Raw genomic sequence first — 70,497 nt, forward strand, 5'->3', positions numbered from 1 at the left:
ACCACACAGTCGTGAAATATGCCTTTCAGTGTCACTTTGTTCAACACCTTTCTGCAATCAGCATCCCATTCTCTATCACCATCCATCAACCACCAACTGCCCTGAGGCTTCCCACTGAGAATTGCATGAGTTTACAGCACATGCCACCGGGGAACGCACTTCATCCCAAGGTTGGTAAACACAAATCAAAGCTCCGTTTGGTGATGGATCCTTGGGGTAGGGTCAGGGAGACTGGAGGATGTGTGTCCGGCTGAGATGGGGCCTTGATCTCAGGCTGTTTGGCCAGAAGAGATCACCGGATAGAGGAGTGAGACAAGACCGCTTCAGGGCTGGACAGGCAGGTGTGCATTTATTGTATGTATGAATGTGTGACCACGTGTGAATGGGATACGGACAGTGAATTTTCATTTTTTGCTGTACTCTGCATGTTAAAGTTGGTACAGGAAGGTGTTTCATGTATTTGCCTGAACAACCCTGCCTCCTAGAAATGACACTTGTTTAACTAAACTAATGTGTTTCACCAGTTATGATTATTTTTTGGAAAATGCAGACACAGGCAAAGTTTTGAGGGAATAAAGCTCCACGTTGTTGCACACAAATTGTAGGGACGGTGGATGATGAACACAGACATTATGACTTGACTGTCAAACAGGAAACACACAGGTGGAATTAACAACTTTAATGACGGCTGCAGTCCATTCAGCCGAGCCAGTCCCTGGTTTTACCGGGGCACCTAATGTAATGTAGCCATTGCTAATGTCACTGTTTGCACCTGTGTGTTTCCTGCTTTGACGAGTCAAAATATCTGCTGTGAAAGGTAAATCCTGCTTCAAGCAAGTGTTGACTTTTGTGGTATTTCACCTAAATCAAGTGCTGTGAATGGCTTATCATAAGCATTAAAAGGTTTACAAGTGTTTAATAGGTATAATGTTTACCGTGTTTGTCAACTTAGTTTAGCGTGTTAGCATGCTAACCTTTGCTAATTAGCACTAAACATGCAGTACAGCTGATGCTGCTGGAAATGACATTCGTTTTGCAGATGATTGGTCATAAACCAAAGTATTGTCCTGGCAGAAATTTTGCCTTGATGACGCTAAATCAAAGGTTCAAGGATCACCGAAGTTATTATAAATAAATCCTGACGGGAACATGAACGTGTGGACCAAATTTCAAGGGAATCCTGAGACATTTCTCCTTAAACCACAAATGTGAAGCTTGTGGTGGTGCAAGAGGAAACATCAGATCACAAATGTCCATAGGTTTCATCATCGAGGAAGTATTAATGTCTGCACAAAATCTTATGGTAACTCGTGCAAAAGTTGTTGAGATATTTTAGACTGGGCCAAAGTGGTGGATCGCCTGACAGACCAACAGACAGACACTGCCGTCCCTACAGCAGTGTCTTTTGCTCTGCAAAAAATAATTCAGGCAGCACTACTTTTCTGTGAATTTTGCTGTTGCAAATTTGTGGTATATAAATGTAATTTTGAGGGGAAAGTGTCAGCCTGGAATGTAATTGCTCTATTGTGCATATTTTTATACTGAATTCAGGCAAGAGACAGACTAAGTGAACCTTCCACTGCTGCAGTTATAACAAACAGTATTTTTCAGGTATAAGAACAGGGAAATTATGAGCTGTGGACATAGACAGAGCTAAGGATGAAGTTATAATTCAGTGTTTTAAATGTATAATTTGCACTGAGGATGAAGTCAGGAATCTCAGTGTTTAAATGCAAACAGACAGCGTGAGAGTAATATAAGGAGACAAGGGTTTTGGAAGCATGTGGCTCACAAGTCTGTCCCTTTAAGCCCTTTGAGATATCATACTGGGACCACTTCCAATTGAAACTTCAAATCCATCTTTTCTCTTTGGTTTCTCATTAGCCGTTAACAGATGATGTATCTTGGAGACAGAAGGCAGAGAGCATGTAGTGGTGTACAGCAAAGCCTCTTGTGGCGGATATCAACCCCTTATGCCACCCAGTTCTCGTGATTTTGAGATTTTTCAGGTGAGTGATTTCCCTTTTTCTTGGCACGCCTCAGATCGGGGTTGGGCTGATCTCAGTTAAACTCTTAATAAGCCCCATTTCACGGCATGCAGCCAAGAGATTAGATCTGACAGGGCAGGCGCGGGCTAGTACTGAGACTACAGATCTGCAGGCTAAGCTCTGGATTGGAAATGTTCCAAATGTTCCTGGTGCAGCTTGTTGGATGGAGAGCTCCTTGCTGCATGATGATACCAGGAGCATGTGTCTGAGAAAGCTCCACGCTCCCTGTTGACCAACGCACCTGGTATACTGCACCTTCATCAAACCTTTGCTCTCCTCCCAGGATACACAGATATAAGTTATGGATATGTTATGCAGTTTTGGAAAAAGGTTACGGTTCCAACTTTCCATGTTGGCAGAGTTTTCAGCCGTTGACTTCCCCCACCTTCCACTCTGACAGAGCACCCTGGAGATGCTCTGCCTACCTGCCTGCCTACTTTATATGAGGTGTAAGCTGTTGGTTTGAGCTGCAGCAGCATATGAATCATATTCCTTATGAAGTTAAAGATGTGTTCTCGCAGCCCAGGGCACAGGCAGGTGAACCCAGTTTGCCATATGGCTTAGAGGGAGCTTATTAGGCTCTGAGCAGAAAACACATTATCCACAGTGGACCAAGGCCACCAAGGGATGATTTCCATTATGAAAGCCTTTAATTCCACTAGTGTGAGTAGGAGGGGGGAGTGGAAATGTGAAAAAAAAAAAGAAGCTGTACACTGGCTGTTTGGCTCCTGCTGGGGCAAATGATATCTTCAAGTCCCGCTTGCTCCTAACTGGTATTTAAGGTTTGTAACATAGCTCTGGAAGTAATTACATTGTTTGACAATACAAATGACTAACCATCTGACCTCGCTGACTTTTGTCCTGCCTCTCTGTCCCTGTTGCTCTTTTTCATTTAAACTTGTAAAATTAATCAAATTTACCCTCAGGGTGTTTGTTGCAAGTAGATAAGAGGGGAGGTTGATAAGAAAATTCAAGGCCTGCAAATGAATAGATTCGAAAAGCATTGTTAAATCTAAAAAGAATGGCATGATGGCCATAAGTAATATTTTCTCCTGTACTTACACTGATTTCAATGGTAAATAAAACTGGTCCAAAAAAAAGAAAGAAAGGTACGCACATCACTTCATATTAGTCACAAGGATTTCTTTTACACAAGGAAACTAGTAAATGAATGGTTACACAAACAGAATGTGTGTGTTTTTTTTCTTCAGATAAACAGATTAAAAACTGAGCATTTTTTCCATAAACACTAAATTAGCACCATCCACACACCTTGACAGTGAATTGTTGACTCTACAGAAAAGCAGCATTGCACTTTGTTTCCCCTCACCATGCACTTGTCATTTATTTACACTGTTTATGGTGTTTGTTACTGTTGTGCTCTTCAACAGGATGAATCATGGCCATTTTCCCTGCTGTCAAGCCTTATTGTAAAGCTCATATATTGAAAATATCAATCTTTAGTAACCATGCAACAGACCCTGATTCACCCATATTAACAATGTGTGCATACTACCCCCCTGAGGTTCAAGGTTGTTACTGCAGTCAGACTGAACATGGTGACTGCAGTAACCGTGATAGATAGATAGATAGATAGATAGATAGATAGATAGATAGATAGATAGATAGATAGATAGATAGATAGATAGATAGATAGATAGATAGATAGTGCGCTAATAGTGCTAATAAACAAATGAATAAAAGAATACATAAATTTGCAGACCATATTTCAACAATTTTGATTAAATCTTTAATTATATATGTGTCCTAATGTTTTTAATGTTACACCAATCTGTCACTGTTAGGGTCTGAACACATGCTAATTCATAGCTTCTCAAATACGTTGATTTATACGCTTGGCGGCAAACTGTAACACACCCAGCTGTTATCGTGGGAGGTCAATGTCAGCTCTACTATTACTCTGAGGAATGATAGATTATCTTATTGAAAAACTGCAGATATTAGGGTTAAATGTGATGGCAGTAGTATCAACCTCTCAACCTAACAATATCTTGTTTGCTGTTGGTGGATAAGACACTTTTTTTCCCATCATACATTGCTTACATATCATAAAAGGTAGTGTAAAGTTATTAGTAACATAAACGATCGACAAACTCTGCCATGAAAGGGGCTTATAGTAATCAAAATCAAGGTAACTACTACTAAAACATTTTCAATTATAAATTCACCCATTCCCCATATTGTCTAATTGCTTATATCTTGCTTATAATGTATAAACATTGTCAGTGCGTTAACCACAAAATGCTCAAATAAAGCCTGTTCAATACAATTTGACTGATGGTGCATGGAGTGATGGAGTGTAACTAAGTGCACAGTTGTGCAAACATGACTTTAGGATTGTATTGTTTGCAGTCTCTGCGCAGAGAGGCACATCTTGGAGAATTTGCATCACTTGTTCGTGTAACCTGTAGATGTGAAGAGCTCTCAGGAGCTGCATCAAATTAGATTCCTCCGTCGTTTGATATGTGAGCTCGTTTAAGCTTCTCAGCTTTGCATTCCTAAGAAATACTTCATCACAACACGATACACCAGGCATGATCCTCAATCGCCTTTTCTTTTCTCCTGAAACTTCCTGTGATGCAAGTTTCATCATAACAGTGAGAGGGATGCTCATCACTCCAAATGCAAAAGCAAACATTACGCAGGCGGCATAAGAATGAGACAAAGAAAAAATAAGAAAAAGCGATTTAAGTATATGCCCCCTGGCCAAGTGTTAACGAAAAAGTGGTTGTACTATATGCAGATAAATATTAGCTCTATGTATGTCACTATAAAGAAGACGTCATGTCAAAATATCAAAAGGTGCCAGAAGCTCATTTTTCAGTCTTTTTTTTCTTCGTGTTTTATAAAGTACAGAGTTGTAATATGATTTCAGTTCTCCTGAAGCCTACTCACCTCCACACTTTGTGCTGCCGTAACAATCTCTTCTTCACAGGCACTGTAGAAGATGAAATGAGACCTGGGAGATTTCCTCTAAAGAGATAATTAGCCCTCTCCTCTTCCTCATGAGCTTCTCACCCAGTGTCACTGTTGTTGCCTAGTAACCAACCAGGGTAAAAACTCAGCATGACCCTGTTCTACAGCTAAGTATAGTGGTGGCAAATCATCATCATCATCATCATCATCATCATCATCATCATCATCATCGTCATTGCACAGCTTTTCAAGGTTATTGATGAATAGAAGCAAGCAAGGTCAGTTATGAGAAACATTTATGAAGGCCTTTTTATGCTAGATCTCTTGCTGTTGATGCATGAATCCTAGATTTACAGTAGAACAGCAGGGCAAAAAGAGAAAGGCTGGGTGATGCAAAAAAGATGAGATTGACATGTTAAGTGAGAAAGGCAGCAGGCAGCTGAAATCTGACACAACACATGAGACTATTGCTTCATAAAATAAAGCTACAGTACCTGGCTGGTTGGGAAACGTAGTGAGACACACACTTAATCACTGAAAACTGAATATTTAATCATCTATTAAAGGCTACCTGTTTACTTTTACTGCTCAGAAAACCCTACTCTGGAATAATAGAAATCTTCATTTGGGTGTTGTACCATGATAACTGAGTGAGGAGATTAAAGCACTTGTATCAAGAGAAAGGATGATAACAGTTGGAACTTATTTTTTTAATTTGATTTTTATCTCAACGGTTGTGGTTGTGAAATGTCAAAATCAAGATCAAAAGATGAGAAACCATAAATCTTGAATAAGGAAAAAAACAAATACACAGACGCAATAAAAAAAACAGTGTAAGCTAATTTTCCTTGTAGCAAATGATTAAAGTGTACATAAAATTTGAGCAGCTGCATTATTCATCCGATCAGCAATATGTACAGCTTTCACACTTCGTAAACATTTGCAATTACAGTGAAAATTAATATGAAAATTTATCTCCCAAAACTACAGAATAAGAAACAGAAGAACTCAGTCCAGAAGGTAGTGCTGACGCCCCTGAGGCTGTTTGCCAATTATCAGAAGAAGAAAACTTTATAGAGCACTTGAGGGTGATAGAGAGTTATGTTGGATTGTACATTGAAGTCCTAGTTTTTCATTCATCAAATCCTAAAATAAATGTAGAGGTTTAAAAATGAACTTTACAGTGGATATCATTGTTCTGTTAATGACTGAATACTCTGTGTGGAGGAGCATCAGATGAGGGATGCAGTTAAATTTGTTCTGTTTTATGTATCGCAGCACACAGAATGACACAAAAGGAAAGGAGGCGTGTACGCAGCCATTCACTGCTGAATCAGGGCAACGGCTGAAACAGGGTAATGTATTACAAATATGACTATAAAAGCTGAAACATTAATATGGTCATGGGCTATGAACAAATGTAAACAAAGGAAGTTTGAACAAGTGCAAGAAGGTTGGGGGAAAGTGGAAATGGAAGATATTTTTAGTAAAACTCTTCTGTTTTCTGTCAAACAGAGGTTACTGAGAAACAACTTACTTTTACTATAATGAGCTGCCATACAGACTATCTACGGTATTTATTTACATAGAACAAAACAGGTCATTTTTTACATAGTTTGTTACTGGAAAGTTATGGCCTCTCCAGAGAAAATTATCTATTTTATTAATAAAGAATCAGGATTTTCCCTTCACAGATTATTACCTGACAACGTGACACAAGTTATTAAGTGTAGCAAAGCTTTTTTTAATGAATAGAACAGATTTAAATATCATTGGTTTTACAATAGAATTTGATTAAAGAGGTTCTTTGGCGATGTAAAGTTTTGTAATGTTTGGCCTGTTCTTTATTTTTCTCTTCATGCGTTTCTTTTTCCATTTCTAACTATTGGATTGGCCAAAGTTGATTTAAGCCACACAGGCACATATATCTGTACGAGTGTACAGTGTCATCGCCTGGAAAGTTACACTTATATTTGTCCACTAGGTGGCAGGACACTCACCTCAGAGAGTTGTAACCCACCGTTAAAATAATTAGTATATCCCTCATTTAACCACAGATACACTTTTACAATTTGTGAGCGTCTTATTGATTTGATGATTGGGTCATGATTCAGCATAAATGTTGACTAGCTTTGCTCAGAGTATCAAGTGACAATCCATGAGCTAAATTAAAAATATATAATACAAGGGACTCACCAATTGGACTTACCAATAAAGCACTAATGTTTTGTTTTTTTATCAAATATTTTATTATTCATAGCATTATCCAGTTTATCATATTTCCAGTTCATCGTATTTCAAGTATTTAAAGTAGGCCTATTGATTGAGTATTGAACACTGAAAATGGAAGAAACAATCAATCAAAACTTCTGTAATAAGATACAAAGTAGAGAGGATATGGGAAATACGTACAAAATATGATAAACTAAGATGCATCAGATAAATAAGGACAATGAAATAAAAATATTCTAAGTTGCCTATTTCAACAAGACAAAATATAACTATACTGTGTATCAAACAACAAAGACATTAAAGACAAATATTTATGGCTTCACAAGTTTCTACTTTTTTTATTGCTTTACTATTCTTCAGTCAATGTTATGAATCAATATAATGTCTGAATACTTAATTGTCTGAATACAATTTTTGAATTGTTGTATAGGCTACTACAGCATGTAAACCACACGTTGTTTTCTTTTTGGTACATTTGCATCATTAAAATAAAGAGGTTCAAAATAAATAGTTTTTTAAATCAATATCATTCTTATCGTCCAAAAATGTAATGTTTGTTATTTATAAATGATTAGTTGAGCCACAGTACCAAAGTAGTGTTGCACCAAAGTGTTTCTGTGGTTGCAGTTTTTAAAATACGCCAGGAGGGGTCAAAGTTTATCAGTTCGCCTCTCAAAATGGCGGCTGTACCAACACGGGACTGGAGCGATGAGCAACTAAAAAGTGACGATTTACCAAAAAAAGACATTATAAAGTTCATTCAGGACAATGCAGCCCACTCGGTATGTTTATCCCTTAAGTGTCTTCATGATTCCAGTTTGAGTATTTGTAGGTTTAAGTGTTAACGCTCTCTGGGAATTGCAGCATGCTGCATGGCTAGCTAAGGGGAGCTACAACTGCTGTTTAGCATCTGGCGAGGCAGGATTTACAACAATACATATTATACAAAGGAGCCCTGCTCATTTCAGGAAAAAAGCCATAACTGAAAACTCATTATTTCATCTGACCAGGAGCAGAAACAGTGACATTTACTGACTGACATGACTTCTTATACCTGTCATTGTTTTGAGCAGGAGTGCACACATGGTTAAATGACGCTAACCCTTCTATTTGCACTTTCTCCTACAGTTTCTCAATGAGCACAAGCTGCTGGGAAACATAAAAAATGTTGCCAAAACAGCAAAGAAAGAACAACTGATCATTGCCTACAATCAGCTTTTTGAGAGCAAAGTAAGTGATGGTCATTTGTTACACATAGTGACGCAGCATCACTGGGGATTGTGTACACTGGTTTGGTTGACAACCTAATCCAGACTGTGTGTGTGTCTGTGTCTGTGTGTCTGTGTCTGTGTGTGTGTGTGTGTGTGTGTGTGTGTGTGTGTGTGTGTGTCTGTCTGTCTGTGTGTGTGTGTCTGTCTGTGTTGTACTGTCTTTGCAGAGGTTTAAAGGCACAGAACCAATAGAAGAAGTGACTGAGCAGGTTAAAGCTGTCAAAATTGAAGAAAAGCCAAAAGAAGTCAAGACAGAGGTGGTGGATGAGGTACTGGTCCAGGATGTTAGTGTTCACTTCTGCTTTGCATATACAATATAAAAACTATTATTAACTGTTCCTGCATTGCCTTTCCCAGGGTCCGCCCAAGTACACCAAGTCAGTGCTTAAGAAAGGTGACAAGACAAACTTCCCAAAGAAAGGCGAGACTGTGAGCTGCTGGTACACTGGTACCTTGGAGGATGGAACTGTGTTTGACACCAATATTCCCACAGGTATGACAGACTTGCACCTTAAAATGATACTCCATCCCAAACATGGTCCATTTGAGGAAGCTTTTAAAATTCAGTGCATACATTTTTATGATTATAGATGCAGATAAAATCCTATGATGAAGATTCTGTGCTCAGGTTTAAACCATTACTGTACTTCTCTCACCACAGCAGCCAGAAAGAAGAAGCAGGCCAAACCCCTGAGCTTCAAGGTCGGCTTGGGCAGAGTCATTAGAGGAGTAAGTCCATCCTGTTTTTTGCTCTGTGCATCCAGATTTCTCTGTTTCTCAAAGTGACAAATCTCTCCACTGCATCATCATCAGTAATCCTTTATTTCCAGTGGGATGAGGCCCTTCTAACAATGAGCAAGGGTGAAACGGCTCGTGTGGAGATTGAATCAGAGTGGGCCTATGGAAAGAAGGGTCTCCCAGAGTCCAAGTATCCTTTTCTTTGGCTGATTAAATGTCCCACTTTGTGCATGTTGTGTAAATATGAATACATTTGAAGTGTAATGTGATGGTTTTTCAAATTTTCCTGCCAACACAGGAGATCACTATCAGGTTCATGTTTTTAATGATTTCATTTTGCATTGACTTGATCTTCTCCTTAACTCCAGCTCTATCAGAATTCCACCCAATGCAAAGCTGATTTTTGAAGTTGAGCTTGTGGCTGTGGATTAACTGACAAACATTGGCCAGCATGCATCACATTGGAAAGCCCCGCTGTAAAGATTAAACTTACAATGGCATTTTGATTGTGCTGTGCCCAGTTTCTCTGCACTTTGTCTCCTTTCACATTATGTACAACAGGTTGGAGTAAGAAGAAATAATGACCAGTTATTACGTTAAGTTTTTGGCCAAAATGAGATGGCTTGTCAATAATGTACATATGAGACGCACTGAGACTTTTTTTTTTTGTTCTGTTCTTTTGCATGTACAATGTAAATGATGAATAAACCTGTTTCATGGACTTGGTTCATACAGAATGACAAGATTGCTTTCTGGTGTTCATTTTCTAAATAACCAGTCACAGTAGTATATATGAATGGATGTGTATAGTGTGTTAATCATCCACACCATTAGTTGCAGAGTACTTATACATTTAATTAAAATAAAGTAAGCGAGTAGATCACAAACAGAGCATCTGGCAAACCATTAGATACCACAAATTGTGATTTGAAGAGTTAGACTTGTATAGTAATTATAACCAGTCATGTATTGGGAGATTTGAGTTCCAATAGTGTTTTTTTAAAAGAAACTTAACTAAAAAAGCTACTGGTTTGATAAAGAACCAAACTTCCATTGCAGGACACATCACACAACACTCATTCTATCCAAGCCAAATTTTATTCTGTACAGGACAACATTTAACTTGGTAAAAATCAATGGATAGCAATCATGCTTCTCCTGTGGGGCAATGAAGCATTTAGGAGTTGGCATTGGGTCCCTTCTTCTTACCGAAGGTGGGCACAACGTTCACAAAGCGCCTGTTGTACTGGATGCGACGCTTGGCGCGGCCAGTCTTCTTTTTCTTTTTCTCCTGCTTGTCAACCTGAACAATGTCACAGCAAAGATATTTTGTCATTTTTCCAAGTTCATAATATAACATTCACAATTACTAGCACATTCACATCTTTAACAGAAGATGTGAAAGCCATTTTCACATATAAGCAAATTACATTAAAAGTGCAAGATGTCTGATATTAAGCTTATTAAAAGGTGTAAATTCATGGGTTTAAAATCATACTAGAACATGACAGGCAGGGGGAAAGGGATTTCCTTACCTTGGGTGTCTGTCCCCTCACTTTTCCAGCACGGGCCAGAGAACCGTGGACTTTACCTGGTGGAGGGGGAAAATAGAGAGGCATTATTGGGACATTTTGGAGAAAACTCAAGTCCTAAAATTTCAGACAATAATGTATCTACAGTATAATAACACTTTGTGTGGGGGCAGTAGTCTTCTGAAACATCTCTCTCTCTCTCTCTATTCGTGCATTCAACATTGACAATCTTGGTTGTCTTGGCTTCTGCTACAGATGCGATAGTTTAATCGCTATACATGAGGCAGGCAGTATACTCCAGACAAGCGCCGATTTGGCATTTAAGTAAAATTGAAGATGTGAGCATCAAGAAGCACTGGCTTATGACATATCACCTGTGCAGACAGGCCAGCTTGTAAACTGCCTCTCAGGTGGAAAAACATGCAGTTACGGTTGCGTTTGTATACTGACCTCCCAGCAGCCTGCCAGCTACCTCCAGGGTGCAGTGCTCTGACACTCCACAAGATGCCAGGGAGGCATCATTCTCCAGTGGGCATCCAGCAAGCAACAGCACCTGATCCTCGACAAGGAGACCCTCCAGAGACTGGACATGGGCCTGGGAGACGACAAAGAAGAGCGATTTTCATAAACCATTCCATGTTAAAATTATATTTGGGTTTAAATAAGTATCTGCTTTAGAAACCCATCAAACGACAAACAACAGCAGTGATCAAAAAAATATGACCGAGACCAAAAGTTTGGCGTATTCACCAATTCGACCAAACTTCCAGACATTTACCTTGATCTGTCCAACAGTTTCCTGTCCGGTCACCTCAAGGGTGTGAGTGTTCTGGGCACGCAAGAAGAGCTGCATCTTGATGCTGGAAGAAAAAATGACATACAGGGCCGATTATAATCATTAAATATGTTTGAAACGCGGAAATCAGCCAGTGGCGTTAGATTTATCCGTGACAGCTAACACTTGCTAACAAACACGCCGTGTTTCGCTGTATTTGAAATTAAGTCACTCCAGCGTGAAATTTTCACCACAAAATGCACCCTATCAAAAACCTGCCAAGTCGAAAACTAAAAGGAACCAGCACAAAGCAACGTGCCGGGAGCTCAAGCAGACTTCTCTACTGGTGTGCAGCTAATGCTACGCTAGCTTAACTAGCCACATGGGGCATGCGTTTCATAAAATAGCATAAAAACACGTGGAATTTCTCCAAACTGTTCAAAATAAAATGTAACTTATGATAAATGATGTTATAGGAGCTATATTTACCTACCAAAACCTATCGGGGTTTTACATAATAAGGATTTTTCACTTATATTGCACAGGCCTTACCTCGTTTGATGCTAGTCGTTCAACGCTAGGCATAAAAAGGGCTGTTTAAGGTCCGACACTGCGCATGTGCGGGTTTACGTAGGCCTAGTGGCCTCTGTAGCCACGCCCGTTGCACTTTGGAGCGCGATGCAGATCGATTATTGGCTTTTGCTTCATAAAAGTTGGCAATAATCCACTATATTTCATTTCAACAGGCCTTAAAAAAATACCTAAGTAAATCCGTAAAGTCAGTAATCAGTATATCTGCCCAAAGAGATGCTGAATAGTGGATTACAGACAGAAGAAATTCTCGAGACATCCATTTGAACATTTTTATAGTTTTGGGCTATGGATCAATTCCTTAACGTGACTCAGCAGTGGAAATGACGCCTTCACTTTCACAACCAGTACAATACTGTCGTAACTAGCAACATTTCATTTTTTTATTACACTACAAGGTTCTGGTCATTTGCACATGGACAGGCAAACGTGGAAAAGATCATTGCTGTACTTTAAAATGCATACTTTATTGAAGGATCGTGTGTATAATGTCTCTAAAGAGCTCATGAGAACTTCAGTGACCCTTGGAGGACATTTAAATCAAAGAGAGACACTTCAGGATATCAATCTCTTTATTATGAAATCAAGTCAAAAAACAAGGAACTCTTCATTTCTCTTTATGGAAACATAACCATGAAATATTAAAAATCTTTCCATTTGGGAGGGAGAAACACATGACTCAGAGGTACATCAATGAATGCCTCCTTTACAAGTTTAAATCTTAAACACAAAGAAAGAGACCAAACTATGTCATCCGATCTAAAAATTAAAAAGCTTTTGTAATAGGGAAAAATAACTCTGCCTTCACAAATAACATGCATTAAAGAACCTCAAAAAAAGCAGCCAGAGTTGGAGATGATGAATGTAGCAATTAATTCTTTTTAAACATGACTGGTCAACATGACTGCCATGGAGGGCCAAGTTTATTATACTCCGACCAATGGCTACAAAGTGTAATTTAACTGATAAGCACACTCTAAACCATAAAGGAGGAACAAATCAGCTTCTGTAGTTGGACTGAAATATCCATGACACCGTGTTAAGAAGCCCTGTTCATGTTCAGAGATGTAGGCAGGTCAGAAAGGATGATTTTCTCCAAGTCTCCATCTTCATGTCAGGATTTTGTCAATCATGTAGGAGGAGGGGGGTAGTACTGGTTATACTGGGCATACTGGTTGTACTGCCCCCAGGAGTTCTGTCCCCAACCACCGTACTGTTGCTAAAAAGGAGAAAAAGAAAAGCTCATCAATTACCTTGATCAATGGCATTTTCAACAGGCTTTACATAACATAACATAACATAACATAACATAACATGAGCTTATTTGTGGTACAGCTTTATCAGCCCATTCTCATTGCAATAAGTTCTCTAGAAAATACACAGATATTGTAAACGGCCATTCATGCTTGGTCAGAAAAAGAACTGAAACCAAGGGCATGAAACGTACCTGGTACCAGTTGTAGTTATATGCAGAGTTGTTTGCCTGCATGTCTGTCATTGCATTAGCTGCACCCGAGGAACTGTCATCCACACGCTGTCTCTTGGCGTCAGGTTCCTGAGAACTGCAGACAAAGTAGGTTCATGTCAGCAAATTCCCTTGACAAGTATTTCATCAAGAAATATAGCCTCTTACATCCCTGAGCGGATTGTCCCAAATACGGGACACAATCAGTAAGTTATTAAAGTTATTTCAGAAAACTTGTGAAAAATATTGGTGATGTGTTGAAATGACCCAAGCCCTGTTCCATTATCCACCTGTCATACCCGTTCTCAGCTTTCCTCTTTGTGGGTTCGCTTTCTTTCTGTAGTTTCTGCTGTTCCTCATATGCAGCCACAAGCCTAAGAGATTTAAAAGAATGAAACTTTTTCATCAAACATTACAAAATAAATGCAAAAAAAAAACAAAAAATACAATAGCCATTACTGTCTTTCTAAAAGTAACACAAAACTCACATATTGATGTCACTTCCAAAGTCCTCAAGGAACTCGACCTTGCGCTGGGAGAAGAGGAGGCGGGATTCAAGGGGCATCGGACTGTTCAGGGCTCGGTCAAAACAAGCCATGATCTCTGCCTCGTTCTGCGTCACGTCCCCACTGTATTCCAGCTCAAGGAGGTTTAGATACAGTTTTGGACTCGTCTGTAAAGCCATAAAGATATCAGCATCTAACTCACAACACATGCAGTGTAGTAGGGAATAGCTGGAATATTCACTTTATTCACAAGAAAGGTAAAAAAAAGGTGAGAAGAGATGAGTAAAATGATGTTGGTAGAGTTGGCCTGTAGACCTTTACTGGCCAAATGGCAACATTTCAGGCTTCAATAAGGGTTTGCAGAGTCATTGTTCAGACCTTTAAATCAGCCATGTAAGCATGTGTCTATCAAAGAAGCGATCAAGAAGTTCCTTACATGGTCTTTTTCAATAGCTTCCAGCAGCACCTTCCTGGCTTTGCTCAGACTTCTCTGCACCTTCATCAGCTGCCTGGCCAGCTTCACAGCATAAAACGATGTCTCAGTAGCGTTCTTCGCAGACTCCATGGCCTCCCTTAACAGTGCCTCAGCTTCCTCCAAGTTACCATGGCGACGCTCCAGACTGACCCTACGAAGGCGCACCATTGCCAGTCCTGCAACTGCCACCTCCAGGGATTTCAGGATGCCACGCGCCTCCTCTACATTCCCTGGGCAAAGAAAAGCAGAATACTGTGAACATGGCGGACCTCAAGTCAAATCACAGGAATATGGTGTTTTTGGACCATGTGTCAATATCTACACGTTTAGTTCCTCATAGTCTCCTTGGTTAATTTGACTGTTGTGTTCAATTTGCATGATGATTTGAATAAGTGTCACTCACCTTGCTGCTCCTCAAAGGCTGCCCACAGCAGGTGGATGGCTGGTTTCTTGGGCAGATGGATGGTACACGCCTTCTTGTAGACATGTCTCACACCGTCAGTGCTGTAGCTCTCTAGATATTTTGCATACTTCAGAGTGAAAAAGAGAAAGCGAGTTGGAAGAAACGCAGGAGAGGACAGAGAAAAAGAAAAGAGGAGAAAGAGAAAGGCAAAAGAGACAACACATTTTACATCTAAAATTTCAGTTGACAGAAACAGTGAATTTCTTCATTGACAAGATCGTTTTTAGAAATTTTCTGTGTAAACCCATCAGCACCTTCATGGAACCAATTAGATAAGTTTCTGTAAGGTAGTGGGAGACGAAGTAGATGCAACGTAGTAGTTGGCAAATGCTGCAGTCAAATCTTGTGTGGCAAGCTGGCCATCCCCTAATACAACAGATACAGTCACATATCAACGTTACACGCAAAGAGAGTGCAGGACGATTTACTGTGTCGATGTGATTATCATCGTTGATGGGGGAAGTGCAGGGAGGTAGCGGGAGTGAGAGAGAGGTTAATGGTGGCATTACCTTGGTCCAGAACTCTTCGTAGAGAGCACAGGCGATGAGGCATCGTTCAAAGAGAACGACCACACGCTCCGGAGTCCCATTCTCAATCTCAAAGTCCAGGTACTCCTTCCAGTTGTTGAGCTGGGTCTTCTCTAAGGCTTTGACATGGAAGTATGGTCTCTTAATCTAAAATGACATGAATAAATGCTTATTATACAGTGTCAACGAATACAAAGAAAAAAAAACATTTCCAACAAATAACATTGTGGTGGAGGAAAACTAGACACACACCCCTTCCTCAAAGGCCCAGCGCTTGCTGACTTCATGTTCGTTGTGGTTGAACACCTCCTGCCGAACTTCGATCACTTTGTGGCGCATATTCTCGATCTCTGTCACCCTCTACATAGAAACACACAAAAAAAAAAAAACGTCAACACCCTCGTGTATGTTTCACATTTTCCACTTGTTGTAAAAACTGCTAGTCCTGCAGCCAAGGATTTACATCACCATGAGCTTGCCAGAGAAAAGAAGCCTGCAGAGGGGAGAGGTATGTATGCACCCTGCATATCAGCCTCTGGGTGCAGGTGCTGGGGTCAATGGGCCTCAGGTGATCCTTTTAGTTTTAGGACGAGCCCCTGACTGGATGCCAGCTTGAATCCCCCCCTGGCATTCATTGGCTTGGCTGCTGACATAAAGACACCTCTTCAAACCTGAACAAATTTTTCTTTCCATTTCATCATGGAGAACAGGCAAGCTCCTGCTAACCCCTGCAAGCAGGAATTTTGTAAATTTTTCTCCCCTGCAGGATTGGCGGTTAGATTTCTACCTTAGCAGGATCCGCAAGATCTTCTGTACCAGGTGGTAGCTCCTCCTCAGCAGCAGGTGTCTCCCCATCGTTGCTGACCATGGCTAAGCTGGCTTTGGAGAGCTCGAGCCTCAGCTGAACAAACTCCTGCTCCGACAAGAAATGTTTGGGGTTGTTGTTCTGCACATGATCTTTGAACCTGCAAAGATTGAAAAATGTAAATAAGAATCAGCTGAAAAAAATCACAGTGTTACATGTAGAGTCTAAATGGCTTACAGGAAAAAAGATCTCAGGTTTGTGTTCTGTAGAGCTGAGTGCTTCAAAAGAGAGGGCCCTATTCTGGTCAAAGATATTTTTAGTTTACATTCAAAAATAACTCAAAAATAAATCAACTACACAGAACCTGTCCCTCTGGAGTATAACTGAGGAGCTGATAAAAAGCAGACACAACATGACAGCACCAAGCCCTTTTCTGTTCTTTCTCCCTACCTCTGGAAGTGCTGGGAATATAGTTGGGTTGGAATGCCCAAGATGCGATCATAGATGGCGGTGACGTTAGCCAGCTTCTGCTGCTCTGTCTCCCAGCTGATGAAGGACTCCCACAGACGGTCTGAGCGAAAGTCTGTGCCTGCCGCAAGCACTGAATGTTCATAGGCACTAATGGTAGAAAATAAAGGAAAGATTGTCAACGTTATGCAACTATTTGTTGTCTCTCTAGCCCATTGGTGTTCAACAACTACCAATACCTTCTTAAAAAATAACAAGAGCCTTTTACTCACCCTCGAATGCGTCCCTCAGTCTCTGGGTCACTAGGGTCTGAGTTCTCTTTGATGTAGGTCAGGTAGTGCAGCCACAGGTCCACACTAAGAGGTATGGCCTGCAAGCCTCTTCTGTACACCTTTGGAGTGATGAAACACAAACAAGCCTGTCAATGACTAGAAAGATTTTACAACATTCATAAAATTGGCTCTCCCTTTGCCCCTCTGCCTTAATGACTTGAACCGTTGCTGTAAAAACATAGGTACAACCACATGTCTTGTGTCAGTGTACTAACATAATATTATGTAACAGGGACGTGCCAGAACAGAACTATTAGATCAGGAAGTAACAGCACTTCCAGTTAAAAAAAGTAGAAAACATATGTTCTAAAAGAAAAAACTGTGTATGTCAAGAAGATATTTATATTTACCTCTTCTGCAACCTGTATGTTCTCATGCTTTTTCTCTATGTCAGCATACTTCTTCCAGTAGCCATAGCAGTAGGGATAGCGTAGGAAGAAAACATCAAATGCCTTTCTCACAGCTGTAAGGACATTCTGCAACGAAAAGGGAACAACAAAAAGATTGACTGAATGATATTATGTAAAAATATGAATTTGATTACCTTGTTAAATAAAAAAAAAAAATACAAAAAGAATATATCTTAATCGCTTACCTCTTGCTCCACATACTGCAGCAGGTAGACCCAACCATTGAAGTCTTCTGGGTTCTCCTCACAGCCTTTAAAGAGTTTGTCAAACTCACTGGGCAGCTGTGGCTCTGTTGGAACAGTCGATTCTTCTGTTGTCTCTTTGGATGGTTCTTCCAGCTCCATGCCATCCTCCGTCGCCTGTGGTACCTCAGTGTCATCTGAGGAAGTTAACAGGGAATCATTAAGTTGCATTTAGCAAGATATTAGCCCTAAATTTGTTTAATTACTACTAAATGCCCAACAGTGACATTTGAGTTTTATAATTTTTTTTTTTTTAAAAATGTTGCTTGCTGGGTTAGGGTTAGCCAATATAGTTGGGAAATGAATACATGTTGTATCATGTATTTGCTTATGTGTTATGTAAGCAATAGCATCTTTTAAAGTTAATGCTATGGCACATATCAATCAAAGATGGGCTATTGGCCTTTTAATGTTTTTAACCACTTTAGTTGAGGGAACTAGTTTTGTTTTCTTTTAATAAAATGGATGCATTGGCCAATGTTAAATCTCCCAATTTCCAATTTATTTTATTGCTGCCATTAGTTACAACTTTGCCTTAACATATATCATATACATAGCAACAACTAAACACCAGCTTTTTTCTTTTTTTTTTTTTTTTTACCTTGGATGCTATCCTGTACAGTAGGCTCAGGCTCTACATTCATCTCCTGGCTGTGTTGATCGGAGTCCACAGACTCTGCTTTGTTTTCTGATGGCTCTTCTGCTTCCTCTGTGGGCTGTAATGGCTGCTCCTCTCGGAAGAGCTGCGCACTGGCAAGCTGAAACTGCTCCACAGCCTTCTCCACAGATCCCAGCTCTGTGGAATTCATCTGCTGGTTTGGTTGCTGCTGTTGCACCCCAGAATCCTGGGACGCATCTGAGTCCTCAGGCAAGATATTGGTGAGTGGCTCAGGAGCAACCTGGTCCAAGGCCCAGTCAGCAGCTTGGCCTAGAACAGGAAGGTCAGGAAGAAAAGCATCCCCATTGCTCTCCATGGCAGGGGACTCAGTGTCCAGCATTCCAGTAATGGTGTCGTCTGAGAGGTGCAGGCCTGTTGAAAGGCGGGTCAGATTATCAATACAAGTCTAATAAAATTATAGTAGGGAACAGTATGCTTATATAAGGTAGATAATACAACCACATTAGTTATAGTATTAATATCACAGACAATTATTCCATTTGGAAAATCAAGTATTCAGCACCTCAAAGTGCAGATACTGGAGTTTTATTTCCTAGGAAAAGCCATCAGATTCCACGACTTCCCAGCTCCTCACCTTACACTTTTTTAATTCGTACGTTAATGATTCTAACACATGTGCCATATTTTTAGTTGGGGGCGCTCATATTAACATCAACCATTAACTTTCAGTTAACTAGCTTCACACCAAAAAAGGTCACCCCGACAGAGGCTGTAGCCGGCGCAACAGGATACTTCCTTGTTCTAACACTAAAACGGACGCCAGCTTTATCTTAAATCCTAACTTGGCTACTAAAAATAATGCATCCGCGTGATCTGTTACTTAAATAACGCGACACGTAGCTCCATATCATAAAGGCAAAGGATGACTACGTGTTCCGTCAAAATCGGTTAATAGTAGCTTTAACGATAGTCTTGTTTGCTGCTCGAGGCCATGTTGCACCCGGGAGGTTGTTTGCATAGTCAAAGTTCAATCAGAAGTTGGGCCTTGACTCCTATCTATTTCCTGCAAACTATCGCAGCAGAAACGTGACCGGAGGTCGACGTTAGCTTCGCATAAGCGTTCGTTCAGTAACGTTGAAAGTGAACTCAAATCTTTTCGTTAGTTAACTACAATTCTCAACATACCTGAGCTTAATACTGTGATATTAACAAAGTTTACACGACGGAGATTGTTTACCGCCATAATCTCGTAAACCCTGTGATAACTACAGCAACTACAACGTGCTAAGTATGTGCCTCGATCTCCAGTTAATAGACGGCACCGGCGGCTCCTCCGCGTTAGCTAGCATTAGTAGCTAGCGTTAGCTAGCTGATGAATTGCCACATTTCTAGCCAAGGAACACCAAATACATAAATAAGGATACGCTTTGGGAACTTACCAGTATCTTCCATGAAATGTTGGCCAATCTTGTAAACTTGTGTGCAGCTTTCGAAGTCACTTTATCTAACCTACAACAACCAGGCGCGCTTCGCCCACCATTCTTATCAACTTCAAGGAAGCACTGAAGAAGAGTGTGCGCATGCTCAGCTAACGGCCTGTGTGCGTGCCTGTGTGCGTGCGTGTGTGTGCGTTTGTGTGTGTGTGTGGTTAGGTCTACGTGTTTGTGTCTGTGTGTGGCATTGACAACATTTTACAATTACACATTTTTTTATCCATTTTATACAACGTGCAAGGTCACAAGATTATAGGTGCAAGTAAATTACAGGAAAGGATTAGAGAGCTTAAATCATTTTGCTAAACAGCCAACCGCAGGTACATTTGGATACAGTTGAGATTTGTAGACTGCTCGGCTTTAAATGTCTAAAACATGTAGATACTTACACTGAATGGCTGACATTGTCAACATGGAAGTTACACGAACTGATTTGATAATAGTAATTGGTGAGTTTTTATTATACAGTTTATACAGTACATGGTTTTTGCATTGGTAATGAGTAGATAGCAATTTTATTTCCACCAAGGTAATCTTCTCGATATTTTATAAATGAGTGATGGAGACAACCACATAATTTGTCTATAGTTTTACACATGAATATCAGCCAATATATTGTTGTGATTTTATATATTGATATCAGTATAAAGGTTATAGATTACATTAGGTAGATTTTGCTACATCTCCATCGGATTCATATCAGTGTTAAAATACTGTTAATATTTACTTTTAAATAGAGGATCCTGAAAATAAAAAACACAACTTCAAAATGGCATTGTGCTCTACAAAACGGACAAAGAATAACAATACAGTATCAGCACCCAACAGTAAAGTTTCAAAAGTAGGCCACTGATGCAAATACCTCTTTGAACATGGTGAAGCTTTTGATCTCATAATATCCTACAACAACATGACTGGGTTCTTAGGTAATGATAGTGTAGGTTATATTATGTTATTTGTGTTTTTAGCCCGTTTTAATAAGCAGGTGTGCTTCTTACAATAAAACACTGTAGTTCCCCTCCTTCCTACTCACTCTCAACCTCCACGTCACAGACTAATCAAACGGGAACCGTTTTGAATGAATGATAAGACATGTCGGAAAGACCCGGCTGTAAAACCCCCTGAGGTCATTAAGCCTCCCAAATCCTTACATCTGCTTCATATGTACAGGCCTGTGTGTATTTCCTGTGCCACACGTAATACTAGAGGTGATTAAATACATAATGAAAGCTCAAATGGCGTCAACACTAGCTAATGGGCCGGTCTGCAGTTCGCTGTTTTCGCAGCGCGCATGCGAAATGGCGTATAGTGCGTTTGGGTGCAGTCGGAATTCTTAAAATTTGAGTGAAGAGTGCATTTGTTTCCAGCTTTGCATGAAGTTTGGACTTGAGACTTATACAGGGTTTAATCATAGTAAATCAATAAACTGTTACATTTTGAAAAAGCTGTTATAAATTGTTTCAACAAATTTGAATTAACCAATTCAAAATAAGAACAAAATATGATTCGATTTACCAATTGATAATTCTTCCTGTCTAAAATGTCATAAATCATAAATTAATGATTTACTTATCAGCCAGATGTCATGTGTTGGTGGGGGTTAGGGAGGACAGTCAGCACTTCTTCTGTAGATTGGCCCTCATTTCATTTTTAGGTGTTTCACATCTTTAAATAGTAAGGTAGCTAGCTGCAATGATAACGAAGTGTATGCCATGATGTGTCAGTACATCCTGACATCACTGTCGGGTGTGGTCAAAGGTGCAGCAGACTTGATTTTCAACCTGAGCGGGAGTGAAACACTGCTTCAACTTGGTGTTAAAGCTAGACTGGTCTCGACCAAGTCCTAACTGTGGCACAAAAGAATCATTCATCAATCAATCATCCCATCATTTTTTCTTCTTTTACTTTGAGTTTCATCATTTTTTAATGCATCGTTTAATTGAAAACTAAAAGTATTTATAATAACTTTTTGAAATGAGGGTTATGGACTGATTACAACTCAACTTTGTAAACATTGGTATTTCTTTCTTTCTTTCTTTCTTTCTTTCTTTCTTTCTTTCTTTCTTTCTTTCTTTCTTTCTTTGTACTTTATTAGTAACAAACATCAATATACAGGCACTGCATTTGTGTCGATCAATCAGAAAATAATTCAAAGGCATGTAACCTGTAAATAAGCCTGTACATTTTAGTATCTACACCAAGTTCTCCTACTGCACTAAAGCTTTAGTGATGCAGTAATAAATAGATACGATTGTCACTCCAGGCAACCATGCAATGAGCTTTTAGTTGAATGTCTTCAGATGTCGAAGCTCATGACGAGCCCTTGAACGCATCACTAGAGTGTGTGTGAGCAGTGTAGAGGAAGTGGCGGCTGATCTGGGTCCGCACCTTTTCCGGTAACACAGCACCGCCACAGCTCGACTGAACGGCTGCAGAGAGAGAGGGAGGAAGAGAGACAGAGGGCGGCAAGAGCGGGGAGAAACGGCCCGGGGACTGGGGGACGATTGCCGCAGACGTAGGTATATATCCCGCTCTCTGTGTTCTTTGTTTTTGTTTCGCTTCTCTGTCCGTAGAAAGAATATTTTTTCGGAGCCAAAGTTGTTCTCTGTACTAACACCCCTCCCTTCTCTGGACCGCTCTTGTGTCACAGGGGGAAGAGAAGAAAGTCGGATGAATCAATGACCTTTTGAGCGCTCTTCCTCTGGATGTCCCGGTGCACAAACGGACCGGAGACCTTAAATTTTGGTGTGTTTCTATAAGAAAAACACTGTGCTTTGAAATTCATCGACTGGAATTGGCTAAGGGCAAGTGTGGACAGCCGGCTGCCAAGGAGGAAGTGGGAACCCCGGGCTTGGACTGGGCCTGATTTATATAGAAGGCTTTTTGTAGGAAGCTACACCAGCTCAACTGAGAGCAGCTGGACTTTGAAGGAGAAATAAGACTTGAAATGTGGGGTCTGAAGAAAGTCTGTGCTCAACGGCTAGTTTAAAACACGGGGATGTAATTTTTTCTTCTTACATCGGAGGGCAGTGGATCATGAAAATATATCCCCACCCAATTCTGCCAGGGCTGCACACATACTGCTCCCACTGAATGCTCGAAGTCACCAGTTCAGGTCAGATCATCACAGTCCAGCTAATTGTACCACTTTGTTAATCCGACTGTACAAACTTGAAAGTCACCGCCTTTTGAATATTGACACTTGTGTCGGCCCACCGCTGCCGTCACGTGGAGGGCTCCCAGCACACATTTAAACTGTAACTTCTCAGTTGTATTGAAAACAACTCTTTTTACTCTCATTAGAGAAGTAAAAATTTTTCTTCTTCTAACGAAGTATTTATGCACATCAAACAAGATGGGGAAAATGCTGTCAAAGATCTTTGGCAACAAGGAGATGAGAATATTGATGCTTGGACTTGATGCTGCTGGTAAAACTACAATCTTGTACAAGCTGAAGCTGGGACAGTCTGTCACCACCATCCCCACAGTTGGTTTCAACGTGGAGACTGTCACCTATAAGAATGTGAAGTTCAACGTGTGGGATGTGGGGGGACAGGACAAGATTAGGCCTCTTTGGAGACATTACTACACAGGCACCCAGGGCCTCATTTTCGTGGTGGACTGTGCCGACAGGGACAGGATCGATGAGGCGAGGCAGGAGCTCCACCGAATCATCAACGACCGGGAGATGAGGGACGCCATCATCCTGATCTTCGCCAACAAACAAGACCTCCCAGATGCCATGAAACCCCACGAGATCCAGGAGAAGCTAGGCCTGACCCGGATCAGAGATAGGAATTGGTACGTTCAGCCCTCGTGTGCTACAACAGGGGATGGACTTTACGAGGGCCTGACCTGGCTTACCTCAAATTACAAATCTTAATGTTTCTCCCCCTCACCAGCCTGGACACTTGGAGGCAGAAAAAGTAGCTGAGAATGAAAACATGAGTTTAAAAAAAAATGCAATCTGAAGCAATTAATACCACGACCTCTCTACTGAGTATATGTCAAAGAGAGTAGCAATTATATTTTGTTTTATTTTTCTTTTTGATAATGATGACTTCACTATAACCCCAGATTTCATTTAAACAAAGGACAATTGTTTTATGCCTGGCTTCCTTTTTTTCTTTTAGTTTGCTTTGGTTCACAATCTGTATAATCAGAACTGTTTAAATATCCAATAAGCTTACTTTTGAGCTCTTACTGCATATTCTTTTGTTTTCCTCCTTTTGTATAATTTCTTTTAGGGGACTTTGGGACACACACTTTTAGTTTTGCCCCTGCTTAGCTATCACTCAGTATTCCCATGACCCAGCTACATATCCAAAGGATGGGAGAAGTCCAGAAACCATCGCCTAGCATCAGCATATCACTTTCATGGCTCAAACTGCCTTTGTAATGTGTAAGAATGTGTAATATGGATATGGTAGGACCTTGGAGAAAAAAAGAAAAAAAAGAAAAGAAAACTGTTTTCATAATTGATTGTACTGGGATGAATGAGGAAATGTGTTAGTACGTATTTCCTGTGCAGTGATCACATCCATAATGTCTACTGTGGGGGTTTGTTTGAAAGACACTATGTGGACGCTGGATATTCACACACACTGTGATATGGATATATGTTTTTGTTGTTTCAGGGTCTGAACCTGTTACCACCAGTCTTACTATTATTAATTATTATTGCCTCTTTTTTTTTTTCCTCCCAGAGCTTCCATTACTGTTGAGTATTTGTAGTTTCAGCTGCCTTAGGAGGGGTCACAGGTACCCCCAAATCAAGACAGTTACTACGGCAGAAGGTATTCTAAACCGCTGAGTTTGCACTTTGGGAGGGGGCGGGGATTACCGACTAGCTGGCTGTGCACATTTTGATTTTCTGTGACTGACTTTTGGACCCCAGCAAGTGTTTACGAAATTCCCGACCCCCCACCACCTCCAATGTAGGTGCTTCAGTGACTGCTACCCTCCTCTTCTTCCCTCTCTCTTTTTTTTTTTTTTTTTAATTTTTTTTACCCATCATCACCTGCCTGTACACTTAAGGTCCTGCCACCTTCTGTTAAAAGTTCATAGATACTGCTCTTTCATTTTTGTTCCTTTTTTTTTTTTTCTTTTTGCTCTGCTAATGAAATAATAAAAAGATATATCCAGATCAGTACGGAAGTGACGCCTTTTCAATAAGCAGCTGCAACCACGAGAAGAGTAGCAAAAGTAATATTTCACTTGCGAAAAAAAGAGCTCACGAAAGAGGAAGTGAGAGGCTATGATGGTTGAAAGCACTAGTAAAAAACGAACAGTGAAGTGAAGTGAGCCGGGGCCCGTTTCCTTTCTGCGCTTGCATGTGTGAGTCACTGGCTGTGAATAAGTGATGAGATCTCTGGTTTCAGAGAAGTGATTGTCAGGTAAACCGGGCTTTTCCAAAGGTCTTAAAGTATCACTTTGTCCATCAGGGCTCTGACTCCACAGACGACTTTCAACATTTTTAAACAAAGGAGGCACATTAAAAGGTAATGGCGGAGTTGGTCCAAACTTGAACCACGGAAGGTTAAAACTCAGCAAGCATCAACGTTTTAGGCCGGACACAGGACACTTTACTTCTATCCTGGTAATGGGTAACTTCAACATTTGTCTGTTTAAACAAGGCTGCTATCAACAGTAAAGTAAAACAGTACACTTCTATAAGCAGGAAATGACACATTTTTCAAACACCAAGATTTCTGCTGTCATCACATTTAACTCGAGAAAAAATCTTGCATTGGTGTGAGAGTTTGTTCAATAAGCAAAGTGAATCTGGGTTCTTGAGTACCTGACGAGACCCATGTCTTACTTCAAGCTTGTGTAACTTCTGAGGTTAGGGTGACAGCTTCATGAAAAGGTCTCAGCCAGCCTGGCATTTTGCCCTGGGTAAGCAAGTCACCCTGAGGCGCAGATCTGAGATGGCCACCGTCTCATTTCAAACCATTTCTTTTTTCCTTTTTTTTTCTTTTCTTTCAGTTTACTGTAGAACTGAGTTTCATGTGTTTCTGAGCCGTAAGAAAAAGCAGAAGAAGTGTGTGTGTGTATGTGTGTTTAAGGTCACACATCGAAAGAGGAGGGTGTGAATTGTGGGTAGTGACATCACCGTGTGAAGTCAGGAAACACTTGACAGAAGAAAACGGTTGTCATGGAAATTGGTGGCTTAGGAGCGACTCACTTATTGGTGAGCAAAAACAGTCACAGCGAGTGTCAGGTTGTGTCTTAAACATAAACACACACAGGTGAAATCCTAATTCCTCCACAGATTTTTATCTGTGTGACTTCAGCACTAAGGCAATAACTACATTACCCTCCAGTTTCCTGGAAAGCTTACATTTTAGAGGCTTTACATTTATGTTACTATAGCTGAGTCAGTGCAGGAATTCCTGTGCAGGAATGCTTGCTTTCTATCTCTGCATTTGCTCTGTTTGCCCACATGCTGTTTGTTCTGTGGCTGTTGATTTGAAGTTTGACCTGTTGCTGTGCTGAAAGCTGTGCCATGCATGTGACGTGTCCGGCTAGAAGGACAGGGGCAGACGGATTCTACAGCCCGTTATCTCTGCTGAAACTGCTGTCACTTACAAGCCAGGTTCTTTGGAATCAGCAACACCAGTTGCAGCAATTTCCTGCATTTTCAGAGAGCGCTATTGTACTGAACCCACTTTATTTGAACAGTTGAGGGCAGTGCCTCAGCAGTGTCAAGTATGATCTTGTTTGCTTATGATTTTCCATTGTGGATGTGGAAATTCCAAAAGTGAAATCTACGAGCGCTTTTCTTTCTCTCAGGAGGAATGAAGGGGAGGAAATATGGAAAGGGAGAGAGAGTTTGAAACGGTTCCTGATGTTACATCAGCACTCAGCCACTGAATCAGGCTGCACATGTCACAGGCCCTTTGTGCAGCTGTCACTGCACTCAGCAGCAGATGCGCTGCACACATCGGCTGGTGTCAAATGCTGCCAGGCTCACCTGTGGCCCTCACTTAAAGGATGATAGATTAAAAGTTTTTATTGCCTCTCTTACTTGACCAGGTAGAATCTTTGAATGAAACTGCAGAGACCGCTTTCATGCACTCACTCTGTTCTGAAGGTGTAGTGATGCCTGTCCAGTCCTACACTGTGGCCCTGCTGCCACACTATTGCAGTGAATCATTTCTTTCAGTTCCTATGCATCATCATCACCATCAGCAGTCACATCAGGAGTTGAGATGTGATTCACTTGTGTTTCCTGTGACCAGTCGCCCAGTGAAAGCTGCTACGGAAGTGTTGGATTTGAATGAAAGCCCAGAGCAGACCTGCTTCGTTTTCTTTCTAGTTCTGTATTAGCCCTGAGCGCTGCCATTGTATTTCTGCTGGGTGGGGGTGGACTGGACTATTGTACGCTTTTGAAGAGGGTGGTTTCAAACAATACTTTTAAACAGAGCTCATTGGCAGTTCCTCTGTCATTTGTTTACTCGGGCGTTCCTCTTTGATTTTAATCTCGCTTCAGTTCTTCATTCAGCAAACCAGGAAACCATCTAATGCAGACAATGTGCATTTTAACATAAAACGTTGCTCATGAACTCATATTAAATGTAATAAAGATATAATGATAATGTAATATGGCAGTAAAACCTCTAACGTGCTTTCTAGGAAAATTAGCTGTTAATGATGCTGTAAACCTTGATTGTGTTTATGACACACAAACATGTACTAATCATCATGTAATGAGGTCTAGTGTCATCATTGCTTTTCTCACACACTCACTATCTGCATCTAAATCTAAATCTAAATCTATTCGTTTTTAAGCAACATTTTGAATGCAGGATTTTTAATTGTAATAGAGTCTGTTTACACTGTGGTATTGTTATTTTTACTTAAGTGAAGGATCTAAGTACTTCTGCAGTAACGGCTGCTGGGAGTGTTCAGGTGTTGACATTTGTGCTACACAATAGATTTATTATTTAATTAAGTCAAGTCAATTTTATTTGTATAGCACCAGTTCACAACAGAAGTTATCTCAAGGCACTTTTCAAACAGAGCAGGTCTAGACCTTCCCTTTATAATATTATTTTACAGAGACCCAACAATTCCCACCAAGAGCAAGCACAACAGTGGCCAGGAAAAACTTCCTTTTAAGAGGCAGAGACCTCGAGCAGAACCGGACTCAGGCTGGGCGGCCATCTGCCTCGACCGAGACTTAATTAGAGAAAAAATCCTGATCTAAAGTCTTTGAAAGCCCTCAGTGTATCAGTAACTTGTACCTATGAACTGTACCCATGATTGTTGTAAATTTGTGTAATCAAAGAAGCTGCTGCTCATCGCATGCAAACCTGATTTTTTACTGTATGAAAATGCTTATAATTTACTTCACAGTCATTTGTTTAGCTGCCACAATCCTCCCTCAGCGCCCTCAGCCTCCAAAACCTCTTGGGATTTTCTAACCCAGGACAGTACATCCTCCATTTGCCATGGCAACAGGACCAAAAAAAAATCATTCGCCACACCTCTGCCTGCTCTTTATCCACCAATGATCAGTTCAGTTCATCACGGATAAGAGTCACCCTTGAGTTGTTTTTCTGTCTTTGTTGCATCCTTTTCAAAAACCTGTGTGTTTTGATTGAATAATTATCTGCAGTTGTGTTTACAGGCGTTTCCTGTCAGCAGCATCCACTATTGTGACACACAAAGGGACTTTAGGACTGGGTGGAGGGGCCGGGGCCACAGCTCAGAAAGTCTCAGTGTCTCGGTTGTCATGGGGCCCGTTTAAACAGTGTTGTAAAAGCAGCATGCGGAGTGACATTCAGCTTCCAGGCAGTTGTAAGCTCTTCAGATTCTGTCGCACATTGCATTTCCCTCCGCCTCGGACAATGTGCTAATAATTACAGGGAGCCCGAGGCCTGTGTTTGCATTTAAGGGAGACGTAGTGCAGTGGGAGGGATGTAAGCAGCAGCAATGATTCAGGCTCACAGATGTAATTAATGGAGGCTGTACACTGAGAGAAGTGCTTTTTTACATCCTTTAGAAAAAACGTGGTTTCAACAGAGTCTTTGCCCAGTGAAATATGTAAATAAGAGCAAGTGGAGAGACCTTATACTTGCATAGAATATGAAATATGAAAAGCTGTATGTACTGTAAACTTAAGGCCTTATACACAGATTTCCACTTTGCTTGTGTATGAGGTGTGGCTTGTATTTAATTGTTTTAATTTTTTTAATTTCATTGATGCACTGCTCAATATCTTTTTGTATCATTACTACGTGGGCTAAAAATGTCTATAAACTGATCTTTGGTACTACAAACGACCTGAAATAAGTAACAGAAAGCTACATTAATATTTCTTCATCTACAGAAAGACTTTTCTTTTATAGATAAAGACGTAAACTGAGTTGTGTTTTCGTTTGTTAGAGGAAGTGACATGCTGCAACCTTCCTGTGTGACACATGGAACTTCACAGCAACAGATGGGCACAATGAGATACAAAAGATTAACCGCAAACTGTACAAGAGATAAATACAATAGACTGTCTGTCAGGGCCTAAAACAAAACAGGGTTAGAACAGGGTTAAAGTATTGTTATTCTGAAGGGAATGATGTGTCTGTTAAACAGCTTGTAATTACCTGGACTGATTTTCTGCTGTGAAACTGAAAATTGTACAGATACGATCTCGAAAACCACGACTGCTTTGAATATGAGGCCAAGAAGAGTAGGATCAACAACATTTTACAGAATATCTCAAGTTATTTCTCAGCTCCTTCAGAACAGTGATGAAACAGTCAACGAGTGTCACTACGCCTCAACTCATGTTGTTGTAATAAACCTTGTTGAACCCAGGTTAAAGGTTGCCATTCACACATTGTGTAATTATTAATAGGTCTGCTGTGGAATTGTATCAGACTGAGGAGGGAGTCAATTATTCTCTCTGTCTCTCTCTCTCTCTCTCTCTCTCTCGGCAGCCTCCCACTCACACAGATGCAGAAATAGAGTCACCACTACAACTTTCATCCCTAAATAACACACAACAGTAAATCCAAAAATAACCCACCACACACAGCCTCCCCACCAGCTCTTATTAATGACCTGTCTGACCATCTGCTTTTGTGTGAAGCACTCAGCACAGCTCAGACTCGCAGCTGTGTGTGTGTGTGTGTGTGTGTGTGTGTGTGTGTGTGTGTGTGTGTTGTGTGTGTGTGGCGTATGTGCTCCAGTCATGTACATGTATGGCGGGTTGTTGGCAGGTGCTCCGTGAAGCTCAATGGTTTGTTAACGGACTCAGTGTGTTGACAGCAATTGTCTCAGCTCATGATCTATAAATAAAGTTTCATATCACACACTGAGACAATGTTATGTTATTTCTCTGAAGATTACAGTTTTTAAGTGTTCCAGTGTTTTTTATTTAGGTTATAATGTTTTGTTCTCCTTGTGAATATTACATTTATTCGGTTCTTTTTGTAGATTGTGATGGAACATAATCAAAGATGAATTCAAACTGAAATACTGGAATACATAAAGTGTACTGACTAACCAACAGACTACAAAGGTTAATCTTGTCACAAGTTTCTTTGGCCCATTTCTGACTCTGATTTGGCTCAAAAGTTATTTCTATGACTTCCCTATCTTCCGCTTGTCACATGATCTCACATCATCTTTTCTTCTCTTACTCAGTGATGTGCTGTAATCAAAATGCCCGTATTTCAAAACTAGTTGCATATGCGTGTGACTGTGTATGAGTCAGTTAAAGCTATTATGTACATTACATACAATCAGATGACAGTGTTTATAATGCCAGTTATTCTCAGTGTTTTGCAACAAACCTGCTTGTGTATGCAATTAGTTTTCCCTGTAGGGAGCCAAAATCACTGGTAGACCCTGTTGTATGCGAGTGCCCGTAGAGAATGAGAATATGCTGAGCCATCTGCAGCGTCATGACTGTTCCATGCAGGAGACGGCCTCCTCATCAAGTACATGGGGTGTGATGTCTAATACACACACAGACACACACCCTTCAGGCATGTGTACACTCGTGCATCACATGTAGGACAGGTAGGCCTTTTGTAACAAGCTCGGCATAGTAACGCTTACATACAGTATATGAGATCGTATCATGACTCTATTCTTTGTTTCATAGTGGTTTAATAACTGTTGTTTCTCTGTTTGGTGTGCATTGTATCCAAAAAACCTTTTGCTTCCATCTGAACTTTAAAATACAAACAGGGGAGACGCCGTTGCTAAATGACAGAAATACCTTTTCTTTGTTTGCTCTTGTCTCTATGGCAACATTGACAAAGACTCAGCAGCAGATGGCTGTAGCACATCTAAGTGGTCTGAATTGACTGTCTTGACTCCTGTCTCTTACCTACCATTCTTCTGCCAAATATCTGGTCTCATCTTTTACATCATGGTCAGCTGAATCCAGATTGCAGAGGTAGTCCCAGGCGCATCTTTATGTCACAGATACACTGACATTCTGGGTATAAATCATGGAAACAATCCAGACGTCATGTTCAACATGAACTCTTGTCTGATGGTGAACAGTATGTGAAACAGGCTCCTAAGCAAGAAATACCAAAGTATAAGGAGTATCACGCAATTACATGTATACATGGTGTACGTGTTTAAAAAGAGTGTTTTCTAATCTATTCGTCTTATCTGTTTTTATTAATGTGATTTATTCCTGTGGCTGTAACCATTTATTTTTTGGTTGTTATTACATGTATGTACATATTTATCATTTGAGAGTACATGGACTATACTGTATATGTTTATGTTAGGAAATCCACAGATATTCCAAATGTGCAGTAGTAGAGGTAGAGTTGCTCCAAAAAGGTCCTTATTTGTATATATTTGCATGAACATCCACCTCTAAATTACCAGTGGCCACCCCTTCTCCTATGTTTTGCTTGACTGCCAAAAGCTGCATAACGGTAACAGGGGTAATGCATTCCACATGTGCACAATTAGGCATACAGTCTGATCTGTGATTTGCTCACCAAATATGGTTTCTAGATAACTCGTGTGATGCAACAAGGTTGTTCGCCACTACACACTGTGGCTACGAACAGACAGGCTACAAATTCCTTTGCAATTTGGCTGCTTAGATTCCTTTTATTCATGCTGGTGACATAAATGTCAAAGCAAGCTGCCATAAATGGAGATTTCATATACCGCTGACTCACTGAGTTGAACTACTGTGAAGAATTTACTATTAAATATTTTGTGAACTGTGAAGGCAAACACAACCAGCAACAGCTAGTTGTGCAAGCCAGCAGAGATCTTATGCTAACGCATGAGAACTTATCTGTCTGATGAGGCCATCATAGAACAAAGTCTCTTTTTTAAATTAATTTAATCAGTTTCTCTTCATCGCTTCAACTGTGAGATGATGTGGATGACAGAACAGATGACGCTATAGAAAGACAGTCTTTACATAAACAGCTTCCTTGCCTATTTGTGGCTGTGGGGTGATGTTGTGAGCGGAAGACAGTTTATTAACAGAAGAGCACTGTTTCAACTCTCTATGACAACAAGCATCTGTTCTGTTAAGTATCCACATGCAGGTTCATGAAACCCTCCGTCTGTGCTATGGCTGAAACTGTGCTATGGCTGAAACTGTGCTATGACTGCAGAGAAAAGCTAAAAGAGAATTCCTCTTTTGAGGATTAATGAAGCACTATATAATCATTAATTGTATTACATCAGATAGAGTTGATTATCTGATATGGAATGGCTTTTTTGTGCTTTAAATTTCTGGTTAGTTGAGACAAGTAAATAATCCCCACAGTCCAAACTGGATCCTTGCCCTGCTGATTGATTATTATGGCCATAAACTATGCAAATTTAGGGGAGCAATGAGGATTCATTCTCCGTGATGGAGGCCAAACATATTTTATAGTTTAATGCTGAAATTCAGCCAAACAAGGACAGAGACAGCCAGAGAGAGAAAATACAGGGCACAAGAGGCAGAGAAAATGGGAGGGATGGAGGGAGAGTGAGAGAGAGAGACAGAGAGTGAGGAGGGTGTGACCTTAATCCCAGAGTGGGAAAGAAAGAAAGTTACACTCATTCAACCATGCACACACACACACACACACACACACATCTGGTCCATCCAGTTTTTACTTTGTATCTCAGGCGAAATGTATGTTGGAGTTTAAACTTGTGATACATTCAGTGAAACTTGTGCACTGCTGTGTACCCGTATGATGTGAGTCAGCACTCCAGCTGGTTGATTAGTTACTCTGTGACTGCAGTGTTCTGTCATTCATACAAAGAGGGTGTAGTTGTTTGGTTTGGTTTATAGTCTTGTATAGTCTTGTAGGTGCAGTACTCTAGCTAATATGTGAGTGAGGGCATGACATTTCCATTTTCAAGTTGCAATTTTATCTTCAAATTTGCACAAGCAAATATTTGATATGACACTGACATATCCGATAGCAAGGGGCAACTATCACCACACACTGCAGAGTAATGCAGAATTCTGCATGGCACCTCTGTGCCTTGCCCTGCATGCAAGCCACTACATGTTACACCACCCCACCAGAACAAAGGGTAGGCTACTGTTCCAGATGAAGGCAGCCATGTCACTGTGGAGACTGAACAGATTCTGTTACTGACACCCCAGATCTGGGTTCAGTCCAAAAAGCCTGCAGCAAAGGTTTTGCTTTCTGTCTCATCAAATAGCAATGAACAGCAAACAGGATGTTGGAGGAAAATGTGACAAGTATGTGACACAGCTGTGTCTCCTCCAAACTACAGACCACAATCAGCCATGTGGGTGTGAATGGACTAATGCACAGGCGGAACTGATGTTTAGACACACAAATTGGTGTAAATTGTTTCATTTGACCAATTTCATAAGACTGGAAAGTTGTGCTTTGCAACTGAAGTGCACTGCCCTCATGTGGTCAGCGTGGTGAGTTAGTGCACGATATTCCTTTCTGTGTGTGTGTGTGTGTGTGTGTGTGTGTGTGTGTGTGTGTGTGTGTGTGTGTGTGTGTGTGTGTGAATGAGTGAGTGAGTGAGAGAGAGAGAGAGAGAGAGAGAGGGAGTGTGTGTGAGAGAGAAAGAGAGGGGGAGATGCAGTGTAGGCTCCAGCCGGCCTATATCTGTCCCCCAACTCCCACATGAAATGCAGACAACAAGAAAAGAGGGTGTCTCGTCTGGGGCACAATGGTGACCCACATCCTAGCTACACCACACCCCCTGAAGCATCTCATTACGTCAGACTCGATAATCACCAACGAGATCAGAGCTATATGATTTCTACACATAAAACCAAACGGTCTATTCTATTACTTTAAATGTACCAGGACGCCTCTACGTGCCAGAGGATGTGGGCACTTCCTCTGGATTTCGAAATGCCTCATTTTTATTCTATCAGTGGGAGCCAGCGTCTCATCAAGGCTGCGTCCATTTCATGTACCACAGGAGTGTTCATGCTTAAATTCATTTGCATATTGAATTGTGAATATGTGTTTTTCTCGTAATCCGTTGTAAAGTATTTACACATCTTTAATAACCCGACAAGAACGCATCAATCCTTGTAGAGATAATTTTGTCAACTATTATAAGATGTGTTTCGAGCGACCACCCCCATAAAATATGGTATAGTCCACTCCCTGCCGTTAGCCGTTGTTGTATCCTATGCTACTGAACAGATTTGTCGTGATACAAACTCGCTACACACTGGAACGAAAGCCATGAAAAGATGCCCCTTCACGGGATTAAAACAATAAAACAGGCAACAAGAAGTCTGGAAAAACTTTGCCGAACTGTGCCCAAACTTTGATAGACTACAACCCAATTCACTTCCCTACAGTTTCGAGTGTGTTAGCATTGTTTTATCTCACCACTATTGCCACTGGACGCGGTTCTTTTTTCTTCTGGAGCAGTCCAGTCTGATGAATTCACCGAAAAAAGACGGAGATGATGATGTGCCCGTTAAAGACCCGGTAAAATACGGCGAATTGGTCATTTTGGGGTAAGTCTCTTGAAACCTAAAGCTATAGTAAAATTGTGTAGGATGGAGAAACGCTCCAGCGGTAAATTAACGTTAAATAGCGGCACCATCAGCACAATAAACCAACAGATGACGTGTGAGTTGGGGTTTAATCCACTGCTCTTATTAAATAACTCGCTCTTATTGTCGTTTTTCGGTCAGAAAATTCTTGATAGTAACACATTTTAGCTCATTTCTCATGTATTGGACATTACCCTCGTTCTCCACTAATATGTGACTGTAGTAATGTTACAAACTAACTTTATGATCCAGAGGAAAGCATATTCTTTCAAACTATGCCATTGTATTGTTTCGGCATCATGTATGGTGCGTTTGAGTGTAAAAGATGCAACATCTGCTTTAGTCATAGTACATGAGGCTATTACCGATGTAGCCGCTTTTTCATCAATGGTTGTAGTGGCGGAGGGGGGGGGTTGCTCTGGCTGAAAATCCCAATGATGTCATACTATGCTGGGTCTGTGATTGCTAAAAGTAGGGCTAAGGTTGATATAATTCTCTGAAAAATACATGCATCTTGTTCATGTTATGTAGTCAGAAAGCCCCTTCGTCTGTTATTACTAATTAATAAAACGTCGCATCCAGATGACCATCCATGCCAAGGAGGGAGGAGGAGGAGAGCCCCTCTACATCACCAGCAGCACACACAAACTCACAGTAGGCAGGATGTGCTGATGACAGCCACCAGCTTCCACAGCATTTCCACCACTACAGCTCCACACTGTGTCTGCAGGGACCAGAAATGCCACAACATACACATATATACACACACACACACACACACATAGTCATATCCAGGCTTACACAGGCCTCCCTCTTGCCCTGCAGAGCTTCCTGTGTATGCCAAAGATAACTGACCTAATGGCCTATCGCTTCCCCTCCGGCTGAACATGGAGTGAAGAGGCTGTAGCCCGCCTGTATCAGAATACTGATTAGTCGTCCTCCTCCTCATCTGACTCTTTGAACAAGCAGTCCTTTACATCCTCAGAGGAGAATAAGGAAATGACAATTTAATGCCAATTTTAGGTTAAGGCCATGCAACTTTACACACAAGCATGCTCTGCGGTTAGAGCCTTAACACTTACTATGCTTCTTTGAGTGTAGAAAATGCACTTGTATTAGCTCACTTTTAAACTATAATGATTGAGGTTTGGTTTGATCTCCCCTGCAAGAGTGATGGCCACAGGCTAGGGGGCTATTATAGGTATCTTCTGTGTGGTTTTGAATCAGGGCTGAGCAGTAGTGAGAGAATAGATGTTGCTATTACTAAAAGACTTTCTTCTGATATTGCTCTTATTCTATTATGTAACATGATTTACAGTATGTTAAAAATGTCACAATCTGACACAGTGCTCTACATTAATATTAATATTATTACATAGGTTATCCCATATCTGGATCAGTAGGATTTGATATGACTCAGGCCTATGACCAATTCAACTGTTCCCCAAACATAGAGCAGGTAACTTTGACTATAGACTCAGGCTGTTCTTTTACCACTTCCTGTCAGATATCATATTTTCCTGGTCTGTTTGGTGTAAGTGTGGTTTGACTTTGCATCTGTCAGCCTTGATGATCACATGCCCGGTGTGGTCGATGCGTGCTTCACTGCGGGCCATGTGATCTTTGCAGTGGCAGCCTGCCATTGCTCATTACCTTAGTTAGCCTGGACACCATGTACAGCACTGCCCTGTCCAGCAGCCAAGCATCGCTCAACTCACCTCTACCCCATAACCCACTCCCATCACTATGCAAACACCCTCTTATCCTCACTGTTTATCTCTCCCACACCTTTTTATCTCACCCGTAACCCCTCTTAACTCTGTGTCTGTCGCATTCTTCCCTCTTACACCCAGTTCCTTCCCTGCCAGCCTCACAGTGTTTTGCTGAGTGCTTGCTTTCACAGAAGCAGCCCTCCTTGGTGACTTGCCCTCAACGAAAATAAACTCTGTGTCGAGGGGCAGAAGGAGTGAATATTTCATATTGTGCTTTACGATGTGCACACATGCGTGATGTAGGCCAGGACTGCCCACAAAATCCTACCTCATGGAGCTGCTCTTCCATCGGCCTTTCCCCCTCGACCCTCTACTTTGTGGTGTATCTCTGCCCTTTTATCTCCATCTCCTCTCCCTGCCCTTTGCTTCATTTAATTCATTTAGCTTTATTTTTTGTCTCTTATAATCATGATAGCTTCTGACTGCTCCTCAGTCTCTGTTTTTGTCAAGGCGCTTGCCTCCTTTTCTCTCTCTAAGCTGGTTTTGTCTCCTGTACCCGCTTATCCTCAGCCCCATTTCATATCTTCTACTCTTTAACCAGACCCCTCAGTGCGCTGTCCTCATGTCTTCTTTTCCTGACCTAGTCCTCTTCTCGTCAGACGGGGTTTAGTTTGAAGAAACAGGCAGGGCCATGGAGGGAACGGGTAGCACTGAATCATCTTCTTTGATTGGACTCTGCATTTAAAAAAAATATCACAAGTAAATGGGGCCTGTTTGAAGGTTTTTCCAGGTAACATGCCCAACCCTCTCGCCAACACCCCGCTGACTGCTGTTGCCCATATTAGATGAATTTTGGCCCTCAGGTTAATTAAAAATATATAGTGTCAAGAAACGTCCCTTGGAAACTCGCAAATTTAACCACTAAAAAAGTTTATGGATCTTTACTAACACAATGAAATGCTGGCACTGAAATTGATCAAATGTGTGTCATGTTAATATAAGAAAGGGTGATCTAGGAAAAGGAATTTTCACTTTCACTTTGTCAGATTAGAAAACTGATCTTAATTCCTGGCTACTTGTTTAATTAGTGTCTTATTACTTCAGATTTTTTAATGGTTGTTTTTTTTCTTCAAATTGTAATTGAGGAAGTTTTTAGGGCTGCAACTAACAATGATTTTCACTGTTGATTAATCTGCTTATTATTTTTCTGATTCATTACAGCTCTGGAAAAAAAAACAATAGATAACAGGTCCTCAGTCCCGGTTTAGAGTAGATATAAAACACAACAGGTAGAAGAAGATGCAATACAGTCCAAAGCCCAAAGATGTTCAGTTCAAATTCTAATATATTTACCTTTTTAAAAAGCTGGATCAAGTGGATTTTTGGTATTTTTGCTGAAATAAAAAAAAATTCTTAGATAATAATCAGCATTGTTGCTGATCAATCTTCTGTCAATCCACTAATTGATTAATGGACTAAACATTTCAGATGTAGTTCAGATTAACAACTCTGCTAGTGCACTGTCTTGTATTTGGGAGTTTTATTCAGATCTTTAATCTGTTGATTCTGTTATCAGTTGATCAGATATATGTCCAGTCATCAAGAGGGATGTCTTAAAATGTTGATGTAGTCTCACCAGCAGCACAAAGTATCTGATCTGTAATGATATAAAATGAAAAAAGGAGAGGACAGTTTTGCATTTGAAGAGCTATGATCAGCAGTTGTCAGTATTTTCATTCTATGAATTAATTAATCAAATTTAAAAAGTGTTAGAGATTGTTTTTTTGTTTGAAAGACTGATTCATCAAGCAAAATCACAGATTCAGAGCTACATCACACAAATCACAGTAAAAGAGGCAGCAGTTTCTTCAGCCCACTCTGCGAGACTGTGACACAGATCGCAACAGAGGCAAACCAGATGTCTTCTGATCTGATCCAGTTTGAAGGCCAGTAAAAGCAGAGTTATTGTCCCTCTCAGAGTCTTCTTGCCGTTGGGTATCCTCTGAATAGTTTTAATAAGGACCATGCCCTGCTGATTAGTCAAAAACCTAAAACCAGAATACTGCCTTCTGTGTGAACCCAAAGTGTGAAAATGATGTTCGACACGGCTTCAAAAAAATGGAGGACAACGTCCGGATTTAAGTCAGCACCAACGCCAGAGAGGAGTTAACACCATGTCACACAAAGTTTCATTAAAACACGAAAACTGAGATCATCTTTCCAAAAAAAGATTGATATTGAATTATAAACGACTCAGGGTCTAGAATACATTATTAACCACTTTAATAAGAAGAATCTAGATTTTCATGTCTGCTTCTCGTAAAGAACACACACCTTCAAACTAGTATTCAGAAACCTAACGAGAGTCCTTAGTCAAAGTTGTATGGTTAATGGTATTGTGTAATGGTGATGGGAAAATAGTCCAGTCCTGCTGAAAATGCTTTTCACTGTGGAGAGAGGTTAAACAAAGAGCAAGCTCCTGTACTGTATGCATGAGCCTCAAGTACATGCTGAGTGAGGGAGATCAAGTGGTGTTTGTCCTGTTCATTGAGGTTCAGCAGTTCAATGTGAATCACAAGTGGCCTGAGTGCAGGCCACTTTTTCATTTCAAAAGAATCTGTGATGATATAGCTGAAAGATCTTCAAAATCAATTAAGCTTGCACAAATCCTTGCAGCATTTTATTCATAGCCCTAGTTTTCCAACAAGTGAAACTTAGATAAGTACAGTAGTCAAACAATAGTAGCAAGATTCTCAATAAAGTTACTATGTGTACTATTTACTATATGAACTATGTGCATGCTGTCTCGAACTCTCTGAGTTGTTTTCCTTGATGTAATGTCCGTGCTTCCGTGTTCTTATTTTTGCCCTGTGCTTGTTTTTGTTTGTCTTTCTCCAGGTACAATGGCTCTCTTCCAAGCGGAGACCGGGGGCGCAGAAAGAGCCGCTTCGCTCTGTACCGAAGGGCCAAGGCCAATGGTGTCAAGCCCAGCGCTGTGCACATCCTCAACACACCACAGGACAGCAAGGTACGTGTGTGAGTGCATGTTTGCCTTCAGTATGTTTTTCAGTGTGTAACATTAGTTTCCTTCCTGTGAACTCCCTGTTGTCTTTCACAACTGGAACAGAGGAAGGATGACTAAGCATGTAGACTGACTGACTGTGTGGTCTGTCTTTTTGTGTGTGTGCGTCAGCTTACATAGATGGTGATTGCCACATGATGATGAAGAAACATTAAAATATATTTTTATCACCATGAGGTCATTGTCACATGCTGCTATCACATACAATTTGATACTATTTTTATTTCCAAGTCATGAATGTAGATGCATTTTATTTCCTTTTTAGCAACAACACGTTTTCAGTCAAGTGTCTGGATCGTCAAGAACATGAAAGTCGGTTCCAGAAGATGAGCGCATCAACTCATGTTGCTTGTTGCCATTGTTGTTGCAGGCTGTACACAGCAGGGGGCAGCACAGCATTTCTTTCACTCTGTCCCGGAACCAGACAGTGGTGGTGGAGTACTGCCATGACAACAACACAGACATGTTCCAGGTAACGCACTAAAGGAAATCAAGAAAGCAGGGTCAGGTTTTTCATTCATCCTTTTTAAATAATGGTAGGTTTTACAGCAAAAAGAATCCAGATTTGTGATCACGAGCTCCTAAAATATGCTGTTATGTAAGGTCTTCAAAGTAGCTTCTGCTGTCAGTAGATTATTTTGGTTCAGAACCATTAAGTATTAAAAATGAAGGCTTGTGCGGAAAATCTCCAAGAGAGTCTATTTTTACACTCACAGTTTTGCTCTTATAATAGTATCACAGACTTATTTTATTTACAAAAAAATTACCAACAGTATTAAAAGCCACAGTAACATCTAAAATTTGCTATTCAGTGTACACCAGTATCAATTTTGAATATGACATTGATAAGCATTTGTTTTGATTATTGGTATCCAGAAAGTATTTCTCTGTGTTGTCCCCTGCAGATCGGACGCTCCACAGAAAGTCCCATTGACTTTGTGGTGACAGACACCTCCGGAGGGGGAAAGGAGGGGGAAGACCCTTCCATTGCGCCGAGCACGATCTCACGTTTTGCCTGCAGAGTGGTGTGTGAACGCAACCCACCTTACACTGCACGCATTTATGCTGCAGGCTTTGACTCTTCCAAAAATATCTTCCTAGGGGTGAGTAAACTGATAATCCAATCAAAAATATTTTTGGATTTTTTGAGTCAGTATTGTAAGTAATTTAAAAATGCTGATGCAGCTGAAACAATGATTTATATGTCCTCGTGTCTGTGCTATCACAGGAAAAAGCAACCAAATGGAAAAACCCTGATGGGCACATGGATGGCCTGACCACCAACGGGGTGCTAGTGATGCACCCAGAGGGGTTCCCTGAGGACCCCAAGCAGGGGCTGTGGAGGGAGATCTCTGTCTGTGGTGATGTCTACGCCCTGCGAGAGACACGCTCTGGACCCAGCCGGGGCAAACTGGTGAGTTTCCATGTCCACACGTTGCTCTTTAAGTCCATCAAGGTTGCATGGTTTATTTTTGGATTGATGGTAAGTGTGTGTCTGTCAATGCGTGAACTTTTCCAGGCAGAGGGAGAGAGCAGTGCTCTACGAGACGGTTCCCTGGTTGACCTGTGTGGTGCCACCCTGCTGTGGCGTACAGGGGAGGGGCTCATGCGGGCTCCCACCCTGCGTCACCTGGAGGCGCTTCGCCAGGAGCTTAATGCATCCAGGCCCCAGTGTCCTGTAGGCCTCAGCACACTGGCCTTCCCCAGCCTGCCACGCAGCCACAGGTGGGGGCTACAGTCTGTAGTAATTGACAGACTGCTCCGTCATTAAACAGTGTTGATATTCTTCATTAAAAATAGTGCCAGTACTTAATAATCTGTTGTCAATGTGTTACTGCAGCCTTGAAGAACGTCAGCCCTGGGTCTACCTCGCTTGCGGCCATGTCCACGGACGCCACGACTGGGGCCAGAGATCTGAGGGAGAGGAGGAACCAGGAGAGGGCGAGAGCTCCACGGCCCGCCGCGAATGTCCCCTGTGCAGGAGCGTGGGGCCCTATGTGCCCCTGTGGCTGGGCTGTGAACCTGCTGTGTATGTGGACGCCGGCGCTCCTACGCACGCTTTTGTGCCGTGTGGTCACGTCTGCTCAGAGAAAACAGCCAGGTACTGGGCTGAGACCCCGCTGCCCCACGGGACCCATGCCTTCAGACCCGTCTGCCCCTTCTGCTCCACTGCCCTCAGCTCCCCCGGCTGGACACGGCTCATCTTCCAGGGCCCCATCGACTAGTCGCTACAACACAGCAACCACTATCACAAAAAAGATGCCCGAGCTTCATTCATGTTGCACATGTTGATCAGGACGGAAAGGTATTGATTTGGAATGCTTAACGATAGTTTCACATTATTAAAACAGGTGTAATCTACAGTCAGTAATCTATATTTTTACTGAATGCAGCTCGGAGCTGAAGAATCCTTCCCCTTGTTTATCCTTCAGTGCTCGTTAATTGCTATGAGATCAGGCGGATAGGTGATTAAATCATAACAGAATAATCAATACTGTGATCATGAGAAAAGTATTTACTCTAAACTCTATATGGTGTCCACTTCTCTGTCATTCAAGAGTCTGCTGTTTTTCAATCCAAACAAACACTACACCAGCTGATTTACCCAACCTCCAACAAGACAAGCAACACCGGGTATACACAGGAGCTTAAATGATGTTTCTCACCCCATGACAAACAATTATTTCACTCCATCCATTATCAAGTGGCGCAGCCTTCCAGTCATTATACATTTCATATGGAACATTTAGACTCTAACAGTTGTGTTTGTCAGTTTCAGAAACCATGTAGGAAATGACAAGTAGCTTTTCTGCACTCAGTGATACACCACTTCTGACCAGGTAGTCTCCAGTTATAGATGTGTAGTATTGCACTTTTTGGCCTGCACTTTGATATCCAACCACTTTGGATTTATTTGCACTCATTCTGACTTCTGTGTTTTCTTCCTGAACGGCCAGCTGATCTATATTTATAGCTGTATTCAACAGGGTGTATAAACTACTCATGGTAAATGTAGGACATTACAAAGGAGGGATCAAAGGATTGTGCTTCCATGCAACATTTTACATTTCTAGTGTTTCATGAAGAGGAAATTATTAACCATTGTTAAAACCAGGATATGTTTGAGTACATGCAGTTTTCACCTTTTGTACTCACATATGCTTTTAGTGTGAAATCTATGCACAGCCCCCCCATAAATGAGACCCCATGTGTACTATTAGATTGGAATGAAAACCTGCAGACTCTTTGATTAGCACTGAATGACGGAGGGAACACAACATACTGCATAAGGCCAGGTCTTATCCGGATTATCAAGCAGCCAGAGGATAAACAAGGGCTGGGAATAAAACTGGGTATAGTCCACTTCATAACTCTCTAAAGCAATAATAGCACTCCCATAGATAAGCTATATGTTGTGCTATGTTTAGCCAAGTGTTAGGTCAGCAGTCACTTCAAATAAGGCTAAAATGGTTTCCAGGTTAAGGGCTCAACCAGAGGCGTGTTCAATTCCATGATTTATTTTATTTCCAGATGGGGTCTTACGCCAGGTATCAGAGTGTGTGTGATGTAACCAAAGCCCTAGAATTTAAAGATGAGCAAATGAATCAGTGACTAAATACCTGACATTTATTTAAATACTCATTTCGAATGCATAAAGTAGCCTCTGCTGACTGGAATCACCGTGTTTAGATCAGCACAGCAGCCATCACAAACACACATATGGTATTGTTGCATTAATTTGAACACACTTCTGGTTACTGAATTATGCTAAACAGGGTCTACATTAGTGTGATAGAGTGTCAGAAAGGTTTGACCTTGCATAACCTCAAAAGAAATCCTTTTTTTTTTGTTTTAAAGAAAACTATTTTGTTAAGAAATGGGGAGGGATTTATTTGGGGAAGTGGGAGGAATTCTTTTAGATGTTCAGTGTTAAAAAAAACAAAAAACAACTATTTTTCTAACTGATAATTGGTTTTAGTTAGCTGTTGTTACTCAGTGTAAGCAAGTTCTGTATGTTTCCGAATATTATAGTGTGGTAGATGTAGGAGAGCTTGTGAGTGAGAAAACATTGCCAACACTGTGTCCAACAAACACACTTAACACACTGCTACCGTGAAACATTGCCCAGACAATGAATGTAGCCAAATACTCAGGCTATATTTAGCCTTCCCTGGTGCTCATATTGAATGGTCTATATTGTGATACTATTTTTGTAACTAAATATTATGGTGTAGCTTGGTGAACTAGCTCGAACGAGTCAGATAACTTCAATAATAGCCTCAAGTATGGAAGACGTATAATTGATAATACACACTCACATGGAAATTGTGTTTAGCTTGCATGTGCTGAACGTACACACACACACTATGTACACTACACATACACTTACTCAAAAACTTTGCACGGTGGATTGCCAACCTGTTATTCATGCTGAGAGCATCTGTTGCAGACAAAGATGTCTTCCGAGTCCTCAGCTGTTACAACTGCAGCATTTTTGGGTTTTTTTTGGATGACCGCTCCAAATAAAAAAATAAAAAAATAAATAAAAAAATAGAAAGACAGAAAGAAAACAGAGCCTAAAAAATCCTCATACTTGATAGATGCGTGATGTTTGTGAATGAGACCTATCAATCCCACTTTGTACTACTATGCTAATATTTTCCACCAAACCAATTCACTACAGAATTATGTCCACGTCAACACTTGTTTACATTTTGTATTTAGACTAATCTTGGTACATTTCAAGCTAATGAAAGGCTGTATGCTGTTTTCAGAGCACTATATTTTCCATTTGAAGTCTAAATACAAGATTTAAACTCCCAAGAGTGCGGTGGATAATTGACGTAGTGTTGATAATTACTGTAGCTCAGGATTAGTGATTTCAGATTCACAGCTGGCAAAGCCTGAAGGAAGCGTGATAGAAGACACTTTGAGACAAAAGGTTTCAGAACTGCAAAACACATAAAAAGGAGAACAGGTGTGAGAATAATTAGCTGATGTAAGAGGGATGATACAGCAGGGCAGATCACCACAGGTCTAGGATCAGTCACATACGGGTCTTACTATAAGGGGAACAGGCGATGAAAACACCTCAAGCAGCTGCCCCCTTACTAAGCACGCCAAATCCAGTGAATCCTGCTTTTGAAGTTAATATATACAACAATTAATGTAACACCATTGGCATGTGGATGGAAGAACCGTTGCAGCACCTTTTTTTTCACTTTTAGTTTATGACCTGACTTTTATTTGAGCTAATTTCTCTTTACTTTTCTTTAGCTTTATTCTTTATTTAACTATCTTTGGGTTACAGGTGTCCATATGCAATTTCCTTTTCTTTGTTTTTAGATTTTAGTATTGATGAAAACTTCAGACACATTATCTATTTTAGCGTGGCATCAGGTTTTTTAATACCACCAGTAACATCATTAGCTCTTCCCTAACTTTGTTTTTTTTTTTTTGATTATATGTATCAATTGACCTTCATTCCAGATGGCAAAACCTCAACCTCCTCAATTTATGAACTCACCTTTTATAGGGGAGTGAGTAGCTGACACTTAACCTCACAGTTAATACTGCATTCCTTTAAATACATCTGTGTTATGTACAGCTATTTTGTATTATTTTATATCATAATCTTCTGTAACCGTCCGGTGCACAGACAATCGCTATACACATGTCAATAAACCTGTTAAAAAGATGAAGCTGCTCTGTTCTGTCTCTATCAATTACTTCTGTTCTGTAGAGTATGAAACATGAAGCATTATTATAAAGTCACAAATGAGCTTATTACAGAGTCCAGTTCAGTGTATTTAATTGTAGCAAAAAGCGAAGTGCACGTCATGTGTGCTGGCTCCAGCAGAGGGCGCTCTCTACCAGCTCTGAGGCTGACAGCAGGCCAAATGCACCGTGATGGAGTTGCTTTCAGTTGCATCACCTCTTTAAAATAATCAAGCGTTTTAATGAGCAGTTTTGGCAGTCGTGTTCATCACCACACACATGTGACAAGAAGCTGCAAATGTCTGCAAAATTACAGAACGCCTAATTTAAAATAGCAATTTAAAAGACTTAAGTTCTTCTCTCTGCGAAAGAATTCAGGATGTAGAATGAAAGACCTGCTGAGAGTGGTGTTATTCAGAAGTTTGTTCAAAAATGATTCCACTGGGGAGGAGGCTTTTTCTCTGTCAAAGATTATGAAGCATATTTCATGCGTATCTCACTGACACACTACATTTAATCTCTTCCAAAGCATGCGAGGGAGAAAACCAAAAGCATGCTGAAACTCTATAGAAGAGACTGTGAAAACAAAGTAAATTCTTCTACATGTTAAGACATACTATAATGTTTGGGCTGAGGAGAGTCACTTTCTCTGAATGTTGACAACTGGTGTTTGAAATGTTTAGGATATATACTTTCTTTAAAGCCTACTGTTTCGTAGAATATACTTGCACACACTCTACGTGAGAGTGAAATGTAATTACTGCTATAGTCTGGTTTTTACTCCATCATGTTATAATGGGGAAGGAACTCTTGACATCCTCACTAACAAATTGTCCAAATATTACAGATATTACAGTGGCCTGAAGTTTAAACAAGAGAACAGAGTGACAACTGATGGAAGTGAGACTGTATGGTTGAACCCAGAAATACTGTCTAGTGTTCATTTGATTCATTCTCGATGTCAGTACCGGATCACACCTAGACCCCAGACCCCCACTAGACCCCAAAAACCCCACATTAACTATGGCAGTTAGTTTATGGTTATATCAGGGTTTTAATTTCGTTTGAGAATATGGGAAAAGGCGCCGCTAAAGTATTATATCACCTGACATAAAGACTTTGAGTGCAACACATAATGGCTACATCACAGAGCGACATGTCATTTGAAGCAATTCTGCAGACACCCAAAGCTGACACCAGATGTGTCACACAGATATAAGAAGTAGTCAGGTAGTGTGACTGATCCACTGGAGTGACAGTGTGGTAAAGCTTCTGCCTCTCTGGAGGGCTGACACCTATGAACATTGAAATAGGACATTGATGTGTCGTGATGGGTTGACACATTTGAAGATAAAGCCAGTGTGTGGGCTTTTATGTATGCTGCTTCATTATCTAATGTTGAGGCTTTGTCTTGAAGAGGGGCCTCGCGGCAAGTATTGTAAAATACTTTGAGTGGCCAGTAAGACTATAAAGCGCTGTATACGTGCAAGTCCGTCCAAGCACAGAGAGGGGAGGTACAGGGCTTAACAGGGGCCCAGCAGGTCTTTCTTGCCCTGAGGCCCCTTGCAGGTTTATCCAGCCATGCTGTGTGTGTGTGTGTGTGTGTGTGTGTGTGTGTGTGTGTGTGTGTGTGTGTGTGTGTGTGTGTGTTTGTGTGTTTGTGTGTTTGTGTGTGTGTGTGTCAGGGGATGTAGCATAGATGCTGGAGGCAGGGTTTAGCAATACAGTTGTATTCTCACTGGAGGGATTTGTAGGTTTTGATCCCAGCTAATTAATGTGAAACCCTCAATGGGAGTAATGGGTATCTGTGACCGGGAAGTTTGAAGGGGACTCTCCTGTCCCTGTGTGTGTGTGCTTTCATGCATATGTCTTTTTGTGTGTGTATGTGTGTGTGTGTGTGTGTGTGTGTGTGTGTGTGTGTGTGTGTTAATCATTGGCTCTGAAATCTTTGCTCTCTGTGGACTCACTTTGAAGGTAGCAGGGGGCGTTCATACCATTGTTCATCAATCCACCCATTAACTACAGACACTGGGAAACTTTAATTAAGCTGGGGCCACAGATGATTAATTAACTTTAAGACTTTCACTTCTTTTTTCTTTCCTTATACACATTTCACTAAGTCACCAAGCCATAGAAAGTGTTAATTTAGCCACATAATTTACAAATCCAATTAAAGCCAATATTAAGGCACCACAAGCTGCTGTCCTGTGTTCTCCAGTCTTATAACATTATTCTCTTTTGTGGCTCGACTGGCAATGGATGCCTTCACATGTAAGCCGAGCAGAATGTATTAAACAGGGGTTAAGAGTTGTAATAAGTTTGATTATTTTATGGAGTTTATTATGCTGTGTTATCCTGTTAGGGAGGTGATGTTGTGGCAGTAGGTTGGTAATCCGGACTGTCTTGTGTCTCACAAAGTAGTCTCCTGCTCTGCTGTCGTCACACAGTTTGTGAAGGGAGGGCCCAACCTGGATGTGACTGGGTGAGAATACGACAGAGGAGGAAATCTGTTTGAACACCTGCCACATACAGCTACCTCAAGTCTTCAGGAATATATTTCCTCACTGTGGAAGTCATGTGAAGCCTGCTGATGATGTTACTACTTACTTTATACACCCACTCCGTCTTCTATCAGACCACTAATTCCCCAGGACATTTTTCGCGCTATTTACATCAAATTTCATATACAGCAGTAGTAATGCTGAGTGACGTTGAGGTCACGCCCTCCTTTTATAGACCGATTCCAATGTTTTTAGGCTCAGTGTGTTTAAATTTAACTACTTTTAGGTTAATATTTATTTAAAGGATCCAGTATTTTTCCACCAGATTTTATGTCAGAATTTGAACCTTTATGCAACAGATAACAATGATAAGAAAAGAAAAATCCAAATAATACAAACAAATGGAGACTTCTTTGTGGTGTCTGCTCAAAATCTTCTGAAAGGAGTTTAGTGGTGCGTTGGGTATAGGCTATTAGTATTTCTAAACTGTGTTTTACCGTCTTGGATGTTACAGATGTAATTCCATTCACCCACATTATTATAGAATTTAGTAACACAATCTCACCATATCACGATAGGCTACCAATGAGAGCAGATTACCAGTTTATGGCACATAATAGAAATAGAAATTAAAAAATAAAAAATTACAAATCAACACATAACCATAAACTGTAGACTGTCCACCATGAGGTTTTTGCCTAAGCTATCAAATGAAGATATGGTCTTTATTAAGAACTGTAATAAGTTTCTCCCAGTCACACTCTGTTAGAACTCTGGGCACTTTAAAGCCCCGCCCCCTCGGAAGCTGACCAATCAGAGCCCAGTGTGCTCTGCCCGCCAACGTTTTGCTTTCTTCCGCAACCGTAAACAAACGGTTGTGGCTTTTACAATGGAGTAAGTTCTGCCTTATCAGTTCGAACCAGATTCCGATCTTGAACAAGAATGATAGACCCGATCCACGATCCTTTGCAAGCTACTATTAGGAAAATAAGCATAGGCTTACCCACCGCCAGCCAGTCGGAAGGAGGGAATGGTGGTGTGGAGAGAAGTGATGCCAGTAAAGTACCAAAGGAATACAGTTGTAAATAATCAAGGAATGGACATACAACCGACCGTTTTTAAGGTAGGGAACCGCCACCGTCTTGCTGGTTTGCAATGCTGGTACATCGGAATGAATTGTACTGTTGTGCTCATAGTTATTGCAAATGAACTGAATGGTTACATTGTGGACTATAACATGTCAACACTAAACATCTGGTCATCGGCGACCCGTTAAACATCACAAATCCTATAATAATTTTGCCCTGACAGAGGTAGGCTACTCCCTTTGGTGTGTACTTTGAGCCCTGCAACTGAGATCAGTTACATGCACAAAAAGCTGTAATTCATAATATAGGAAAGGGAAACCTGGAAAAGCATAATAGGTCCTATTTTAACTAATATTTTGACCTTTGAACAGGTGCAATATTTTGCCTAGGGTGTTTCTCCATACTCTTCCACTAGTTTTGTTTTCTAAAATATCAAATTCTGAATGGCTTATGTGAGTTAGAGGCTAGCTTAAATGTGCTAGCTCATGCATTTGACTTGCTAGCTGCCAAGATAGATACCATGACAACACTAGTCATAGGCAGAATGGTTTGGCCATCTTTTCTCATGTTGCTCTTTTTCAGACCCTTTATTTGTAGCTAAGAAATGCATTTATTTTACATTTAGCCTCATGTGCCCAATTTTTTGTCGTGTTTGTGATTCTGCACATTGGATTCAAGTGACCTTTCCTGAGCCTGTCAGTTTGTATTTTGTAGTTGAAACTGAGCTAATTTATTTCTCCATTTTGGTTCCTGTTTGACTTATTTTGCTGTTGAAACTGAGCTTATATGTCTTTCATGCTCCTCATTTTGAATAGGGGGGTGCTCTTGTGCTGCTGTTCCTCTGCTACTAAGTGAATATAGGCCACTCTTCTGTTCCCACGTCTTCTGTTCCCACATTTTCCCAAAGTTCCTTCTTTTCCTCCCTGACGTTGCTCGCGCTGCTCGCTCTCACTGTGACCAATAACAGCCCCGAGGAGGCATCGCTTTAATACCCTGTAAATGACAACTAATGAAGATGGTATTTCCCCTCATTACTTTGTGTCATTTAGGGGGCAGGGCTGTCGGTGGCGCTTGGTTGATGCAAACACGTGCCACTTTTATTTTACTCAGCTATATATTCACAGTTAGAAAATCTAAGTGTTCTTCATCTTTTTTCCCTCTCCTCAGCACCTTCAGCGGTCAGGGATGAGCACTCTCCTCTTATGGCTGTATCAAGCGCACGCTCAATTAGCATCGCATGGTAGGTGAGAACCATTTTGAAAACATTTCTCATTACACCTTATCGCTAGGGCACAGAGGGGGGCAACATGAAGCAAATTAGAGGGGTGAGCAAACCACGGAGGGAGGACTGGAAACATCAAAGTGTTCCTGCTCTGTTTAAATTGAGTGATCTCGTGTGAAAGATCCCCACTACATAAAGATTAACCCCATCCACCCCCCCACCCCCCCGCACACCCCCACAAATCACACATACACAGCTAATATCACACACCCACATACCCTTGAATTCATGTGTCAAGGGTTAATAACTATGAGGATGAGGACACTGGGGGGTTCGTGTGTGTTGTTCCTGCATATGAATGTGTGCGTGCATATAGAATGTGTATATGCTTGTATGCATGTGTGGATGCTTGTGTGTATAACTGGGGGGGTGGGGGGGAGCTGACTGCACACAAGCAGGGAGGAAGAGATCACACAGCAAGTGCGAGAGAGGCTCAGTTTCATCTCAGACCGACGGACTGACATGTTACAAATCCCAGCAGCAGCAGCACTGAACAGACCTGCCAGCACTCAGGAAAACACTGACACACACACACACACACACACACACACACACACACACACACATAGGCAGTCTGTGTGAGAGTTGATGTGTTGCCTGTTTTCCTCCAGTTTCATCATGTCCTTTAGCTAAATGCAAATTTTGGTCCTTTTCATTTCATTGTAAAATGTGAGAGCTGAGGTTGTGGTATCTGTATGTGTATGTTTGTGTTTATGAGTCTTTCAGTGTGTGCATATAGGTGTGTCTTTCCATCCGTTTGTGCCTGTTGTCTTCGGTATGTGAAAAACTGTGTGTGCCTTCTGTGTCTTCCCCAAGTTGTCTTTCACTCTGTGTGTGTGTGTCTGCTCAATCCCGCCCGGTGGATTAGTGACGTTGGTGGAGCTCACCCTCTCCCTCTGATAAGGGCACGCGCTGCTGCCTCCCGCTCTCTGCTCCCCGCGCTCAATTTCAGATAGTGCTAATGGAATCTGTCCCGCGCGATTGTAATGCAAGCGAGACTCATTTTCCATGGAGCTTGGAGCTGTCAGCTTGGCAGGACTGTGGGGGGGGTGGGGAGCAGGAGGGGAGAGCCAACGAAGAGAGCGTTGATGGGGGGACGAGGAAGGAGAGGATGATGATGAGGAGGGTGTGTGTGTGTGTGTGTGTGTGTGTGTGTGTGTGTGTATGCGTGTCTGACATGTGTTATGGTAGGCCTCCTCCCTCTTGTCAGGGAGCTGTAGTGTAGCTTCCCACACATTGCCCATCATGCTCGTACCTACACACACACACACACACACACACACACACACACACACACACACACACACACACACACACACACACATTTCCAGGTTAACATATGGTAAACTTTATTCATGACATTGGAAATATCAGTTTGAATTCCTATCAAAAGTTCAACTTACTTGTTTTTGTTAAGCTTTACCCACATTTTGTGGCCTTCATCAGCAGATGGAGTTTGCTCGGTTGTCCATAGGGCAAAAAAGCTCTGGAGGGGCAATATATTAGTTGTCGTTACATAATCATTATTTCGGCAACAAACTCACCAATACAACAGGCTTTTTTCACATCTGAAATTTTGTTACCAATGATATTAACAATGGCTCAGTGTTATTCAAGTGTCCCAGTAAGTCCTGACAGTGTGACTTTGAGGCAGCATGAACAACACCAGGACCCTGAAACTGAAGCAGCTAAATGAAAGTCAGCCATCATTGATTTTGTTGTGTACACCTGCGTATTTTTTCTACTGGGGGCCGAGCCTTCAGCTTTAAAACCGTCACAACTGGCTTTGTTGGTCAGATGAAGTTCGTACTGTAAAAAGCAGGTCGTAATCTGACGTTTTGGTGAATAATTATGAATGTCAGTGTGGATTGTTTCAGTTTGTTTTTAAAACATGCCAACATTTCTACATATTAATTGAGACAATTGCCACCAGAATTATAGACATTACAAAATGAATAACTTATTGCATTATATGCAAAAATGTTGACATGTTCAACATTTTCATTACTTAATTGAAAGGTCATTACTTGACTTGCTTAATGACAGTTATTACATTAGTGTCTCAGTGTATTGTTAGATTCATTTTCGAGGCCTAATGTTTTTTGGATAAACCTCTGAGGTTTGAGTCCCCTACAAACAGAATCCTCTGCCCTGATTTATGACTTTTTCTAAGACCAGATGAGTTTGAACCTGTGTGTCACTTTTGTACATGTGAATGTGAGTTAGGAACCAGTTGCGTTGTAAGCATCTGCCTGCAGGTGGCAGTGTTTGCATGTTGAACAGTGTAAGAGCATAGCTGCTGACCACTGACCAGTTCTCCTCTGTGGACTTCCTCCTGCTCTCCACTTTGTTCCATTCTTGCTTCTGGACCCATCTGATCATCTACTATATTTTCTCCTCTTATTCCTCTTGGGTATTTATGTTCATTGCCTACTTAAAACTATTTGTTCTCAGAAACCCATCCACAGCTCTTTTCACACAGCTCTGCTCTTAAGGAGTCATGTTGAAGTCATTTTTCATTTTGTGAGCACCAACTCAACAGATTCCTGAAATTAATTTCTAGTAATAATTTTTGGCATAAACAGTGTATTTGCTGATGAATTAAATGAGAAATTCAGTCCATTCCAGCCACACACAGGGCCAGGGAGTTCAGTAAGATCAGGCCATACGTGTCACTATGTGATGTTCATTCTCTTCCTGTCCCAATCTCTGCTCATTCACTGCTGTTCAGTTCAGCAAGGGGAAGGGAAGGAAATACCAATTTGGCAGCGTTACAGGGATTACAGTGGTTGTGGGCATCTTTAATCTGGGACAGACTGTGGCATTTGTCTGCACTTAAAACTGTCATCAGCCCTGCCCTGTCTCTCGGCCTGTCACCCTGTTAGAAAAAACACGAAACACGGCTGGAGCTGATTAGACTCTTTAAAATAAATAAATAAAATAAATAAACAGCAACCTAAATCTCACAGCCAGGGCTTTACGCAGCCTGAGCCCCCATTACTGGTACTCTACCCCCTGGGAAGAGTTTAGCGTCAACAGACCCTCCTTCTGCAGGGGTGGAGGAGGGTCTCCATCACTGACAGTAGATGACTGTCTATACCACATCAGGGAGTTTAGTATTCTGATAGAAAAACCAATAATGCGCAGAGAAGTTCATTAAGGGTCAGACCCGCAAGTGAAGAGCAAACAACCTTTAATGGACTCAAATCCAACATCATTCGTTGTGCGTGAGCGGACACATATGCTTTTGCAAACACACACACAAACAGTGTCACACACATGCAAAAGAGCATATGCTTAATCACCACTGGAGTTTCCCAGGAAATAAAAAAGCCGCGGTGGATTAAATCCTTCGAGCTGAACATTAGAGAAGTGCAGAGTTCAGCTCTTGCAGAAAAAAGGCAAATCATTATCTTCCAGAGAGAGAGAGAGAAAGAGGAAGAATCAGAGGTTGACGGCGGCAGACTGTGATACTGAGGAAGAAAGGCGTCACGTTGCGAGGAAGACAGACTGATAAAAGAGCGAAGCCATCAGCGGCGGAAGAGAGAAAGGGCCCCACAAATTGGCAAAGGGAAATCAGGGTCTCTCTGCTTTGCATTTCATTTACATGGCTGGCCATATCGACCAATCGGATTGGGAGCGGAGCCCGTGGCTTAGGAAGGCGAATAAAGACTCCAAATGCCTTCACTGCTCTCATCCCTCTCTCTCATAATACCCTGTCTGCCCTTCTTTTCTCTCTCTCCCTCTCTTTTCTCCCCTCGCTGTCATAATACCCTTTCTCTCCCCATTCTCTCCTCTCTGGCGTGGTAGTATAAGTAGACCCTGTCCGATGTGATAGTGGGATGAGGAGAGGGAGAGGAGGGGGAGGACGAGAGGTGAGGAGGAGGGGTGCCACCCACTCAAACTTGGAAGAGCAAGAGCATGTGTGTGTGCGTGTGTGTGTGTGTGTTTGCATTTGTGGGTGTTTATGGGGGCATGTGCACACGTTTCGTGTTTGTTGTTTTAACACATAAACCCGACACAAACAGAAGCAGCGTCAGCCGATGTGTTTTGTTGTTTTTGTTGTAGTTGTTTGGGAAGCGGGGATCCTGCGGCGCTCACCTGCATGACACACACAACGTAACACCAGCAGAACATTTTGTTAACCTGACAAATCCACTGACACAGAGTACATGCAAACATACACCAACAGAAGACATAATACATGCTAATTAATTTAGAAATGCTCTATAATTAATGAGAATTATATAATGTAATTACATACTACACATTACATAGATGATAATTAACACTGATCACTATCATGTGACATTTTTGACATACAATTGATGGTGCATTTCGTCAGTGGAATGTATTAGCACACACACACACACACACACACACACACACACACACACACACGCGCAATGATAGACTTCCCCTTGGTTCCCCATGAATTCATTAGAATAATGGCATGTAGACACACATCAGAAAAACCCATGAATGACCCCAGGCATTTCTCACAGTAGACATGCAACCACTTAACGCTTAAGCACACTCACTCTCTCACTCACACACACACACACACACACACACACACACACACACACACACGCACAGTACTTCAGGGTATAATTTTGTGCCATATTAGGAGTCTAATAGTTTACCTTCCATCCATGCAAGAGAGGCCTCCATCTGCGAGTCAATTGAAAGTTTTGGAGAAAGCGGTGGAGGATGAGAGAGGAACTTATTCCCTTCTGTCATAGATAATAACTATATCCACCACATTAGTGCAGCATATTTAGATGTTCCTTTTGTGCAGTGGTGGAACAAGTATTGTGATCTTTTACTGTAGATGAAGCAGCAATACCTCAATGTAAAAATACTCCATAACAAGAAAAAATCTTGTCGTCCTAATTTTACTTGAATAAACCATGTGAGAGTGTTATATTACATCCTCATTGGTCTTTGAGGTTCATATTAATGCTCATTCAGAAGAAGATCTGTGCTACATCCTTGATGCATTTGGGGAAATCTGGCCCTGAAGTGTCTAAGGAAGACACATGTTTTCCATCAGTCCCCACCAACAATTCACAAAACACATGGATCACTTTCCCTACGCAGCCTCCTCACCTTCAGAGCTGACATCAACAAAGAAATACAGCAGCTTATCAGCTGTACCAGTGGATCCTTTGTAAAACACAGGAGTTTTTGCAAACCAAGACACACAAGTGACGACCAGCGTGTTTGTTTACAAGACAGGTGTTCGCCACATCGTTTGGTGGTTTTGCTGATTGGAGCAGAAACCTGTTCTGTCTAGAGTAAAGACATCAGAGCCCTGGGGTCCTACCGCTAGAGACGTATCCAAAGAAATCTGGAGCATCATCTGGAAACACAAACAGAAATAACAGTTTGCTAGAGCAAGGATCGTACTGCCACCGGTATCATTTAACACCGAGTCAGTAAGAATACTGGACTCACGTTTGCCAACACAGATCCTTATATACGTATGAGGGTGATCTCTTTTCCACATCAACTTAGATTAGACAGTTTTTTTTTTTAAATCTTGGATTTGTACAAAACTGGTTTCCTAAAAAATTCAGCTAATTTAAAGAAGGACGTAGTTCACTGAGAAACACTATTTTCTAGTCCTAGCTGCTAAAGACTCATTGCCTTGCATTTCAGTATCTGAAGGTTGGAAGTGTATCATCATCGTCGTCATCATCATCAGAGCATGACAGAAAAAATGAGTTATCTAACTCAGATTCATCACTGTCACTTCCCTCCATGCTGAGATTAATCTGTGGTAACACCTCACTTGTCATTATCTTTCATCACCTACATCATCCTCATTATCCTTTTCCCTGTCCAAACACACACACACACACACACACACACACACACACACACACACACACAGTGAGTACCCCTCATTGCCGTTAATCATCAATAACAATACCTTATTTGTCAGGGAGGAATGTTTACAATGGGATGGCCCCCCCTTGGCGTGTGAGCCCCTCCCCCGACACCACAGTGTTTCAGTGTACCACCAATTACTGAGCGCAAACTGAATGAGGTCATAACGGGATGGGGTCATTAGCAAAACAAACCCACCGACCCCGTGGGGCAAAAGGAGGCGAGGAAACAGGGGGATCTCCTCCAGAAGATCTCCCCCAAACATCCCACCACCACTGAATTTACAGGCACAAGCCGAAAGGAGCCCCCCCTCCCCCACGTGCTCTTCACCACCATCCAACAGTGTAAGACGGTCAAACTTGGAAAATGTCCTTGAGCACTCAGAGCTTTGTAGTTCATTTTTTGGCTGTACATCAGGATCTTGGCATCCGTTTACATCACCTTACTGTAATGTCTGTGATAGGTTTAGTTCAGTCATGTCATTAAAATATATTTAGATGACACTGAAGCTGTGAATTACATCATGCATACAAAAACAAGTGTTACACTGATGACTACTAAATTTACATGCAAGCAACTGATGGCTACTCTCAAGCCGTTAGATGATGTTTGTAGTATTGCTTTTCCTGTACTTCATCGCTACTGACATTTTTCATTCATGTCCCTGCTCGTATGTGAAAAATTACTTGCCAAATTTAAAAAGCTTAAATTACGCTAATAGCTAGCATCCTCCATAAGCCATGAAACTACAACCTGTGCTTGAAGCTAATTTGAAAATAACAAATCAACAGTAGCTTCCATTTCATGGATTCAAATCAATGTTGCGTAACTTGTTCGTAAGAAGCTTTTTTTTTCATTTTTTGTTGCTCAATCTACATCTAGTTTATCGTTTATTATTATGTTTATTTATTTTTCAGTATATATCCATTGCCTTTTTTGATTGGATTTTTAAAACAGCAATTCATGAATTTCTTTTGTGGGGCAAGCGGGGCAAGAAAAGTACGGTTGAAGTTGATGCCGCAGAGGCTGAAATATCCAATACCATGGAAGAAGAGTTTTACAGGCTGCATATTGCTGGTGAATTGGCTCAGACATGTAGTGATAATATGGTTAGTTTGCAAATGTGATATTGTCAATCTGATGTGTAGATTAAGGCCTTTTTTGAGTTTTTAGTTGACCCTTTCTGTAGTAACTTAGAGCATGAGACCTTCAATAACACCTAAGAGCTGACAATAGTTGTTTGTGTTGATGTTGTCCATGCTGTTCTTGTTAATGGTGACGTTGTTTTGTGGGCGCTTCATGGTCAGGGTCGCCTGTTGGTTTCTCCGTTCTGACGTCACTATGTTTTTATGGTTGAAAAGTAGGACAGCGGACCTGTTATGGGTCACCGTGGAGCAGGCACGGCAAAACACCTCCCTGGGCAGCACACACACAAACACACACACTCGTTAAACCCACTGAAACAATAAGTGCCGTCTATGGTGCCATAAGAATCATAAAAGTCGATAACAGATATATAAGAATAATAAAAGTCAAACAAACTGCCCATCAGTCATTCAGGACTGCAACTGTGCCACCTGCACCTAAAAGCGTCTGTCAACATGAACATACATGTCATCTGCCATATCATGCATTGCGTCTGAAGCCATTATTTCCCAAACTATGAAAATATTGAAGATGCTAAAAGCGATTAGCGATGAGGCTGTCCAGTGCGTGTGTGTGTGTGTTATGTCCTTTGTTGGCCAAGGGCATATTTGTGTTTGTGTATCTCCATTGTGACGCGTGTAATCCGCATGCTCTCTAATCCCAGAGCAGGTGGCCAGGCGTGTGGCGGCTGTGGGGGTGCAGAGAGGGCACACTCTTCCTGCTCCCTTAAACACGCTCACACACACACACACACACTCACACACTCACACACATATTATTGATCCACAGACCCATAAACACATCCATGCTTGCTCCACATTTTGTGCTTTATATTATCGCAGGGGAGAGGAAACACTGATAGACACTCGCCTGCACCCAGTCACCCACACCTAATGCCCACAAATACACACAAGCACTCATGGCCTGGTGCAGGACCTGTGACTGGGGAAGGATCTCAGCAGAGAAGCACGTGCCAGCATTTCCAGTCCACCCCTCCCCAGCCACCACCTCCCTCCATGTGTCCGCAACAGACACGCTCGCCTCCAGGAGCTCACTGCTGCCCTTAACAGGTGGGCCGAGCCGAGGCGGGGCACGGAGAGAGGCATCTGTCAACAAACTCTGCATCCATCCTCCTCTCCTGCACTACCTCTCCATCTGCCCAGAGAGAGGCAGAGTGAGGAGGAAGGTTAGTAACGCAGTGGAAATTAGGAGACGGTCGTCATGAGGCCTCTCCTGAAGCCCAGCGGTTGTATTCCTCTCTGTGGCTCGTGTCCCACTTCTCTCTAATTGTAGTAGAGGTGAACTCGCATGTGGTTTCATAAGGTTTTCTGCACTGTACCGTTGAATTGACAAGCAACGGGAGGCCCCCTTGACCTTTGGCCTTTGCATTGTAACAGCAGTACAGGAGAGGTTTGGCAGTTGAGGTCTCTGCGTGTCCACATAGCGAGCTGTTGGCACTGATGTGACCTTATTTAGATTTGCTATTTGCTATGAGTTTGTATATTTGTCAGAGAAGTAATTGCTTTTTGATTTGGAGCTTTGTTGTTTGTGTTTGAGTTTGCAGAAATTGATTAATAATTAAAACAATAGTTTTCCTGATGATCATCAGCATGAGCTCCATGACAACTGAATCAATCATTTGCTGAGGAAGACTGTGAGATGCTGATGAAAGCTTTCGAAAAAAGCGAATAAGTGGACCTTGAGTCAAGATTTTTGTTTGTGGCCAATATCTTTTTCTAATCATAGAGAACAGCAACCTCGGTCAGTTAAATTTATGTAATTTGCAGTGTATTACAATGGTGACACATTGTTACAGTGGATATTTCCAAATGTCTGTGGAAACATCTGAGATAAATCCTGCTGTAATGCAGTTATTTAATGTCCATGTATGTGCTGATTATTATATTTATATTTGTCGCTATTTTAGCTGTTTACATGACAAACATGACATTACAATACAATGTTAAAATTAGGTTTTGCTCACTGTTTTGTTTAGATAGTGTAATAAAACTGTTTTTTTTTTACGTATATAAATAATAAACTTTCATATTTGGATGAATAATTAGAAATATGAACAGATTCACAGTCTGTAGTGCTCCTTGTTCCCAATTTCAAGACAGCCTACCAATAACAGACAGCCTCCGATCGATCACTTTGGATCAAACTTTGCTGAATAAACTGACAGCCATCCACTGTGGAGGTGTGAAAGTGATTTTATTGTGATTTTATAGTTTCTGTGACGCCTGCCTCCTCAACGACACTTATGTGCTCCATATAGGAGCTTCTTCGACAAAGCTCCCTGCAATCATCTGTTTGCGTCAAATGCTTTTAGTTTCAGCTTATGGATGTAAATTTGGCCATTAAATGCATGTAATCTGTTCCTCTTATAAGTAGATTTATGATTTTTTTTCCCCCTGCTAATGGTCTGTTCTCATAAGGGCAGGAGTGCTTTGTTGGCTGGATGTCCACTGTTGACATAATCCAGGGTTGTAAGGTCCTGAAGCTAAATGGATGTTAAAAAAAAAAAAAAAAAAAGGAAGAAGAAAGAAACATTAACTAGGCATTAACTTTATAAAAATGTAAAGCATTAATTCTCTAATGGCATTTCATTTTTTTTTTTTACATATGCCAGATTTTCTTTAAACCTGTAATCAGCTTTCTGCTCTATGTCTGTGTGCGTACATCATATGTCTGCTGTATTCCATCGAATAACAATATCTCAGCATTATTGATGTTTTGGCTCACAGCTTCACCACCAGCCATATGGTGGAGACACCCAGCTCAAATCCTATATTATAGGAAATATTCAAGGGTCATTTAGTGAAATATTTCACTAGTGTTGTCTTTATGAGGTTTGCATAGATTCATAACAGGCTCAAGTCTGGAAATCAGTTAATTGTACCAAACTGAGTTATCACTGGGTGAGATTAATGTACATATTATGAACGAGGCCTGTGCTCATCGTGGTTTCCTTTGCCTGCAGGATTCAAAAAGATGACAAAGAAAAATCAAACAGTACCAGGTCTGTCACAGGACTCTGGGAAATTAAAAACATGCAGTGTGCCATGTTTTCAACACAAAAATAGCATCAACAGAAGGTGAAAGCGGTTATTATTATTGAAGCAGCACTCAGGAGGTCCAGCATTTTCTGCTGTATTTCCCTCATAATTGGAAGGAAGCCAAATAAATAAACATACTTCACAGCCCCATGATCCCAATTCCTTCCACAATGGCACCAAACTCTCCCTGGGCACCTGACAACATGTAGTAGAGTGAATAGTAGAACAACGCCGTCAAACAGTCTATTATTCTTGATATACTCACGATTAACAACAATTTGACCGGCTGCATACATTATCACTAATGTTCTGTTTATTCATAAAGAACAAGAAATTACCTCTTCAAAAATGTATATAAAAATATATAATGATGAATAAAATTACAATAAATTACACTTTAAATCCATTTTATACTAGATTATACTTCTACGCCACCACATTTCAAAGGGAAATATTGTACTTTTTATTCCATCACATTTATCTGACAGCTAGGTACTGCCTACTTTTACATTACTCATTTAAATACACGAGTTTCCATTTAAACATATATTTAGTTATACAATAAATATGTGTGTAAATTACCTTTTTTAGCTTGAGACCCCTCACAATGAAGCAGCATTTAGCCGGGGCCCCTCATCGCATTTCAAATGTCTATGAGAGTTAGTTCTACTATGTTGCTTTATTTAAATGATTGTCAGCGGCTCAAAGATGTAAAATTATCCAATCTTTCACACAAAAGAAAAAATTCAGTTCAAAGTCCCAAAAACAAATTTGTGCAGGAGAACTAAAGAAGTCAAAACTAGCTCCATGTCGACCAGTTATGGCAGTAAAATGCTGTTTATACATCGATGCAACAGTATTAACAAACTAATAGGGCCTAAGTACTTCCTCCACCACTGCTGAGCTTTTTCAACCAAAACAACAGCAACATTTACGATTCAGAGCTCTGCTTCACTCTGAACTTCAGGCTTCTTTAAGAAACTATCTCCACGTCTAACAGCGTTTTCTACATTAGAGCTGAATGAGTTTTCTGTGAGCATTTGCACCAGAATAACGTAGGTGTAAATGAAAGCTAATTGTAAAGTTAACCTCTAGTCTAGTGTTTGGAGCAATTAAAAGAACATTTTGCGTTGCTTTAAATCCCATAAAAACGTCACATTGCAACATTTAGTGTGCACATCTGATAGAACTGAGTTTAATCTCATCAAATTGTGTAATCCTCGAGATGAAATCACTCTAAACATTACATGGCTTAACACGGATACAGAGGGTCATGAAACGTTCCTCAACCGCCAGTCTGACAGGAGTACAGAAACGCTATTGTTTCATTCATTTAAATGAGATTCCATGACTTGTTGTTGAAGATGAATTATGTATGTGTTGCTGTGTTGATATGTGATAGACAAGGTCTCTCTGGGAATGTAGGACACATACTTATGCATAACAATAGTCTTCAGTTATATTCTCACCAACAAATTGGCCGTTTATCTCCAATGCTCTTTTCTTTATGAAAGAAAATCTCTTCGGTTTATCTTGTGCTTATCTTTCATGCAGCTGCTGTAGAGAAATCAGGTCCATATCCCACTTTACCAAATGGCAGTTATACTGTATTCAAATGTGGATGAGTGTTGCCCTGTTGCCCCACTACTGCCACTAATTCTTTATTCTTGAAAAAAAGAAGTCATATGCCTGTCAGTGACATGGTGCAGCTGATAATAGCATAACCTAGTTAAATTAACCCTGATAGGCTTGTTTGAATCATGAATTCTTAAATAAACATCTGTTGATGTTTTGTGTCATGCCTTTCGTTTTTCCAGACATTAATTGACATATTGGTCTGTTCCCAATAGGCCTGTTGTATTGGTCTGACTGGGGAAAAATAGCACTATTCATTAATGTTCTGGTCAACTTAAGCTGACTACAAAAAGAGCGGTAAGAACAGGATGCTGGGTATGTTTTTTTGTTGTTTTTGTTGGTACCAGGCCATTCTGAAATAATTTCACGTGGATTTTGGTGGCTTCAGATGCGTAACAAGCTTTTATGCTTTTATTGAATTTCTATTTGACAGAAATGTTAAGAGGTGTAAGATACTGGCAGTAAAAAATGTGGATGATTACTTGATAGATAGATAGATAGATAGATAGATAGATAGATAGATAGATAGATAGATAGATAGATAGATAGACTCACTCAACTTTTATATGAATTGATTTATATCTAGTGTATTAATCCCAGTGGAAAAGTGCAATGTTTCAACAGTCAAATAGATAGGAGGAATGGAGAAGCAAAACACTATATTAAAAAAATCATAATAAACAGTAGAATAAAAGAAACTGTAAATAAATTGTAATAGAGACTGACCTACAAGTCGGACCTTAATTTGTATTGAATGTACACTGTAGCCTACAATGATAGTGCCCTATAGTGCAATACAGAAGCCTAGTGACTGGACAATAAAGATTATTATAGGCTAAGAGGTCTTGGGAAAAAAAAGTTAAGGGCGTATAGGAATTGCTGTTGTTTGAGTGTCGAGACCTATTTGACCATGAGAATTTAAAATGGCTTTGAGCTCAGTCGGTTAAACACTGATAGACACAGTAGCCTCTTATGTAACTTGTTTTGGCTCGTTATTATGACATAAAAACATATGACTATCTCCTCTCGTTTTATGACTGTATAACCGGCCGGGCAGGAGTACCGAGTGTTGCGGTCTCTGAGTACCGGGTCTATGGCCGTGGAGCAGGAGCGAGACGCCCCTCCAGTGGAGCTCGTGTCCCCTTCTCCGCCGGTGGGGAAACCTGGAAATCCCTGGCCGCGGTGAAGTGGTGCCCCTTGGGGGGGAAGCCCTGCCTCAAGACGGCGGTCGACAAAATGTGCGGTCGCCTCGGCCAAGAAGAAGCTTCCCAGGCCCTTTTTTTTTTTATTATTATTGTTTAACATCCTCAAATGCGATGAGAGGATTAATGAAGCGCGTCTGCCGGATCCATATGTCCCCTTTAGTGCCGCTTGTGCTTAATTAAAACCGAATAGATACTCGGGGGCCCCGGGTCCTCATGCAGCAGGACGACTGACTTACTGCTCTCTGCCGACGTTTATTACTGAAGCTCTTGAGGCTTTGAATATGATTCTGGCATCAAGAAAAAGAAAATATTTAGAGGACAAAAAACATGCAAATTAAACAAAAAAAAAATACAGACTTCAGTTTATTTAGGGGCACGTTTTATTTGACTGTCACTGTGATTTTTTCATCCCAGAACTTGTCACGAATAAAATGTAAGGACTGTAATCTTTATGGACACATTGATCTGACTGTGTTATTGTTATTCATCTACAACCACTGGACAGGACTGAAGGATTTCTCCCCATAAATTATAGCCGATCCAACATTGCACATATATGTAGTTTTTCATATGAATCATTGTATTCTTCTTCAACTGCACATTAGTTTTGCAGCAGCTTTATCGTAAGGGTTTTTATTTTTATTTTTATTTATTCATGTGTCTTATTCTTTTCTTTGTGTTTCTTTAGGTCAAGATTTTAGGTTTTGATTTTCAGCGTGATTTCACATGTTCAGACCTGTGTCAGCTCCGAATCTTCTGATTGAAGCGATTAAAAACGCATCAGGCCCATTCAGTGTTACACATCAAAATTAAAAAGTACAATAGGCTCAGTTCACACTGGCGTTTAATGGACTGCACCCTTCAGACAATAGTCAGCTGTGTGCTGCTCTGTAATTGTTTGCGTTATTGGTGCTAATTGGGGGTCAAATGCGCAACAAAGCGCTTCAACGGCAGCAAAAAGTCACGGCAGAGTTTTAAGAAGCCTCGTGACATCTCTTGTCACATCCTAATTAGACCGATAGCACGAGCCTCCCTCTTCTTCTTTAATCCATGCACGATCCCCTGGATCATACAGCTGCTCTCGCCTCTTAAATCTCAGAAAGGTGTTTGGTTTTTGGTTTTATGTCCCATTCACAAATCTGTGCCAAACAGGACTGATCACAGATGCCTGGTTCTGACAAACTGATTTTGATAGAGTTTGTTGCGTTGACTCCTTCATCATGCGTGGATTAAAAATAAAGGCTTACAAAAACAATGTGAAGCTGAATATGATTTTAATATCATCAATATATGATCATTGATATAATATTTCATTGATGTGCTTTTATATCTGATAGCTGCTGTTTCATCTCAATCACTTCGTGTTGTCTTTATTGACGTTTTCTGAAAATATGTGGCTTTAGCTGTAGTTTTTTTCACACTATATGATCACAAATGTACCCAACACGTGGGCCTCAGCAGATATTGTTTCAACGTTTTGCATCTGTGCTGTTTCCTTTTGTATTAACCTGACTTTAAACTCGTGTTTGCCTGTGGACTCTGAAGCAGCAGAGCTCATTTCACATTTTCTCCGTGTGAACCGGCCTCAGTGTGCGCCCTCAGCCAAAGAGCAAAATTTTGGATTATCCTCTTTATGAGGCGGGATTAACATAGCTCTCCCATAATTCACATTCCTGCCGGCCCGGGCACATGTGTCAGAAATCATGCACTTCGCGGGCAGTGATGTAGCGGTTAAACGGGAGGGAAATATAATGACATTTTAGTGATGATCACAAGCGAAATGATTGACCTTTTCTCGCAAAGCATCTAATTTGACACAACCGACACTTTTGATGTAGGGCTGGGTCAAAAAGATTAATGCCGAAGCAAAAACTGTGGAACATGAGGGTGAACTGCAGCAGGCGTGTTGACATGTTGTGTGTAGTGCAGGAATAAACACAGAAGATTTGCAGATGCAGCCACAGAGTTGGGTCAGGTCAAGTGGTCTTTATTGTTATTTAGTGTTTGTGGCCTTCTCACCGCACTTTACAAATGAACTTTGCTTGCTGCTGGCTTAATTTACCCTGCACTCCCTATTCCATTCAACTAATATGTCCTTATAATAATTTATCATTTAACACCCGAGACATGGAAATAAAATGATCAAATTCACAGCTGGGTTTGTGGTGCGAAGCAAAATTGCATACAGGTAGGCTAGTACAAAGAATCACAATAAAAAATAAAAAAAAACTAACAGGGGAAAATTAATCATCCAAAAACACATAAGGGACATTTATGAGCACACGCAAACGGACTGATTGTCTCTTATAACTAGTCTTAAACATATTTCTCATAAATTAAATAGTGCATCCACGTTCATGTCAGAGCTGCCCTCTCTCACACACACACACTCTCTCTACAACACACACACTCATGCACAACGCTTTGATCAAAGGGGTCCTTCAGCGTGCCAACAAAATAAAAAAAAAAAAGAAAAAGAAGAGAGGGGAGCCTTTAAGGAGCTTAAAAGAAAAACCTGACCTATTCCTCAAACTCAACCAAGTTAGGCTTGGATCTTTTTCTCTCTTGATCCTTTTTTCCTTTTGGTCAACAAATTTGTTCCGTGTCCTTGATCAAAGTTGGGGAGAAGTCAGTCTGAATGTTCAATAAGTTAACCCAACCAGTGAGACAACAGGCTGGCTCTGCTCTGCCCGAGGTAGAAGTTTGGGCCTAGTTGTGGAAAAGCGCCGCACTTGCTGCTCCCAACCTCGGGGCTTTTACTTGCCTGTAAAGTCTGCAGTTTATGAAAATTGTCCCTTTTAATTCTTTCCTCTCACAACACTTGAAACTTCCACGCTGCTTGGTCTTTGTAATCCAAACAGTCCGTGTTGAAACTGAGCTTCCACGATGAGGCTGTTTGGTCCTTATAGTCCAGGCAGTCTGCAGCGCCGCTGAAGCCCAGCCCCGCCGCTCCGTAGGCCGACGAGGAGAGGGAGGACGCGGGGCTGAGGTGGCTGGATACCCCGTTGCTGCCCATGGGGCTCATGGCGGTGCCCGCGGCGGATAGCTGGTGGTGCATAGGCGAAAGGTAGGAGCCGCAGTCCATCCCGGTGAAGTACGACGACGAGCCCGTGTAGCCCTGGTTGTAGCCCGAAGCCTGGGTGTAGGTCATGGGGTAAGAGCGCTGCATGCAGGAGGAGGAGGAGGAGGTAGACAGCGGGTCAGAGAGCGGGGAGATGGAGGCCGGGCTCCAGATAGACACCGGCGCCGCGCTGCTGCTCACAGCCGGCAGTGAGGTGCTGGAGGGCGGCGTGAACTGCCCGCTGGCTCCGCTCTCTGAGCTGGCCTCTCTGACCGGAGAGCCTTTCTTTTTCACCGGCCTGCTGACAGTTTTGTTCTGGACTCCACTTTGGGTTTGCTGGGCCTGCTGACGGTGTTTGGCTCGTCGGTTTTTGAACCATACCTGCAACGAAAAAATGCGTTTAGATTAATGTTACTGAACTGTAAGACAATTTAAGGTTTGTAAATATTATTTTTACTGTTTCTATAATTAAAGATGTAGGGGCCTACTCCACAAACCCTGCAGTGTAGCCGGATGATGAATGGAAAAATAGCTGAGTTAAATATTCCAGTGATAACAAAGCCAAATCAAATAAATATTATTATTGATCTCAGAAAATTATGTTTTTTTTTTTCAAACTATATTCATTGTTTTACAATTAGTTTACAGGCTACATACAGGCTTTATAGTTTGTCACTCTATGAATATATTCTGAAAGTAGAAAAGTGGGTTATTTATAAAGTGAGTTCATAACCTAATTCACATGGGACTCAATTAAAACGATGAATGATGTGACTGTTATTAACACTTCCCCTGAAGAGGACACTTTGCCCTGAAGTGGACTTTCACCTCTCTGCGGGGCAAACTAACAATTAAAGACTTTCCATGAATGGACTGTGTGGTTCAGGTATTTGTGTTGGACCCTCACCTGCACTCTGGATTCCGGCAGGTTGATCTTTAAGGCCACCTCCTCTCTCATGAAGATGTCAGGGTACCGAGTCTTGGCGAACAGATTCTCCAGCACGTCGAGCTGGGCCCGGGTGAAGGTCGTCCTCTCTCTCCTCTGCTTGCGAGGGGTTGCTGAGGAGAAGGAGAAAAAGAAGAGAGATTAAAAAACTGTGATAATGAAAATAAGACATCTTGCAGCGTCAGCTAATTTCAAATATACCAACTTCTGTAACTTGATTCTAAACAATTGTCAGATATAATCTTAAATGTGTGAACCTGCTTTATAAATGACACAAATAAAGGCTCTACAAGTTATAATGAGGCCTTGGTTATGAATAATTAAAGCCCTACAAATAGTCATTTATAATCCAGTAGGCCTGGTTGATGTGATACCTGTGTTGATCATTGCAACTAACTGCATTTCTGCACACCTCCAGGTTATTTACACACATACACTCATAAACTATCCAGACAACCTGGTTTCTGTTTGTATTTGTCTGTTTAGGTGGTTGCAGCCTGCGGTGTATTACCTTGGTATCCGACTGAAGGATGCAGCAGGTCCACTCCTGAGGTAGATAAGCTCAGTCCGTTCACGGTGTACGGCGGCTGCTTCAAATAGGACATCATGCTGGCGGCCGGACGAGGGGGCACCGATGAGAAGAAAGAAGAAAAACAGGGCAGAAAATAGCGTTTTAATCCTCTCGCGTCTCCGTTTGGTGAATCACCTGACCCAGACCGAGCTGAAGCAGGGCACAAAACAGGGAAAAGAAAAAGTGTTGGATTTTCTTTTAAAAGATGTTCAGGTTTATCTCTGTCCGCTGATTTTTACGCGCAGCCTTTACGCACCGCGGTGGGTTTACAGAAGTGGGCGTCCTCTGACTCGCAGGGCTCTTAAAGCCGAGTGGAGACCCCCAGCTGTCCCTGCTGGACTCAGGATGCTCTGTCTGGCTAACAGGCGTTTACGCCATCACCCCCCACCCCCCTCCCCTCACACACACACACACACACTAACTGCTACTATAACCCCGCCCCTTCTTACCCCCCAACACACTCCTCTTCTAGTACCACCAAAACAAAACATTGTCGTTAAAATGCGCACACTCGCTGGGCCCCAACCGGGCTCTCAATTAGCATATCCTACCCACAGGTTAGGCGAAGCTAAATAGACAGCTGATTGGGGGGCCATTTGCAGAAACAAAGCCCACTGTTGACGGATAAGTAATGCTGATAACAAAAGACCTTAGGGAACAAACAAAGAAGCCAATACTGCAAACTGAGCGCTCATTCAAATACAACTCAGCATCTTCATTTCTATATCTCGGGCCTTTTGTTTGTTTCCACCGAAACCCTTGTACATTCAAATGTAACGACATTATAATACGAAGGACAACTTTACCAAATAATTAGAAACATGGAGGTATTCCCCCAAAGTGAAGGCTAATGCTGACATATTATTGACACTCCTTGGGGCGATTCCCCCTCCTTCACTAATGAATCGCTCCCGGTAATTAGATTTGGAAGGTGAGACTGTCGAGAAGTGTTGATTAGAGAGGAGCACTTCATCTTAATCTAAACAAACAAGGAGATGGCCACTAAATCTGTCTCCAGGTCCTGACATAAAACTTTACAGGAAAGAAGTCTCAGATTTAACCTGAGAATATATTCTGCTCCATTAGTGAACGCTGTATCTGAACGAGGTGTTATGGACGTCTTATTAAAATAACAGCAACAATTCAAACTTTTACACTGAAAGAAAAATAAGCGATGCAGCCTAAATTACATTTACTAAGACACAGAAAGAAGCGATATTTTGTTCCTATAGAAATATTATAAAACATTTCATCCGTAAATCTAGGACAATCGGGACACTGCAGTAGCAGATGTAGCCTAAATTAATACATCATTTGAGAAGAATGTGTAAGTTTATATAGAAATATTATATAGGCTAAATATATATGTAGCATGTATCATAAGATATTAATCAGTAAATGTTTTACAAGTATAAGTAGGGTAGCTACCAGAATCATACGCAATTTTAAATATACTGAACTAGTTTTCTTCAGAGGATAAGGACATTGTTAGGCACAATAATAGGAGAAAAATAAAACACAAAAAATATGTTTATTTTTTCTTATCTTATTTAGTACTAACTCTTTTTTTGTAATAGCTAATTAGGCTTACTACCATATGCTGCTGTTTGAGGCCTCTCGTAACGTTTTCCAGTGACACCTACCTGTAGAATAAAGTTCCCAGGACCCCAGGGTGCGCCCCTCTCTAGCCTGACCCTTCGTTTTTATAGAGCCAATAACGGACACTCCTATACTCAATCTGTCACTTTTTTCACCCCCGGCTACCGGTTGCTCCACATCCGTTCAATAATAAATACCCTGCCCAGCCATTAATTATTATTGGCTACAAGAGATTTTTTTTTTTCTTCTTCTTCTTCTTTCTGTAAGAAATTAACGAGATAATCCGGACGGCACGCGCTGGCCTGATTACAGGACGCCAGCCACGACTCCGCATTCAGGCCTCCTTAATTTTCTGCGTCACGAAAATAAAACAAAGACTGGCATTGTATTTATCAGACCAGCTGACTGCCAGACAACCCCCCTCCCCTCCCATCCCACCCCCCAACCCCAACACAACCAACCCCACCACTCACTTTCCTAAACTGACACATGCACACTCATATGGACTATCAAAAATATTATTAGTAGTAGTAGTATTAGTATTATTATTGCGGTCCAGGGACCTATTGTATGTGTGTATTGCATTTGTGAACGTTTAATATTAATTTAAAAAAGATTTTGCTAATTCGTTATCCTCAAAATTCAGCAATGAATAAAAATCGACAAGCTATAAAAAATCAACACTGAACTCATTTGTAAAATAATATTAAAGAATATGAACATTTTTTGAGCCTTTAAACTAATTTAAAATTTAAATACAGGCCACGACTTTATATTAAGCAAATCGGTCAACCTGCAACTTGACTTCAGGTGGATTCACGCCCCTCCTCGACATGCTGAGTCTGTAATCAAACATCCAGCAGTTAGAGTGTTTTATCTGAACTTGTGGACTGCTCCACTGTCCCGCTATTAGCCGGTTGAATGCACCTCAGCTCCGCTGTGCAGCCCACGGAGGCGAGAGGGAGAAAAGTTTGCTTTTAAACACGCCTCCTCAATTACCTCCCTGTAGGCTATCTGCATTTCCATCTACACAGCTCCCGTTGGCTTCCACAGTCCATAAAAAA

At 41.2% G+C, this 70,497-nt stretch overlaps 6 protein-coding genes across 10 annotated transcripts in view; 3 read left to right on the plus strand and 3 right to left on the minus strand.

The window, feature by feature from the left end:
* The first annotated feature begins 7,878 nt into the window (after positions 1 to 7,878).
* On the plus strand, positions 7,879 to 9,969 carry fkbp3 (FKBP prolyl isomerase 3). The gene is made up of 7 exons (XM_023430268.2): positions 7,879 to 7,999; positions 8,346 to 8,447; positions 8,656 to 8,757; positions 8,846 to 8,981; positions 9,150 to 9,217; positions 9,319 to 9,416; positions 9,604 to 9,969. Exons 1-7 carry the CDS (start codon positions 7,895 to 7,897, stop codon positions 9,656 to 9,658), a joined length of 666 nt encoding a protein of 221 aa, XP_023286036.1. The 5' UTR covers positions 7,879 to 7,894; the 3' UTR covers positions 9,659 to 9,969.
* Positions 9,970 to 10,305: 336 nt separating this feature from the next.
* Positions 10,306 to 12,194, minus strand: faua (FAU ubiquitin like and ribosomal protein S30 fusion a). Its single transcript, XM_023430269.2, has 5 exons — positions 12,086 to 12,194; positions 11,537 to 11,618; positions 11,209 to 11,353; positions 10,762 to 10,817; positions 10,306 to 10,529 (listed from the first exon to the last, which is right to left on the minus strand). The coding sequence occupies exons 2-5, from the start codon at positions 11,609 to 11,611 to the stop codon at positions 10,404 to 10,406; spliced, it is 402 nt and encodes a 133-aa protein (XP_023286037.1). The 5' UTR covers positions 11,612 to 11,618; positions 12,086 to 12,194; the 3' UTR covers positions 10,306 to 10,403.
* A 484-nt stretch (positions 12,195 to 12,678) lies between these two features.
* prpf39 (PRP39 pre-mRNA processing factor 39 homolog (yeast)) lies at positions 12,679 to 20,030 on the minus strand. Of its 4 annotated transcripts, none has more exons than XM_087169615.1 (15): positions 19,876 to 20,030; positions 18,419 to 18,847; positions 17,761 to 17,954; positions 17,516 to 17,641; positions 17,106 to 17,224; positions 16,816 to 16,983; positions 16,348 to 16,525; positions 15,813 to 15,920; positions 15,288 to 15,707; positions 14,974 to 15,100; positions 14,532 to 14,800; positions 14,078 to 14,262; positions 13,889 to 13,963; positions 13,572 to 13,686; positions 12,679 to 13,343 (listed from the first exon to the last, which is right to left on the minus strand). In XM_087169615.1, exons 1-15 carry the CDS (start codon positions 19,886 to 19,888, stop codon positions 13,254 to 13,256), a joined length of 2,616 nt encoding a protein of 871 aa, XP_087025741.1. In that variant the 5' UTR covers positions 19,889 to 20,030; the 3' UTR covers positions 12,679 to 13,253. The 4 variants fall into 4 exon arrangements, with proteins under 4 accessions (XP_087025741.1, XP_023285931.1, XP_023285934.1 ...); XM_023430163.2 differs by having other exon boundaries at positions 13,880 to 13,963; XM_023430166.2 differs by having other exon boundaries at positions 15,543 to 15,707; positions 19,876 to 20,029.
* Positions 20,031 to 22,296: 2,266 nt separating this feature from the next.
* On the plus strand, positions 22,297 to 25,078 carry arf6a (ADP-ribosylation factor 6a). 2 transcript variants are annotated; one of them, XM_023430251.2, is made up of 2 exons: positions 22,297 to 22,448; positions 22,580 to 25,078. In XM_023430251.2, the coding sequence occupies exon 2, from the start codon at positions 23,285 to 23,287 to the stop codon at positions 23,810 to 23,812; it is 528 nt and encodes a 175-aa protein (XP_023286019.1). In that variant the 5' UTR covers positions 22,297 to 22,448; positions 22,580 to 23,284; the 3' UTR covers positions 23,813 to 25,078. The 2 variants fall into 2 exon arrangements, with proteins under 2 accessions (XP_023286019.1, XP_023286020.1); XM_023430252.2 differs by having other exon boundaries at positions 22,304 to 22,444.
* A 9,472-nt stretch (positions 25,079 to 34,550) lies between these two features.
* On the plus strand, positions 34,551 to 45,425 carry LOC111672708 (E3 ubiquitin-protein ligase pellino homolog 2). The gene is made up of 7 exons (XM_023430245.2): positions 34,551 to 34,894; positions 39,544 to 39,673; positions 40,098 to 40,199; positions 40,633 to 40,830; positions 40,956 to 41,141; positions 41,247 to 41,452; positions 41,568 to 45,425. Exons 1-7 carry the CDS (start codon positions 34,815 to 34,817, stop codon positions 41,950 to 41,952), a joined length of 1,287 nt encoding a protein of 428 aa, XP_023286013.1. The 5' UTR covers positions 34,551 to 34,814; the 3' UTR covers positions 41,953 to 45,425.
* Positions 45,426 to 65,209: 19,784 nt separating this feature from the next.
* Positions 65,210 to 70,497, minus strand: part of LOC111672548 (homeobox protein OTX2-like) — a 5,447-nt gene continuing 159 nt past the window's right edge. The window contains exons 2-4 of the mRNA XM_023429984.1: positions 67,775 to 67,872; positions 67,225 to 67,376; positions 65,210 to 66,698 (exon numbers count right to left, since the gene is read on the minus strand). Of these exons, the coding sequence (XP_023285752.1) occupies positions 66,069 to 66,698; positions 67,225 to 67,376; positions 67,775 to 67,871 (879 nt within the window). The 5' untranslated portion in view covers position 67,872 and the 3' untranslated portion in view covers positions 65,210 to 66,068. The remainder of the gene's footprint in view (positions 66,699 to 67,224; positions 67,377 to 67,774; positions 67,873 to 70,497) is intronic.

Source organism: Seriola lalandi, unplaced genomic scaffold (assembly GCF_002814215.2).
Source record: "Seriola lalandi dorsalis isolate HSWRI2012SDOR001 ecotype SW California unplaced genomic scaffold, Sedor1 jcf7180002054901, whole genome shotgun sequence".
In the NCBI taxonomy this organism is placed as follows: Eukaryota; Metazoa; Chordata; class Actinopteri; order Carangiformes; family Carangidae; genus Seriola; species Seriola lalandi.

Bases quoted from the DNA above. Each gene is read 5' to 3' on its own strand.
- fkbp3 (XM_023430268.2), top strand. From the start codon at position 7,895: ATGGCGGCTGTACCAACACGGGACTGGAGCGATGAGCAACTAAAAAGT. The intron at 9,218-9,318 runs GTAAGTCCATCC...CTTTATTTCCAG, and splicing joins TGGGCAGAGTCATTAGAGGA to TGGGATGAGGCCCTTCTAAC. The intron at 9,417-9,603 runs GTATCCTTTTCT...CAGCTCTATCAG, and splicing joins AAGGGTCTCCCAGAGTCCAA to AATTCCACCCAATGCAAAGC.
- faua (XM_023430269.2), bottom strand. From the start codon at position 11,611: ATGCAGCTCTTCTTGCGTGCCCAGAACACTCACACCCTTGAGGTGACC. The intron at 10,818-11,208 runs GTCAGTATACAA...CCCCTCCACCAG, and splicing joins AGCTGGCAGGCTGCTGGGAG to GTAAAGTCCACGGTTCTCTG. The intron at 10,530-10,761 runs GTAAGGAAATCC...GACATTGTTCAG, and splicing joins TGAGGGGACAGACACCCAAG to GTTGACAAGCAGGAGAAAAA.
- prpf39 (XM_023430163.2), bottom strand. The intron at 17,955-18,418 runs GTAAAAAAAAAA...TAACTTCCTCAG, and splicing joins TGTACAGGATAGCATCCAAG to ATGACACTGAGGTACCACAG. The intron at 17,642-17,760 runs GTAAGCGATTAA...TTTTCGTTGCAG, and splicing joins TGCAGTATGTGGAGCAAGAG to AATGTCCTTACAGCTGTGAG.
- arf6a (XM_023430251.2), top strand. From the start codon at position 23,285: ATGGGGAAAATGCTGTCAAAGATCTTTGGCAACAAGGAGATGAGAATA.
- LOC111672708 (XM_023430245.2), top strand. From the start codon at position 34,815: ATGAATTCACCGAAAAAAGACGGAGATGATGATGTGCCCGTTAAAGAC. The intron at 40,831-40,955 runs GTGAGTAAACTG...GTGCTATCACAG, and splicing joins CCAAAAATATCTTCCTAGGG to GAAAAAGCAACCAAATGGAA. The intron at 41,453-41,567 runs GTGGGGGCTACA...GTGTTACTGCAG, and splicing joins AGCCTGCCACGCAGCCACAG to CCTTGAAGAACGTCAGCCCT.